The sequence below is a fragment of the Malaclemys terrapin genome, chromosome 12 (assembly GCF_027887155.1).
Source record: "Malaclemys terrapin pileata isolate rMalTer1 chromosome 12, rMalTer1.hap1, whole genome shotgun sequence".
NCBI lineage: Eukaryota > Metazoa > Chordata > Testudines > Emydidae > Malaclemys > Malaclemys terrapin.
Genome location: NC_071516.1, coordinates 12,421,140 through 12,492,934, shown reverse-complemented (window position 1 = coordinate 12,492,934; position 71,795 = coordinate 12,421,140). Strand labels below are relative to the sequence as shown.

The window sequence follows — 71,795 nt, the reverse complement described above, 5'->3', positions numbered from 1 at the left end:
CAGTTGTCCTCAGTTGTCTGATTTGTGGGCAGGATTGCATCAGTTATAAAGACATGTGCAACTGAATGGCTGAACTCTGCAAATCTGGTCCTATCTCTAGGAACCGTGCAGGAATGAAATACTTTCACAGGGTTACCATGGGGTCAATCATTTCATCAATCAAATTATATCAATTAATGACAAAACAGCTGCTGTTGCCTTACACGAAGTTACATATGGAAAGCAGAATTTTATTTTATTCTTTTATTAACTTAGAGAACTGCTATTAACTCTTCCTTGCTAAACACAAGGACGTTTTATGATTTTTCTTGGGTAGCAATTTAGATACAGGTTTCCATTTTCCATAGTAGCTCTGTTAAATCAACAATAACAGACTTTTTTTAGCTGCTCAGACAGTTGCTGATCTGTCACTGCTCACTCTACTGGGAAGTTACAGAATTTTGAGACTACCTGTTCTGTACACATGAAAAGCCCCCGGCTTAGAGAGACAGAGGTTTTGCTTATATCTAACACTATAGGAAATTCATCAGCAAGAATGATTTGGGCATAGCTTTTCAGAACTTCATGCACAAACTTAAAACCTCCAGGTACATTGATATGTGACTAGAATGTGAAATGCGCTCTTTTATTCCCCTGCTATTGCTGCTCAAAGCTGCACTTTATCCCCACATCAGGCAGTGTTTCCAAGGTGAGTAAACACACTTTGAATGAGGCACCAGTTCACAGCCAACTAGCCGGCACACACATACGAGATGTGCCAGGCTGTCTATTATGCTTTACTACCCTTGGTGTTCTAGTTCCAGCCCCTCATTGCGCACAACCTTTCCCACACATTGAGGAGTTACAACACTTTTTGCATCAGAGCAGAACTAGTTCAAAGATTGACCAAACCAACAAGTTTTGTAATTGCTTAAAACAGCAAATCCAAGGGCTGAGAATCTCGGCTTTGAGCATTCATTAATCAAGCCTGTTAAATAATTACCTCTTCACGGCTTCTTGTCAATTGTTCATGACGATAACTGTCCACGGCACTGTTCCTAGAGCCATCCTGTGATGACATAGGGGACAAGCCTGCTTCACCTCAGCTGGTGGGAAGGACTCCAGCATGAGAGGAGTATTTAAGAGAGGAGGATTCCTCCTTGGAAGTAAATGATCACAAGAATAGACCAAAGTAGGCAAAATCCGAACAGGTAGAAGAAGCAGTGAAATCCTCTCTGAACGCTTTTACAGGACAGTAAGTGGAGTTTCTATATATAAATTTTATGCATTCTTCTAGAGCTTTAAATTCCATATTTATGCACAGGTTTGATTTAGATTTATTACCATAAGCACACAATTATTACACATTCTTTTTATTACTGAATGTGTTTTTAGAAAAGCATATTCCTTCCATTAGGAATTGTTGGGTAATGTGCTAACAGGCCAAATGTTTGATCTTTGATTGCAGACAATATCCACTGCAGCCTACAAATAATGACTCCCCAGCTGAAGACTCGACTGAACATAACCCCACGACTCATCCAGGGGGATCTGAAGAGCCTGTCTCAGGAAGTGAGATACTTCATTGAAAGCAATGCCAAGCTATGCCAACCTGCTAGAATTCATATCTGTGATGGCTCAGAAGAAGAGAACAAAAACATTCTGGATATCATGGTAGAACAAGGCATGATCAAGAAGCTGACGAAGTATGAGAACTGGTAAGTAACAGACAAATGTAAAAGAAAGTCAGGGTTAGATCTGAGAGAATTGTGGTATATAATTTCCCATGAACGTTTATATTTAAAAGGGCATTTCATTTCAACTGTGTTCAAAACCCTTTAGTGTTTACTTTCCCTGAGCATTTGAGTACTCAGGAAAAGCGCACTTTATCCTTGAATATTCACCCAATGCTGATTTAAACGGTATTATTCAATTGGAATATTCACAGTTTACAATTCATTTTTCTATTACATAAATCATCCAGTTCAGGAACAGAAACCATATCATGTGACTTGTGTAGGACCTTAAGTCTTCAAAATGCTTTGCCAACACAATAGGTTAGATTCTGATCTCACTTAGGTCCTGATCCTGCAAACACTTACACCTGTATGCAAAGTGTTTACAGGGTCCCTGCTTTAGCCAGGAGTCGCTCTATTGGTTTCTGTGTAAAACTGGCAAAACTCTCAATTTATACTGGTGTAAATAAGAATAGAGTCAAGTCTTATAACTCCTGATGAGTTATTAATCCCATTTGACTGTTGGTGAAGCTGAGGTCAAGGGAGATTAACATGTAACTATACTACAGCTAAACTTCTAAAGCCATGACACCGTCAGTTCATTCTGCAATATTTGTAGCTATTTTGTATGAGAGAATACATTCCACCGATCCTTTATCTGAATAAGCTGTGGCTGTCTGGAAAGATATTTGGACGTTATGGGTTCTGTCACCTTACCCACTATAATGCATTTTATCCTATTGTGCCTTCCCTCTGGGGAAGGATTAAATGTACTCTACTTACCACTTTTTAACGACCAAAACACAATTTCCTGATTTTTTTTTTAAATAGTTGGTTGGCTCTCACTGATCCAAGGGATGTGGCAAGAATTGAAAGCAAAACAGTCATTATCACTCAGGAGCAGAGAGATACCATTCCAATCCCTAAAACTGGAACTAGCCAGCTGGGTCACTGGATGTCAGAAGAAGATTTTGAGAAAGCCTTCAATGTCAGATTCCCGGGGTGCATGAAAGGTAAAAAGAAAATTCACATGACACTTTCATAATAATACAAACACCAGTAATAATAAATAATAATCTAAAAATACAAACACATTTGGCTAAGATTTACAAACTTTGGCACATAAGGTTAGGCACCTAATCCATTTCCTCAGGCCGTTCAGTCTCAGAGCTCTGCATACATATATGCGGTCATTCTACTACCCATTTTAAAGAAGGGCAACTAAAGCTTGGGTGACTTTCCTGAAATCAACAGAGAGTCAGCAGTAGATGGAAAATTGAGGAAAGAACCCAGGAATCCTGACTCCTTGGGTCAAATTCTCTTCAATAGAATTCCCCCAGTTTACACTAGTAGAGAATTTGGCCCCTTGCTCCTTCTGAGACTGCTAGACAATTCTACCTACACACAGCACAGCAGCTTTTATCATTTAAAAACACAGAAAACTACTAGTAGTTAAAAACAAAACCTTTTATTACATAACCTGACAAAAAGGAACATTTCAAATCTATAAATATCCTCTGGAACCACCTCGCAAAAGGTGGAGAGCTTTTAAGGAAATGAGAAAATGTAAAGGGACAATGCACTTTTTAATGATTATTCTAACAATACACTGTTGTCTTCTTGGTCACATCTCACTCACGTGGCTCTGCTCCTACTTTACAGGACGTACAATGTATGTCATCCCCTTTAGTATGGGGCCCATTGGGTCTCCTTTATGCAAGATTGGTATTGAGCTGACAGATTCACCGTACGTGGTGGCCAGTATGAGAATCATGACCCGGATGGGAACAGACGTCTTGGAAGCCCTAGGGAATGGAGAGTTTGTAAAATGCCTTCATTCGGTTGGGTGCCCTTTCCCACTAAAAAGTAAGTAATCGTATTAACCATTAACTTTGGCTAATTCTCAGACATATGTGTTGCACCTACCTTGTATCCTTGGCACACTGAAAACTGCCAGTGAAATCAACAGGAGGTTTTGGATTGTGCAAGAAAAGCAGGTCAAGTCCCAGGTGAAGGAATTAGGATTTAAGGCCTTTCTAGGGGGCAGATTATTGCACAGATGCCCGCTACAGGGTTTCTGAAGCACCTGGTACTGGCTAGTGTCAGACACAGGACGCTGACTAGATGAACCTTGGGTCTGACCCAATCTGGCAATTCCTATATTCACGAGTAGTGCATTGTGTTTTGCAGAACCACTAGTAAACAATTGGCCCTGCAACCCAGATTTGACTCTGATTGCTCAGATTCCTGATCGCAGAGAAATCATCTCATTTGGCAGTGGTTATGGAGGAAACTCCTTGCTGGGGAAAAAGTGCTTTGCCCTCAGGATTGCCAGCAGAATTGCCAAGGAAGAGGGCTGGCTTGCTGAGCACATGCTGGTAAGAGCCGTTAAAATCATAAGTGCATTTTTTAAAGCAATTAAACCTCAAAACAGCTCAGCGTGACTATGCCATGACTTGATACAGTATTAGTGGAATTACTGTCTGGCATGAATATTACTGTGATGTGAGATATACATATCATACAACCAGCTTATGTAGAAACAGGGAAGTACTTGTGTTGTTGATCAATAAGCATTTTATAGAAGAAAATATAAAAATAGGGATCTAAGCAAGATTTCCATCTGCTTGTCTAGGCTCTGATCCTGAATTATGTTCCATACAGGCAGACCTCAGTGCCTGTGCAGATCCCATTCACTTCAATAAGGATACACATGGGAATACGGGTCTACATGCATACAACAGCTTGCAGGATAGGGTCCATAGTTTGTAAAATTGTCTGCTTTTAATATTAAAGACCTGAAAAAAACTCCTGAAAATATTCACTTGCTTTTTCAAATGAATTGCATTTGCCTATGTTCATGCCCTTCCTGTGTTCACTTTCCACTCTCATTTGGGCAATCAAGTTTCACTAAAATGGTCCTGCAAAGTGAATTTGCTAGGTACGCACTTGAGTATTCACGGCAAAGACATTTTACATTCATTCATACAAGTATTTATGCCAGGTTGACCCACTCAGGGAACTGAAAAATACCATGTGGCTTACCTGATTATCCATCACAGCTCAGCAACACAAAAATATTCAAAGTCTGAATATTTTTAATCTATAAAGTAAAGTAAATTGATCTCCCTCACACTCACTCTCCCTCCCTCCCCATCTCCTCTCCTTAGCCTCTCACTCTCCTCTGGCTCTTTCACTTCACAATAAAAGTATGCGCTAGTCATTCCTACTTGCCACCCCACTTGCCACTCCAACTACTGCCCCATCTCCCTTTTCCCTTTCATCTCTAAGCTCATTGGGTGCACTATGTAACACAATAATAATAAAGTTTGAGTAAATGTGTGAATAAATTTGAAAAACCTGCGACCTGCTCACATGTATTCCATGAGGGGACACTTTGTCAAAGAAAATTCTATCTGCAGCAAATTCAGCATGTTTTATTATTGCCATTTACTGGTAATAACACAAGTGCAGGAAAAATAAGCATATTAAACAGAGACATTTATTTTTCAATAGATCCTGGGTATCACAAACCCAGAGGGTGAGAAGAAGTACTTTACCGCGGCATTCCCCAGCGCATGTGGAAAAACTAACTTGGCTATGATGAACCCAACTCTGCCAGGATGGAAAATTGAGTGTGTTGGGGATGATATTGCCTGGATGAAATTCGATGAGCAAGGTAACTCTTCTTACTTTAAGGCTGAATTGCTCTAGGGACCAGTCCTGCTCTCATTAAAGTCCGTGGCCACTTCCCTCTGACTTTGATGGCAGCAGGATCTGGACCCTAGTCTGCCGAGAGCAAAAATTGTAAGTTGGGTTTTGTATCGTTTGGTATCTCTTAAATTCCAGGTAATTTAAGGGCAATCAATCCAGAAAATGGATTTTTTGGAGTTGCTCCTGGGACATCAGTAAAAACAAACCCCAATGCCATAAAGACCATACACAAGAATACTATCTTCACCAATGTAGCAGAAACCAGCGATGGAGGCATATACTGGGAAGGCATTGATGAACCACTTGCACCAGGAGTGACACTGACTTCATGGAAGAACAAGAAGTGGACTCCAGGGAATGGTAACTCTGCATGTTTGGGGGACTTTTTAAATTTCTCATCACATTTCACATTAACTCTGCAATCATGAAATATTTTGGTCTGTACAGGGGAGACTTGTGCCCATCCCAATTCTCGATTCTGCACCCCTGCCAGCCAGTGTCCAATCATTGACCCTGCCTGGGAATCTCCAGAAGGAGTGCCGATTGAGGGTATAATATTTGGAGGCCGTAGACCTGCTGGTAAGAGCTGCAATAATGTGTATCAAGACCAAAGCCCTAGCCACTGTATGCCTAAAACTGTGCTGGCAACAGTTGGGTTTAAATATGGTTTTTGCTACTGTGGTGTCTCTGAGCAGCGAGAGCAGCAAAATAACTAGATTAGTAAACCACATTTTAAGAAGCGGCCTATGATTTTGGGGGGCCCAACACTTTATAGTTATCTGTATTATGTTAACACCTAGGGGCCCCAACAAAGATCAGGGCCCCATTGTGCTAGGCATGGGACAGATACATAGCAAGATACAGTCCATGCCTCAGAGCCTGGGCTTACAATTTAGATAGTCCAGACTGAGAAAGGGTGGGAGAAATGAAGTATTATCCCCATCTTATAGATGGGGAACTGAGGCTGCCTACTGTACCAAGTTCCATTCAAAATCTGGCCACAAGAGCAAGAGATGCCCACATGATGGCTTTTAGCCCTATGGCTAGAGCACTCACCTGGGATGTAGGACACCTAGGTTTGATTCCCTCCTCTGCTTGATTGGGAGAAATGATTTGTGTCGGGGTCTCCCACCTCTGAAGGGAGCACTCCAAGCACTGAGCTATGGAATATTCTAAGGTGGCGCTTCCTCAAGCTCTCCAATTGAAGTTGTTCAGTTTGGATAGTTAATTAAAAAGTGATTGGAGTAGGGGGACTGGACCCTAGATCTCCCACCTTTTAGGTGGGTGCCGTAACCACCAGACTACAGTATCAGTCTCTCTTTCTCTCTCTCTCTTGCTCACAGACTCAAAGTATTTATACAGAGTGGAACAGCTTCAACTACTTTAAGATTCATTGGGCCAGAGAGAAAGAGAGAATTCTGACCTAAATTATTTTCCAATAAGAGAGAGGGGAAAAAATGAACTGAATTATATAACAGGAAAAAGAGGGACTGAATTCTATGGTAACATGCATACTGCTGTACTTCAGGTAGCTAAAGCTGTTATAGCAAAGATGTTTGGACCTTTAATTAGTGAAGCTATTTTGCTCTCTACAGGTGTGCCTCTAGTCTATGAGGCCTTTAGCTGGCAGCATGGCGTATTTATAGGAGCAGCTATGAGATCTGAAGCAACTGCAGCTGCTGAGCACAAAGGTAACTCAAAATCTCATTTGCCTTTCCATATTAAAAGTAGTCCTTTGTGGATTCCCAGCAGTGATCACCGTACATTACTATACAGTAAAGTCTGCTTCTTGGGAGTTAATTTTGTGACTTGTGCAGTTTTCAAAATACAAAATATTCTGCTTGGAGCTAAAAAAAAATTCTAACCTAAAATTCAACACCCAGTAAAACAACTCCATGTGGGTAATATGGAGCAAGGACACAGTGTGGCCAACAGGATGCCGGAGTCTGAGTTGAAAGACTTGATACTGAGCCATTGTGTGATCTTGGACAAGTCACTGAAGTCTTCTGTTTTGCTACAGAGCACATGTTGAATGGGCAATGCAAGCTAGTTTTGGGATGCCCAGGGATGAATTTTCAGAGTTCTGACCATCCGCACCGTCCATTTACTTAAACTGGAATTGACCATGCTTAGCGCCTCTGAAATTCAGGCTCTGAATCAATTTTTGCCTCAGTTTCCCCATTTGTAGATTGGGGATAATGCTTAACCAGATTCTTAAAGCTCTTCTTGCTGACAGGTTAAAATGTTGTATGAGGCTAGGCATTATCTTACTTTCTATGTACATTCTTTTAACAGGAAAAATAATTATGCACGACCCCTTTGCCATGCGGCCTTTCTTTGGCTACAACTTTGGCAAATACCTTGCCCACTGGCTTAGCATGGCACATCGCCCAGCTGCAAAACTGCCCAAGATCTTCCATGTGAACTGGTTCCGAAAAGACAAGCAAGGAAAATTCCTGTGGCCTGGTTATGGGGAGAACTCCCGTGTGCTGGAATGGATGTTCAACAGAATCCGTGGAGAGGCTGATGCCAAGCGAACTGCTATAGGCTACATCCCTGCTGACGCAGCCTTGAACCTGAAGGGCCTAGAAGGCATTGACATGACAGAACTGTTTGATGTCTCCAAAGAGTTCTGGGAAAAAGAGGTAATGGAAATCAAGAAATATTTTGAAGAGCAAGTTAATGCTGACCTCCCTTATGAAATAGAAAGAGAAGTTCTTGCACTGGAGCAAAGGATAAAACAGCTGTAACTGATCAAAACAGTTCTGAATCCACACATAATGAAGATGACAAGCACACTTTACTGTAAGCACACTAATACATTGATAGGTAGGGGGCAATGCTGAAAAATATAACAATTTTCATTCTAAAAAGGAAAATCAAGGTTGTTAGTCAGCTGGAACTCCTGGACATCCCAGAGGTAACTTGCGGCCCATGGGTTTAGATTTACATGTGCAAATGACCCTTAAGACATCTGAAAGATCATTTGCATGCATAATTAGTATAATTCTGCACGCAATCACATGTACAGATTACTTGGATACATTTTTGCATGTGCAATTCTGAAAACACAGACTCCAATGTTTTAGAGAATGTCTGTTTCTGTTATAATGAGCATTAAAGACCCAGATGAATTTGTTTTTACCTTAGTGGTGTCAGTTACAATAAAGAAAAAAACCCTGTAAGCTGTATATATGTATTATCTAGCTATATTTTCTATCTTTAAAAATATTTGGAAAGATTACTTACCAGAGTGAAAGATTATTTTGTATTACAAATGCATATTTAAAATATTTTTATTTTATGTCTCATATTCCGGTGATTTCTAGATGTTTTGCACAGCCAGTTCTTTAAATCAGTGAAATAAACTTTTTTTTTTACAAATATTCTCTCATTTCCTGTATTCTCACTGTCCAGAAAACGACATGCAAATGTCCTGGGCCTCTAATCATTCCCACCGTGAGGAGGGGTTGTGTTCATGGGAGAAAACTAATCACCGAATAAGTCAGTTGCCCACCCATTATTGAAATATACTTAAAGTCAAAGAATTCCAAACAATAAGTGGCTTCTGGGAAAGTTTTTTCCTAATCCCCATGACTTAGAGGTTGGTTCATGTACTGGAGTAAGAGGGTGCATGTCTATTCCCCAGCTCCAGGGGGAAGGGAAGCAAAGGCGCTGGTATGGAATTCAGGATGCTTTGGGAAGAGTTTTCTAGACTTGTTGGAATGGCTTGTAGGGCTTCAGGAATGGGGAAGAGGGAGGAAGTGGTGCTTCGCCCAGCTGCTGAAACCCTGCTATCCTCCTCACCAAAGTGCTCCCTTCATGCCTTCCAGTCCACACGCATGGCAAGTCGCCCACTTTTTTCCCTTTGCATGCTTGGTCACCCTGAATAGGCTGCAAATATTTGTTTAGCAAAAAGAAAACCACTTCTATGGTGTAATTAAACTCTTTATAGACTCTGCTTCCTTGCAAAACAAATAGAGCTAGGGGCTGGTTAACAGATGGCCTTCAGAGCTTGCTAGGTGAGGTCACACAGCCTGGAAAACCTTTAACTATCTCTTGGCTATGTGTTTAGGAATGACCTGAAGCAGGCCACCCCATTACAGGGAGTCCTGCTAGAGCAAGGACATCAGGTTCGGATCTGCTGGAATGTAGCACTAGGAATTTCCCTCCCTCTCCTCTTGCCCCCTTCAACTCTACCCCACGATTCTCCAGGGAATCGGCTTCTGATGCCACTACTTAACATGATGCACTGAAAGAAAAACATTCCAATCAATTGTAACAACGGTATTTTAATTGTTTGTGATTCTCCTCCTCTGCACCATACCCTCTCCCTGCATAGAACGTTGCTATTAAATGCTTGGGTATGTAAACTATATAACATTTAAGCAATTACAGAAAATGGGAAAATATGTCATTAAGGGTATGAACCAGAAAATAATTTTGTATCTGAATCATTCAAAACCTGATTTGTATATGTATATACCCAAACCCATCAGTATCTATGGGTAATGCAATTTACATTCTGAATGATCAAAATGTTTAGTATCAGCAGATGAAAATGTTTTTAAAAAAAGAAAAAGCAATGGTTTGAAATTTAGAAACGTAGTCAACCATGCCAGATTATGGTCTCAACTTCTCTCCACCCAACAAATACCATGCTCCATAAATGCAAAACGAATGAGAACAAAACACTTTTAAATTGAAATCTGGAAGCTTCTCCGATTTAAAAAAAAGACAATAAATCTAGACAAACTAGCAGTTAACTATAAAACTTGGCCTGTTAAATGGGCTTCAGAGAAGTGAAGCATTTTGCTAAACTCTCAGGGATATAGCAGTGGCCATCGTGGGGGGGGGGGGGGGGAAGGGGGAAATGTGAGGCCAAGTTGGTGTAAGACAGTATAACTCCATCCAAGTCAATGGAGTTACACTGATTTATACCAGCTGGGCCTATGATCTCTTGTTAGGAGCATGGTACCTGGTATCGGGACTCTGCCACAGATTCAGTACGACCATGGACAAGTCACTTAACCTCCTTGGGCCTCAGTTAACCCGTTTGCAAAATGCCATGCAAAAATAATCACCCCTTTTTTGGGTAAAGGTGGCTTTTCATTAAAACCATCCAAACAATGTACTCTTGGGCATGTTTTTACACAAAAGGAGACTTTTTAAATGTATTTTGGACAAAAGAAAAAGCAGAGTGGGGCAGAGTTGGGGAGGGAGAAAAATGGCATGGGAGGGGGTGAATGCACCTGATGTGGGAAACTAATATTTGCACAAAAATGACAATTTGTGTCCAGTTCTACTTCTGATGTCTCATTAGTAACGAATTCTGCACTCCATTGAATTCTTGGTTAATTAACCAAGGGTCATGGTAGATTCTCCATCACTAGGAATTTTTAAATCAAGATTGAATGTTTTTTTGGAAAGATCTGCTGAAGTTCAAACAGGAATCATTTCGGGGAACTTCTATGGCGTGTATTATACGGGAGGTCAGATTAGATTATCAGAATGGTCCCTTGTAGCCTTGAAATCTATGAATCTATGAACAAGAATAAGGAGTATGGGTGCAGTGTTTGTAAACTACTTTTGAGGATATGTCTATACTGCAAGTAAAGAGGGGAATGTAGCATGGCTAGGCATACCCTTGCTGCCTTTAATCCAGCTAGTACAGGAAACACTAGTCGTGTAGATGTAGCAGCAACCAGAGTACATACGCAGGGTCCCCAGAAGGCTTGTACTCTGGTTGCTAGCCCTTGCTGAAGCCTACTTTACTATTGCATCTGAAGAAGTGAGGTTCTTACCCACGAAAGCTTATGCTCCCAGTACCTCTGTTAGTCTCAAAGGTGCCACAGGACCCTCTGTTGCTTTTTACAGATTCAGACTAACACGGCTACCCCTCTGATACTTTACTATTGTTACCTATGCTAGCTAGATTAAAGCCAGCATGAGTAGCCTACCCATGCTACAATCACACTTTCACTTGCAGTGTGGACATATCCTGAGATACTTGGGCAAAAGGTGCTTCCTTCGAGAAGTAATAGTATGCGTAGGGATAGGCCTCAGCCACAAAGTTCAGACCCAGATTTTGGTCCCATCTTCCTTAAAGTTTGGGGGCCTCTGAGTCTGGCAGTTTGTTTCAGACCCATTTCTAGGTCAATTTCTTCAATCCTGACCCTGCAAACCCTTTATCCAGTGACAATCCCAACATTAACTCGAATGCACACATCCGATTTCAAAGGGACTCATCAGTAAGCACTTTGTTAATGAATAAGGGTAAAGAGAATCAGGCAAAGCTTGCACTCCTCCTTACAAAACTCACATTCTTTTCCTTACTTCCAGGAAGGAACAAAATCCAGCTTCAAACCTCTCACGTCTCAGTCACAAAAGGCCCAATTTCTTAGGAAGAAAGAAAATTCAGGGAAATGAGACATCTTGTGTTCCAAACCCTTGGCTACCATACTAACATTATTTATTCCACACTTGCTGCAGCAGAGTCAATTAGCTCTCTAACTGAAAGATAATTACCATAACTGGAGACATACCTGGCTGGGAAACTGCTATAACACTGCTTAGAAAAGGCAAACTGGAATACTCTGAATTCCAAATGAGTAATCATCAGTGTAGATCATGAACTACTTTCCTAGCAGTGAACTAACCCCCAGAAAAAAGGGCACATTTTCCAATTCAGTGTTGACAAACTTTGATCAACGATATTTCAAATGCATCCAGACGCCTCTGACAGTTCGAATGCAAAACAGGGCAGCATGAAACATTGTTAGTGTTACACGGGATTGTTCGGTCATTATAGGCTTAATATTCAGCCATGAAACTTGGAAGGTACACTACTGCAATAGAGTCACTCTCTATGAATACTATTTAAAGAAATACACATGCATTAAGGTGCAAAATTCAGACCCTATTTGAGCATCCCGTGATAATTACTTTCCCAAACATGTGTTTTTTATAGTGAAAAATCAGCGCAGAAGATCTCTGGCTTTGTGTCATGAAGCTTTAGGAAACAGTAAATTGTATTCTATTGTACATAGGTTCTTTTACTGCCTTCATCACCCCAGTACCGGAGCGCCTTCCGGGAGCACATTAAGTGATGTGACTAACATCTGTCACATCAGATCTCATTTTCCCCTCCTGTTTGCTGTTGATTCCAGCGTGACTCCACTGGAGGTACTCCTGATTTGCACCACATAAGTGAGACCCGATTAGAGTTCCAAGATCCTTTCTGCTTTGCATGGCCTTTTGTCAACAAGTACACTCACTACTTGTGTACCCTCTCTTGGCTGGCTGTGGAGTAGCAGGCTCTCCTCCTTTCATGCCCCCTGGTGTCACGCACTCTGGCACTGTGGTGGTCGGCCTCTTCTCGTGACTCGGCCCTCCGGCCCCATCATGTGTAGTCCTCCCCCTTTCAAGGTAAATAAACACTCAATAAAATAAACCCAAACAAACACGGCTCTTCACCCTCACCCAGGCGCACTCCTCAGCAGACTCTTTCCCTCGCCCAGGCTGTGGAGGGTTGTCCTCCTGCTCTTGTGCAGAGTGACGTCACCCAGAGCTTTCCCCCCCTTGAGTCAGAGCTTTTTCACCCATACTACCTTTTCCAGAGGCCAGTAGGGGAACCCAGTCCCTCCCTCTCTTCTGGGTTCCAGTCCAGGACCCCGTGGTACGCAGGGTCTGCTCTCCCAGACTCCTCACTGCCTCCCTGGCCTTCCTTCAGGCACATCCCATGGCCCTTCCCATGGCCCTTCCCTGGCTTTACTGTACATCTGCCTCTAAGCTTTTCATCCCCTCCCTGTCAACCGGAGTGTTCTCTCTCCCCGCCATCTCCCTGCAGCCTCCTTCTCATCTGGGCTTCCTCCCTTTATGCTCACTACCAGCTCTTCACCCAGCTGGGCCTCATCTTTAATTGGGACTGGCTCACCCTCCTGGTGCAACCAGGCACACTAAACTGCTCTCTCAGTGAACTCTTTCAATACCTCTGTGGGCACACACCCAGCCAGACCATTAAACTCTTTAGGTGGATACTCTTCTGGTGGAAACTTTCTCTATGGACAGTTTATTCTCAAAATGCTCCCTGTGGGTTTTTTGACACCTCCCTCTGGTGACGGCATTGTCCCCTATCGGCAATTGCTGTGTTCCACAGTAAAAAACTCGAGGGCTTGCCTAGGTGTCCCGGCGAAGGTTTGTAAACATGTGAAACAAGAGATCTCTATTCAGGATAAGCTGTCCTGTCCTGCCACCCCTTCCAACATGTTACAACAAAACCAAAGGGTGGAAAGTCTATCTGTTTTCATTCTCCCTAGAGAACTTATCAAAGTCCCTGGGTTGTTTTGATTCCACCCTGATGGCCTTTCACCCAGTGAAGCAAACCTTGCGTAAAGCTGCTGTTTTTTTACTGAGCTATTGCTCACTTCGGAGTAACTGTTTTTTTTCTTTGAAAGCATCACAACAACACTTCACAGGCTGAGAGACTGATCGAAGGGCATTGAGGGGGCCCCCGCAGCTCTTCCCCACAGATAATATCTGAAACCTGCTGTTTCCTAGCAAACCAGGCTCTATTTCTATGGAGAACGCCTTCTAGGCCCACACAGATAAGAGATCTTATTCTTGCTTTAATTACACAGCTAATTTTTGAAAATGGCTTTAAAACTAGTTAGAGTAACAGCCTGAGCCCCCTCCTCACCCCCATCTCCTCAGTAAAACCATAAGAAGCTCTTGTAATCATGATGTAGGCTCACTCAGACACAGCACATGGTAATCAAGCCTATGTAAGTGCAGAAAAGCCTGTAAAGGCAGAGAGCATGACAAACCCCATTTTAGCCACAGGAAACGAACACCTTATTTCGCTGTGTGTTCCTAAACAGCTGAGAACCTTCCTACCATGTTTTATATCTTTCAGATTCCCGGGGGTAGATCTCAACAGCAGTTAGACCCCAGCAGTATTTAAACAAGCCCAGAGATTAAGCTAACCTTAAATTACATGTAACAAGAGACTGTCCAGTTGGTCCAGAAGTCCATGTCACCACCTTTTGGCAATTGTAGGAGAGCCAAGGAGGCAAACTCTAGCCTGTCATGGAAACAGAACCACCACGGATGTCCACGGATGCTGTGAAAGTTGGGTTAGTCTGCGTATATATTCTCAAAACTACTGAGAACAGTACCACCCTCAAGCAAACAATTCCTGGCTAAAATAGGAATAATTTGTATGTATTTTTATGCCTAAGAAGGAGGGCTGGGTGAGAGAAAGAATACATGCAAAACTTTCTTTCCTGCCCATATTCTGTGGTGGGTATGTACTTTCTGGCAGGCATCTCTGTGCAGACCCCTGCTACAATGTGACAGTACCAGTGGGCCCAGAGTAAACCTCAGACTCTAATCCATTTGAGGAGCTTTGCTAACATAAACACTTGTTCAATTTAAAAACCACAGGAGAGGCCAAAGGATGTTTTGACTCTGGAGCAATTCTTTGGGGATTTATAGTACATTTCACTGTGTCTTCTCATTCAGCTGTATATTTTAATCCTACTTGTGTTCCAGCAAAAATTAATGGTAAGTGTTCGGAAAAACACGTGCCTTTCCCTACAGCTCCTCCAGGTCTGATGAACTGAGCCAGACGTGGCTGTATTTGCTTTCCAGCTGAAATCACTGGAAAAATATCAAGACTATACAGTGAGTTCATTAAGGGTCAAAGGCTGATCACGTTGAAGTTAATGCCAAAACTCCCACTGAAATCAATGGGACCAAGATTTGGGCATAAGAGAGAAGAAACCAGGTTCTGTGATGAGGTTTGTTTGGGGAATTTTTGTATGTTCAGTCTCTGTTTCTGGCTTTCAAATTGGAAATCTACCAACATTTCCCTGGGCCTCCATAGGCAGCCAATGGAAACAAGAAGATATGGCTTAAACTAGAGCATCAGCTGAAAAACACACATGAACATTTACGAAATGGCTGGGAGGCGCAAAGAAGAAACGCACTAGCCTCTTGCTGCTGGAGGATGGAAGCAGAACAGAGATTTTGATGGTCTCATCTTGATCCCTAAAAATCACCACAAAGTTTGGCCTAATTCACTCCATGATTGACCATTGGTGCTCAGGAAAGCCCCACATTGCCACTAGCAGTGGTATTGCTGGGTCAAGGACTAGCTGCATGGAGAGAGCTATACAGGGAAGATACAGACAACTGCCTGCACCTTTGCCTAATTCCAGAAGTTCTACTACCCATTTTCATAAGCACCATTGTTGCTTTTTTTTTTTTTTTTTTTAAATAGTCTGCTCATCCCCTTCAGCTAACTGCAGAAGAGGTTCAAGGAAGATTTCTGCAGAAAATAAATTCCTGGCAAAATAATAACTGCTGTTAGGAAGAAGAAGCCACCGTACAAATCTCGTTAGAGACTTCAAGCAGGAACTTACAAAATATGCACAGCAGAGATAAGCTAAAAAAGCAACTATATCCAGGAAGGAAAGGCAGCCTATCCAGCTGGCTGCGACTCTAACTCCAATCCATGACAGACCCCTGGGGCAGCTCCAAAGCCACTTAGCACAACTGTGGAGCTCAGCCAGAAGGCAGCTGCTGGCACTGAGAGAACGTGTCTGGCCATTCCAGATCTGAATTCTGTAATTTGCTGGAGAAACAGACATGGCTAGAACTGCGACTTGCTGGAACTTTGGGGTGCTAGCAGACTGCCACAGGACTGCATGCCCCCTGCTCGGTAATACTTTCAGAAAGGGATACCCTTTGGAGCTAATGTGACGCCACGATACTGCAATAATATCCCTTGAGTGACCTCTGTGAGGGGGGAGGAGAATGTGTGTGTATAGGAAGGGGAAGGGGGGGAAGGAGTAGTACCTCTGTAAATGACATGGGTGCCAACATGTTTCCAATGCAGCTTAGCAAGGGTGCCTGTATCAAATGTCTCTGCCTAGTCCAGGGTTCAGTGGACCCATATTCAGAGATTTCTGTTTCTTCAAGTAGCTGGCCTGAAAGTCAGCTCTGTGCAGAGCATCAGCACAAGGCCCATGTGCCATGTGGGTCCCGACTCAGAGTTATGTCTTAAGTGGTGGATAGGCTTCATGCTGCTTCTTTTGCACAGGGGTGAATTTCCCACGATAGTTAGTAAGGCGCAACGCTCAGCAGCAGAGGTCAAAATTGCCCACCTGTGCCTGTGCCTGTCAGATCGCCTTAACACTGATAAAAAGGAGTGGTTCGAAAGAACAGGCAGAATGTGAACAAAAGGAAACAGCAAGATACACAAAGTGTTGGCAGAGCATGACTGAAAAACACTTGGATGCAGGCCGCCCAGTGGAAGACGTAGAAAACGAACCCTTGTGAGCAGGTAGATGGATATATTCTAAGTCCACAAGGAACCATCGTTCTCATATAGTCTGACCTCCTGCATGACACAGGCCATAGGACTTCCTGGAATTAATTTCTGTTTGAACAAGAGCATAACTTTTAGAAAAATGTCCAGTTGTACTGATCATCCTGGTGAGAAAGCAATTGCCCCAAAGAAAATCAAAAAGAATAATTTGCACTGTCATAGCACCTCTCGCCAGAGGTCCTTCAGGTGTTTTGCAAACAATGGGCCTAATCCAAAAACCCATGGAAATCAATGGGAGACTTTCCACTGACTTCAATGGGCTTTGGATCAGGCCCATTAAGCCTCACAACAATGCTGTGATGTAGGTAAGCATTCCCCTTATTTATTCTGAGGCACAGACAGGTGAATAAATGCATCCAAGTGACTCAGCAAGAGAGCAGGGAAGCGAACTCAGAAATCCCGACTCTCTGCCCTCTGCTTGCCCCCAGAGATGTGAGAAGAGGGAGCCTACAGGCAGTAAGCATGGAAGATAACACTGAGAAAGAGGAAAATCTAGGTTATTCATATTTATGTTACTGTAGAACCCGGAGGTTCCTCACTGGGATCAGGGCCTTGGTATGCTACTGTAATATCCATATTACAATCATAGACACTGTAAAAACACATATGATAATGCAGCCCCTGATCTGCAGTGTTTACAGCCTATGACATAGAAGTTAGAAGATCCTTCCTCTAGTGCAAGCTCACCCATTGAAACCCCCGTATTTCAGTGAAATGTCTGGCAAGCACTGTCCATGCTGATGGAGGAGCAGGACAGTCAGAGAAGGACCTGTCCTTAGAGATAGTGATGACTGCATGTTATTTGATCTACAAATTATTGAATGAAAACAACCTGTGTCCTAAGATTAATGACCAGCAGAAAGGTATTTATGGGGGCATTCATACAACTGCCTGCAGAAATTAATCACTTACAATCAGATGAGGAATATTTCTTTGAAGAAATACTACAGCTGAAACTTCACTGCAGTAAAGCAATTAACGAATGCATTGTAACAGACCCAAATGCAATCAGTCCCATCTCAGGGCTTCTCCGATTTCCCTTCTCTCCCCCTCGCTCCGCTTATTGTTTGCTTTATTATTAATCTTACCTAATTTGAAAATGGGAAATTGATTTCTTACGTATCCATTACAAAACCAAATAATTTCTTTATTACAAGAAGGCTTACATTTCAGGAGCACGTCATGGAAAATTAAAGCCATTCCTGTTGCTTTGATGAAATAATGGAAAGAGGGTTGGCTGCTGTTGGCCCTCATGCAGCCTGCGTTGCAAGTTAACTCTTTGCAAGCATCCAGATTCAGGACAGCTGGCTGGCTGGCTTTTCAGTTTGCAAGAGCTTTCATCCTCTTTTCAATCCTTTGGTTCCGTTGTAAGCATTCAGAGCGCGTCAGTCTGCTAACTTATGTGGGGCTCTAATTCAAGAAGAATGTAGTTCCTCTAATCAAGGTAAATTCATCATTTAAATTACTGTACGTAGTAACTATTGTTTTATCAATAAAAATTTGCAAGTGTGATTGCCTGAACAAAACAGGTACATATATATTGCAGTAGCATGCAAAGACCTCAGCCAGGACCTTGGGACCATTGTGCAAGGTATGATATAAACACAAAGATATAGTTCCTGCCATGCAGCATACAATTTAATAAGAGTCTTAAATCTAAGTGGCACAGTGGTAGCCCTTAAAAAACAAGTGTTTACTGTACCATAGTGTTCATGACACATTATGGGTTGTACGAATTCTAAGGATAGGAAATGCTGTAGTAATATCAATGCTGCAATGTGGTAAAGGTTTATTTTTAAGGGGGAACCACTCTCTCTCTGTGTTGTAAAGTACCTACTTTGCACAGCAAATATAGGATCTGCCAGCAGGTACATATAGGGTTACCATACGTCCGGATTTTCCCGGACATGTCCGGCTTTTGGGGGCTCAAATCCCCGTCCGGGGGGAAATCCCCAAAAGCCCGGCATGTCCGGGAAAATCGGGAGGGAGGGAGGGCTCGGCCGGGGCCTCTTTGGCCGGGGCCGGTGCGGGGCCGGGCCGGGGTCGCAGTGCCGGGCCGGGCTGGGCACGGGGCCGGGCGGGGAGCAGGGGGCCGGGCCGCGGAGGTGCACGGGGCCGGTCCGGGAGCTGGTCCGGGGCCGCGGAGCCGCGGGGGTGCGCCGGGCTGGGAGCCGCGGGGGTGCGCCGGGCCGGGGGGCTGGTCCAGGAGCCGGTCCGGGGTCGCAGGGGTGCGCGGGGCCGCGGGTTGCGCTGAGCCGGGGGGCCGGTCCGGGAGCCGGTGCGGGGCCGGGGGGGTGCGCCGAGCCGGGGCGCCGGTCCGGGGTCGCGGAGCCACGGGGGTGCGCCGGGCCGCGGAGCCGGTCCAGGGTCGCGGGGCCGGGGGGTGCGCCGGGCCGGGTGGTGCGCCGGGCCGGGAGCCGCGGGGGTGCGCCGAGCTGGGGGGCCGGTCCGGGTGCCGGTGCGGGGCCGGGGGGGGTGCGCCGAGCCGGGGCGCCGGTCCGGGAGCCGGTCCGGGGTCGCGGAGCCACGGGGGTGCGCCGGGCCGCGGAGCCGGTCCAGGGTCGCGGGGCCGGGGGGTGCGCCGGGCCGGGTGGTGCGCCGGGCCGGGAGCCGCGGGGGTGCGCCGAGCTGGGGGGCCGGTCCGGGAGCCGGGCCGGGGTCGCGGGGCCGGGGGGTGCGCCGGCCGGCAGTGCTGGGCGGGCCGGGGGTGGTCGGCCGGGGCCGGCACCCCAGGGCCCGAGCCGACCCAGGCTGGAGCCGCCGGGGGGGCCAGCCTGGGCCGCACCTCCTCCCGCCATCCCACCCCCTTACCTGCTTCAGGCTTCCCGCGAATTAAATGTTCGCGGGAAGCAGGGGAGGGGGCGGAGACTTTGGGGAGGGGGCAGATTTGGGGCGGGGCATAGGCGGGGCTGGGGGCGGGGGCGGGACCCCGTGGAGTGTCCTCCATTTGGAGGCACAAAATATGGTAACCCTAGGTACATACGTTAACTCCGTTATTAATCAGGAACCTAATGTAACCTGGGGTTAGATCATTAATTGAAATGGAACCCAGTGTGTGTGTTGTGGGGCTGTCTCCATAAACCGTTTGACAAACTTTGCCCTTCGAAGCTGACAGGACATTGTTCCACGGAAAGATAACTCATAAGAACTACACTTGGCAGAGTGTTACAGTGCCATAGTTCATTGAGTACTCCACTAACATGCTGATCTCTAGGACTTCTAGCCAGAGAAACAAAACATCTTCCATTTTTTTGTCTGAAAGGACAAGACCAGTGAGCTAGTACCATGCAATGTATTAGGAACTGCATGTTTTTTTTTTTTAAATAATGTACTATAGGTGCAATCATGTAAATATGGTGCCTGAGTACGTTATTAAAATTGTCCAAACCTACTGTTACAAGTCACGGGTGTGCAAACTCCATGAGGATCAAAAATTGTACAAGGTGTTATACAAATATAGAGTAGCTGCACCTCTGATCCCTTCTCCAGTCTCTCTGACTGTACCCCCTCAGGTATGAGGCCTCATACTTTTACCTTCCTGAAGTGAAATCACATGTTTCTCCCACTCCTAGACTGGGTCCCTGGCTACAAACATGTGGATCAACCATATTTATCCCAGAAGGTCTGACTGGGTTCAGGTACCTGTGATTTTTCCCCTTGGGAGTTTGCGACCAGCTGTATATACATTGACCCAAACCAGTCATCTCAAGACTAAGTATTAACAGCAGGAACAACGCATAAGTGAAAAGAATGTTTAAAACAGTAAAGAGGCCACACTGAGGTATATCTTACCCCTACCCCATTGCAAAGGGAGTTTAGGACATTATAGATTCTTTATAACCCCCCCCCCCCCATGGGTGTGAGTCTTTTTAATGCTTTATGGTCCTTTTGAGCAGTTGGTTTTCACCACTGGCAGAACAAGTTTTATAACTTGGCTGGAGCCAAGGAAGTGGGCGCTCTCTCTGTTTACTCATTGTCTCTTAAGCCCCCTGAAGAGTTTACCTGGAGATGTCTTATTGGGAGCCATTATCTTCCCTTCCTGCTTGTTCTTCCAGCAGCCTGCTATTAAATTGAATATAGTCATACAGTAAACATCCTGTGACAGGGCCTGCTTCTGTGGTGCCCTCTTCCGGTCCAAAGAGGCACTACTTACCTGGTCATAGAGTCCAGTAAGATGGCGCTTTAGCTCTCTGGCTAAGTCATCCTTGAGTTCCATCCCTTCTGGGTAATTAAAGTCCAAAAATAAAAGAATGCTAGGAACTTAAAACAGGGTCATCTGATGGCAGGCACCTGCCCTTCTACACAGGGCCTGTCTTCATTCAGCCAGTTCTTAGGTTGGTCTCCCTGGGCCCGGTTGTCCCATCCACCAGGAGGCTCATCCAGGCAGCAAGCTGTCTCCAACTTTTGACTGAAGTCTGGCTTCCCTCACGAGAGTGAAGCAGAGTTCTGCTCTCCTTCCTGCTCACCCCCAAACTGAGCCAGGCTTCCTTTTAACTCCCCTCTCCACACCTGACATCTGCTGCAGTTGTACTAGGGCAGGGCCAACTAGGTCCACAGGCCCCCATTATCTCCCCCCTTACCTGTGTGGGGTCTGCATGTCCCACTACATATCCCAATAACCAGGTAATGTATTAGGAATGGCAATATACAAAAACCTCTAGGAGAACACTTCAACCTCCCTGGACACACAATAGCAGATTTAAAGGTAGCCAGCCTGCAGCAAAAAAACTTCAGGACCAGACTTCAAAGAGAAACTGCTGAACTTCAGTTCATTTGCAAATTTGACACCATCAGCTCAGGATTAAACAAAGACTGTGAATGGCTAGCCAACTACAAAAGCAGTTTCTCCTCCCTTGGTGTTCACACCTCAACTACTAGAAGAGGGCCTCATCCTCCCTGATTGAACTAACCTTGTTATCTCTAGACTGATTCTTGCCTGAATATTTATACCTGCCTCTGGAAATTTCCACCACATGCGTCTGACGAAGTGGGTATTCACCCACGAAAGCTTATGCTCCAATGCGTCTGTAAGTCTATAAGGTGCCACAGGACTCTTTGATGCTTTTTACAGATCCAGACTAACATGGCTACCCCTCTGATACTTGACAGGTAATGTACAGTAATCAAAAATGATCACAGAGCAGCTCCAGGTCCATCACACAAGGTTTTCTGAACCCCTGTAAAAAACTGTTCTTTAAAATATCATGAAATGCAATAGAAAGGTCACGCAACGTCCTGTAAATAAAATACTGCTATATTCACTGTTACAGTGGAGTAACAAAGTCTGCCCTGTTCAATGATTAGAGCTAATCTACCCAGCTTTCTAGTCCATAGGAAGTTATGCTTTTTGCTTATCAGTTCATTTAGGTAATTGATTCCTAAGGGCATGGTATTAATACATAGAGACAGTCAACATTTTTCAGTTGAGATTTTTCATCCCCCAAAATTGCTCTTTTATTAAACAATTCTTGTTGCAAAATATTGTCAGTCTGATCCATTTTTTTTCATTTTTCATCAAAATATGGTGCCCTTTTCTGATATTTATAACTGTTATTTTTATTGATACTAACTTCCAAATAGTAACAGAAATTATTTTCAAAAGTCTTTAGGTACCAAATCAAAAGCAAAAACCACCCCGAAGTTTTTGGTGGACAAAAACTGTCAATAACCATTTTGCTAAAATGTCTCCTAAAAATAGAAGGAAATTAATGAAAAATTTCAAAAAAACAAAACAGGAAAAATCAGTTTCAAACACTTAAATACTAAAAAGAGGTGGAATTTTTTTGTGAAACTATTTTTGGATTTTGAGACCAGCTGTACTAATAGATCCTGACCCAAGCGATACAACAATGCCCACCAGACATTTCCCCTGAATGGCCCTAGGACAGCGAGGGGCCACTGAACTGGAGTGCTCAGCCAGCAAGTGCACCTACCACAGCTGGAGCGGGGTGCACCCAGGCCACAGAAGACAGGGCTGCTTTGTATTCTCACTTCTGGGCTTGGATGGCCCAATGGAAGAGGGGAATAGTGCCTGTAAGAATGTGCTTGTGGGGGGAAAGGTGCTAAATAATTTGGGGGGTTCAGTACTTGGGAGGCATGTGGGCTTGATTGCCGTGCAATGTACTTAGGAAGGACATAATAAAAATGAACTGGGTCGGGGGAGTGGACGGGGATGAATCATTATATGGATTCATATAAGGAAGTTACTGAAGTGTGAATTGTATCTAACTGCACTGCGGAACAGTATTTGCTTAGTAATGTATAATTGCTCCTGATCATGCTTTATTATCTGAGTATATGATGGTATGCAGTGATAGCAATAAACTTTCTGGATGACATAAAAGGCTTTATTTGTAAACATGAGTTAAAACAGTACAACGGTCACCACTATAACGGCAGCTGGCCTGCCTAACACCCCCCCAAAATAAGCAACAGAAGAACATTTCCAAAACAAAACAAACCATAGTGCAGGAAACAGGGCAAACACAACCCCTCCCCCCTCCACACACACACTGCTGCATGTCCCCTAGCCCTGCATTCTCCTTTCCCTTCTTTCCCCACTTTCCATATGCTTGGGGTTGGGGGAGGGGGCTGGAGGTATCCACAGGAGAGGGGTTCATGAAGAAGGCTGCATGGGGTTTAGTTGCCCTGCCCAGCTGCTCGTGGGGCCTGAATGCATGGGCCTCCCCGACATGGCGTTATCCAGGCTACTTCGGGACTGAGGGTCCGTTGCAGGAGAATCAGGCCGTAGCATGGGAGAGGCAGCCGGAGCCAATGCTCTTCCAGCCATGATGGAGATGAGTTGCTCGTTCTCTCTGTTGAGCTCTGTCCTCCTCTCTTAGCCGCCTTTCCTGTTCCAGGAACTGCGTTGCAAGTGCCTGCTCCCTCGCTGAACCGCTGCGCTCCGGCTGGGTGGTGAGCCGCAGCCTTTCCTCCTGCCTCTCGGCGTGCTGTTTCTCCAGGCTTAAGTCCCTCCACTTCTGGTACTGGACCTGTCTGCTGGCCCTCTCATGGGACTATAACTTCATCACAGAAATGCTTCCTTTTGGAACGATTCATGAAGATACGTTGGGCCGGGGTTGAGTTCTGGATGTACAGCAGCCAGTAGAGGTTGAGGGGCCTGAAACAGGACAAGAAGCAGAGGATTATTGTCTAAAATAGCTCAGTGGAGGAGCACAGAATTCATTCTTGTGGAATTTCAAGGACATAAAATGTTACATTTCAAAACAGACCCAGACGATATTGTGAAGGGGATGCAGCAGTCCACAGAATCTCCCTGGACCCAGCCTGTTTAATCGCAGTTACAGAAATGCAGAGACAATGGTAAGTTTAAAATTACAAGCTGTTTCTGGTCAATAAAAATTGCATATCTACTTGGGCTGGGTTTTTCTATCATTTCAGACCTTTCACATTTTGGAGGACATAACTGTTCTTGTGGTGTCTTGGTGGGGAAGAGACAGGGCCGGTGCAACCCATTAGGTGACCTAGGCGGTTGCCTAGGGCGCTACAATTTGGGGGGTGGCGACCGCGGCGGTATTTTGGCGGCGGGACCTTCCGCCGCCTAGGGCGGCAGAAAAGCTGGTGGCACTCCTGGGAAGAGACATGTTACTCCAAGCTGCTGGTGGGAAAGTATTCAAATGTATAGCACATCTATGAGTGGAGTGGGCTAGTCAGTTACCGAGGTGGCGCTGGAAAATACGCTCTTCCCTGCAATGTGACTACCTATCTGGAGTTCCCGCTTCAGGAAAAGTGTGCGGCTTTTAGCACCTGGGATTGGGTTGAGAATCCATGAGGGAATTAACAGGATGCTGCATTAGCTTACACATGGCTTACCCCATTATGGCTGCATGCAAACATGCAGAACTCCACAGCCTTTTTCCTCCCCGCCCACAGCACATTTCTGGGCAAAAATAGACACCCCAGTCATACATGGGACAAATGATTTTGTCACCCGCAGACTGCATAGAATACTTCCAACTGAAATGGACTAGATTTTGAAATAGAATAGTGTCAGACTCACACTGACTTCACTGTTTCCAGGTGGCTCCATAGACCGCTGAGGGATTACAGAGTGGCAAACTTAAAGCCTTTATTACTTTAAGGAAAACAGGAATGGTCCTAGCAGACATCTGTGCCTTTCCAGTAAAAATACTCTTTAAAGTTGTTATTTACTATTTGCATTTCCCAGTCGCCATTTTGAATTGGTTGAGGGGAGACACAGAGGGGGGATGCCAGTGTGCTGGGATACAGTCCGCCATTAGTGGATACACGCTGATAGATAGGGCTTCTCATAATTTTTGCAGTGGTTCCTAGAGCAGAAATTCCTCCCATTACTGTAGTAATAAACTTTAAATTGGAGGCAGAAACTTACCAGGCTCAGGGGCAGCTTCTGTCTCCTCCGGGTTTGCTGCAGGTTCAGCAGCGGGGTGTTTCTCAGGGGGCGTCAAACAGCTCCTCCGAGCGTGGACCCAGAATTTGCCATTGATCCTGTTCCATGGCCTGGTCTGGAACAGGTTTCAGCAACAGAGTCACTTCATGGTCCCCTTGCAGAATGTGCTGCTGGCTCCCATCAGTCCCCATGCTGGGTTCTGGGGCCAGCAGGCTACCATACTTGCTGACCAGATCATCATGCACCGTGATGGAGTTTGACCGGGTGGGTGCAGAGCCCAACACCAGGTCAAATTCCTCATAAAATAGACATGAAGTCAATGGGTTGCCTGTGGTGCAGTTCTGGTCTATGGTCTTCCGGCACTTGCTCTTCAGCCTCTTAATCCACTCCCTGCAATAATCATTGGTCTGGAAAATGTGCTAAGTTGTCAGCTTTTTAGCTATTGCTAGTATGTGTGGTCGTTCCTGGTACTTTTGCTAAAGTCCCCAGTTTTACTGGCCTCGCACCAGAGATTCGCAAACATTCGGCTGTGCTCCATGATCATGAAGCAGCATGCTTTGCAAAAGGCTTGTTCTGTTCGGTCTCCATTGCAAACACGGAAGGCTCTCTGATGATGTGTTTGCAGCTCAGTGGTCAGAAGACAATGGAAGGGTTAATGCTGACTCACTGCAGTGCCGCTGCGGGGGGTGGCTTTTGTTTTCAGCTGAGTCGATTGGAGATTGTTGGGATAGAGAGGACAAAGGAAATTGGCCCCTGGGATTGTGAGATACTTTTGGTGGACTCCCAGGACATGAGTCAAGTGGGGCTCGAATGTGGGCCATGGCTTGACCTGTTCTCAGACCCTCCAGCCCTACAGGATCCTAGAACCCCAAGTCTGAGAGCTGTGTGTAGACAGTTTGGGGGGTTGGGGCTCAAGCCTGAGATGGAGCCTGGGCTTACACTACAATGTAGACATACCCTAAACTCTGATCAGATTGATTAGCTCAGCATTAATTTCAAATAGCTTTTGGCAGTCCTCTTATTTATTCTCCTTTGTGCTCTATGACTGAGCGTTCTAGTGCAAGGAAAGGCATTTTGCATAGCTAGCAATCGACCTCTGTTGTGGATCAAAACCTTGGCTGCAAACACCTCCAATCTTTCCGTTCAGATTCAGATCTGAACTTTGCAACGAGGGATGCAATGTCCTCTAAGGTCTGATAAGCAGGGCAGTAAACTGGATCCTAAAATAACTCCTATGTGTATGAAGAAAGTGATTTGTTTAGACATATACAGTATGCTTGCATCCAAGGGCTAATGGCTAGTCCAAAGGTAAGTGAGCAGAAAATATTTCCAGCCATATTGGTCCTTGAGAACAAGTAGATAAGGCTGATAACATGGTAAGTGAAATTCTGTTAGCTTGTTGTGCAAAATACTACTGCCAAAGGTTGGTCAGTTATAGCAAACGTATTTGTTGATTATTATTATGTGTATTACAGTAACACCAACAGGCCCCAACCAAAATCAGAGCCTCAATGTGCTAGATATTGTACAAACACCTAATAAAAAACAGCCCCTGCCCCAAAGAGCTTGGGCTCAGTTATTCAAAGGTATTTAGGCTTCTAAGGATCTGACCTTTGAGGATCTGGGCCTTATAGTGTAAATCAGTGGTGGGCAACCTGTGGCCCACAGGCCGCTCGCGGCCCGTTAGGGTAATCCGCTGGCAGGCCGCGAGACAGTTTGTTTACATTGACCGTCTGCAGGCCGCCCGCAGCTCCCAGTGGCTGTGGTTCGCCATTCCCGGCCAATGGGAGCTGCGGGAAGCAGCGGTCAGCACGTCCCTGCGGCCCGCACCGTTTCCCACAGCTCCCATTGGCTGGGAACGGCAAACCACAGCCACTGGGAGCTGCGGGCGGACGGGCCTGCGGACGGTCAATGCAAACCAAATGTCTCGTGGCCCTCCAGTGGATTACCCTGATAGGCCGCAGGTTGCCCACCACTGGTCTAAATGGATAAGAGAGACAAAGGGTGGGATGGAAGACTGAGAGATGCCCAAGGTCACTGAGCATGGAGGTGACCCAGCTAGACTTGGAACACAGGTCTCTTGACTCCCAGTCCGGTGCACTATGATCCAGGGCAGGCCTTTGGGGTGGGCTGTCCGGGCCCCCGCTCAGGGTGACCCGCCAAAGAGGGCGCCGTGCACAAAGTTTGGATTCCCACCTGACCTGCTGAGAGCCAGCTGGGCTGACGGAGGTGGCAGGCAGGCAGATGAACTAGGAAAGAATTGAACTCCCTTGTTTCAACATTTGTAATTTTAAATAATTAGCCACAAGAATTAAAAACAACAAAACAAAACAAGACTAAGGAAATGAAGTCATACAATCCCATCAATCTACAGCAGTGGTTCCCAAACTGGGGTTCGTGAACCCCTGGGGGGTTGCAAAATGTTACAGAGGGTTCTCAGGAAAAAAAATCCCTAATGGCGGACAGAGCTGTCCCTAGGAACCTTGGGCAGCACAGGGCCAGCAGCATTACTTAATCTTATAATACTTATAATATAAAATAATTATAATTACTTATAATACTGCATAGCATTCTAAGAGATGGACTTCCAAGAGCTATGCAGATCAAAGCAAGCATATCTATCACACTGAGGAGATTTAAACTTCAAGACTCCTTATAAGAAATGGAAAGGGGGGTGGATATTTTTTGCTGTTTTTAAAATTAAATAGGCAGCTAGTATTGTTTTTAAAATTATTATGAAGAACAAGGTTAAGCTTTGTTGTAACGTACATTGTTTGCCTGGACTGCTCAAGACCTGAATACTCGTGTAGGAGGAACCCTTCGAGTTGGCTTCTTAAATACCTTCCTGCTGTTTCACATCTGATACTCCTTGATGAAACATAGGAGCCTTGTCTTATAAACAGGCTTATTCAAAGTGATACACGCTATGAAAGTGAGATCTTGGAAGAATGTTGCCGTTTTCATAATGTAATAAAAATACTGTAACAATAAATAATAATGAATAATTAATAGTGTGTAATAAATAGTGTCTCATAAAAACAAATTGTATATTCCAAGTTCACTGCTTTTATAATTTATACTCCGGTAAAGGAGAAAATCCCTGGAAATATTCATTTTTAGGAGGGGGTTCGTGAGACTTGACATTTTAGTGAAAGGTGTTCACAGGTTGTTCAAGTTTGGGAACCACTGATCCACAGGAATAGCCCTGCAAGCAGAATTTCTGAAAGAGAATCTCCCTCAGCCCTTTTAGACAAAGATTCATTAATAATTGTAGAATTTAATAAGAACAACTGTAAAGGCCTTATTATTAAATTGCTCTGCCTCCAGTTCCTTAATGTTCTTTTTTTATTCAATTACTTTTTTCCCTATTAATTCCCCCCCCGCCCCCCCCCCCCTTTTTTTTTTTTTTTACCTCTGGGATCTTAACAAATTGTCTGATTTGGATTAAGTAATGCCAAAATGGGAATCAAGTCCTGGTAGGGCCAAAATATTACTTCCCAATGAAACAACAGCTTAGAGTAGGGAACTACCTCATCAGCCATTTGTATAGCTTCAAAGTAGTGACTGCCCAGGGAGACTATGGAGGGCTTAGACTGTCCCACCTTTGCCATCTGAAAAAACACAGAGAAAGTGCATTAAAATTAGGGCCAAAGAGCTTGGTTTTTAGTGGTGTTGAGCACATTCACTGCACTTGGAATTGTGGGTAAGTCACACGTTTAAAAACATGTTTTAGAAGGGATAGAAATCCTCATGCTTCAGAGCATAAATCAGGCTCTGAGTGGTCAGGAGGAAACTTCCTCTACAGGCAGCTTATTCCATAATAATATACCACTACAGGATTTCTTGCACCTTCCCCTAATGCATCTGATACTAGTTACTGCCAGAGACAGGATATTGAACTTCATCCAGTCTGGCCATTCTTCTGTTCCTCTGCACTATAGAAGCATCATTAATTATTGAAATGGGAGTGCTAGGAGTCAGCATCCCATTCATTTTTCCATTGTGTTCCATGCTGTCTTGCCTGTTCCTCCGTTTCTTTTGGGGATATCTCAGCTTGGCACAAACACCCAGGGAAGCAGTTACAGCTCCTTCTTGATGGTGTAACATGTTTGTTCACTTACTTGTCAGATTCCTGTTTGCAGTTGGCTGTATTAGCTGCTTGGCTGTACTTTGTCCCAAGATCATTTCAGCTGAATGTATAAACTTATCCTCCTATTAACCAGAGTAAATATTTTATTTTCAGCAAGGAACATACATAGCTTTGTTAAATAAGCTAATATAATGTATTGACTTTATTTGTATTCCGCCTTTTCAGCAAATTCACACTATTCAGTGACTCCTCATGGCAAACTGTATCTGTTTCATAAGACTGATGACCTACTTACTAGCAAGAAGACTTTGATGGGGCCAGAGGAGAGGAGAGCTGCTGTGTGGGAACTGGGACAACTGGTGCTTCACCAGCACCCAGCGCCTGCTGTCCCTGGCTGAGTGGGGTTACTCCTTCATGGGGGAGGGAGATATATGTGAGTGGGGAGATAGCACATGCTGCAGGCTCCAGTCTGGTCTCCATCCTCCCCCAGCCCTATCGGACATTTCAGGGGATGCAGAGACCTGATTGGCTACTTGCCTTTCCTGGTAGGATATGTCTATTTCCTCTAGGTCTGGGCAGCCTCCATGGTGCCCAAACTTTCTGCCCCACCCTTTGTCCCTTTAAATAAGTGCAGTGGATCTCTGGGTCTGCTGGAAGCTCATCAGATCCCCTTTTGCAGGGTCTGGAAGGGCCCCACATGGCAAAATTGGCAAACCGCTTTGTGGGTTTTTTCACCTTGCCCTTGGCATCCTGGAAGTCTGGCTGTGGGCTCTAGATTGTGCTTGTGACTGATGCATGTTTCCAGAGTGGATCTGAGGCTAACACAGACCAACTGTGATTCCTTAACCCTAGCTGTGAGTCTATGATGCATTGGCTTGGCATATTGGGGATGATTGCCTTAAGCTCCCTCTTCATAATACCTTTCCTCACGTGAGCAGGGCACATGGGCTCTGGTACCCCAACCCAGATCCCTTACATGGCAGTTACCCGGGGTATGGCCCTATACCATTCTGGTTCGGTAGTATTGGCAGCTATTGAAATCTGCACTGGGACTCCCCTGCCAGGCAGTGGTTATGGGGCTGTTTCCCCAACGTCGAGTTATAAGATATCTGAATAAAGTTGCAGCCCTCTGCCTTTAACCCATATTGCTGCATCATTTTCTCGTTGCATCCTTGTCCAGTTCAAATCAGACAATGCCATTCAATTCCTTGTTATCTGAGGCTCAGCACTTGAAGATCTCAGCTTTCAGTAACCACAAAATTATGCCATTGTGCCAGGCGCTGTACAGACACAGAACATGTGCATTTTTAACGGGTTGACCCCTCTTCACAGCTTTTGCTTCTTTAAAGCTGAGTGTCTCCCCTTCTAGAAATATTTCTCAGTGGAGATCTTAGGAGTGGCTACCACAAAGCTTTGGTTTTGACTCCCCTTCCACGCCCCGGCTTTGGCATCTAGTTTGTCAACAGAGGTGGAGCAGGATTGCCTCATCTCTGGCCCAAAAGCAAGACTGATGAACACTATAAAATGGACTGGATATATAGCGCCTTGGGAAGGCTAAAGTACAGGCGCTGACCTGTCATTGCCTCATTTACTGTACACAATACCTTTCCCAACCATCTGTTGCCATGCACCTGCAACTTGTTAGCATTGCTTGTGCTTACAGAGTGGGAGATCCCAGAACTTGCACTGTAAATCCTAAATTGCCCCCATTTTAAAAGCGGATTATATTTTACAAAAGCAGAAGCCAAGAGACACACCTAAGTCAACTGAGAAACACAGACTAAGAAAGTAAGTTTCTGCTGTGGTTTGTTCTAACCTCTGATGGCACGGTTTGATGCTCCCGCCTAGCATCCACCTTGGCCTAACTCAAGGTCTGGACTTCACATAGGCTGAGCACCCATGACTGAGTGGGAGAATCTCTCCAACTGCAATCAGCTGACATGCTCGAGTAACTAGCCCCTCCGGCTTTCATGGGAGGGAGCTGCTGGCAGGTCAACCCAGCGAGGGGCTCTTGACAATGCAATGTGCTTCTGCCCTTGGTCTTGCAGTCCCTAAGTCTTGCCCTGGTAATTCCTGACTGCTGACCTCAGGGCACTTGGCAAGGCTTGTATATTTATTCTCTGAGACCCCTGAGGAGGGCATAGGAGGATTGGGTGGATGAGGAAGAGTTAGCTACTGCTGTTCATTTAATTAGCTGGTTCAGAAGGGTCAGCCTGAGAGGATCTTACAGAATCATATCTCTTTATAAGAATCAAAACAAACAGCAAATGTAGGTTTGTGTGTAAAACTGGCAAATATGTGACAGTAGTCCCCCCGCCCCAACACACACCCCTCAATGTCTTTTTATGCAAAGGTACTGTCTTCCTATGTGTTCATACTTCATCTATCCCTATGGGGACCTTTAGGTGCTAGAGTAATGTGAATATTAAACAATACAATACAATAATAATGATGGTTGGAATTTCCAAAGGGGCTGACTGGAATCATGGGCCCAACTTCAATGGGTGCCTCACTTTCTTAGTGTTACAACTGGGACGTAGGTGGTCTGACTCAGGGGTTCTCAGCCTCTCTCTTTCTGAGCCCCCCCCCCCCACACAACATGCTATAAAAACTCTAGGGTCCAGCAGGGGGTGGGGGTGCTCAAGGCTTCAGTTGAGAGGAGGAGGGGGCTTGGGGCCCCAGGGCTCAGGCTCCTTCCCTGCAGGGCTGTAGGCTTCAGCAGCAGAGCGCGTGGCTATCTTGGGCCCCAGCCAGTCTAATGATGGCCCTGCTTCTCAGACCCCCTGAAACTAGCTTGAGGCCCCCCCAGGGGGCCACAGAGCGTAGGTTGAGAACTCCTGATCTGACCGTGTGTTCAGAGGCGGAGTCGGGAGTCAGGCCAGGCCAGGGGACAAACCAAGAGTTAGGTGTCAGAAGGCAGGTAGGGTCAGGTTACCAGGAGACCAGAGTCGAGCAGATAGCATGAGGGAAGCAGTCCTAAGCAGGAGGAACCCTTGCATGAACTACTACCTGTGCCTGTGTTTGGTTTAAATAAGAGCCGGGAACCAATCAGGACCTCCCAGCATTCCACCAATCAGACCCCAGGACTGGCGTCCTCTGTCAGAGTTCAGCTTCTATTCGAGCACCTGTTAGCAGGTGACTGGTTGGCATGGCCTAGCTAGTGCCTAAGTATCTTGTGGACCAGTGTTCAAGCCCATGGTCCCCAACATGTAGGCTCTTTTGAAAATTCCAGCCTAATGCTCTATGGGCCTTGAGTTGGGATAGGTGGTTAGGATTTATAAAAATGCCCTGAAATAAAAATTCCCATATTGACAGGCCTCAAATTCCCCAGCAGCCCTGGGAGTTTCCTTGTACTGCACTGCTCTGCCCACTTGGCAAGCTAACCCTCTGACATAAGGCAGTTCAGTCCCCAAGGCCTGTTTAGTCTCTACTCTCTCTGCCAAGATGGCCAAGGGGGTGTAAATTTGACAAGGACCCCTGACTAATGGGAACTGGATTGAAGTCCAAACTCTTTTCACATAAGCCACTGAACATCCATCAAATGGTGCAATGTTCTGGCTGCTGCGTGGACTCCCACTGACAACCTAAAGGATCTGTTTCACATAACCTCCCGCCTGCATCAGCCAATCCCCAACCCCACCACAATTTTACTTGGCTCATAATAGTTTACGATGCAGAAAATGGCACCTGCCGAGTGACTATGATCTAAATATACTTTCATTATAACAATATAATGACTATGACACTACTAATGTTTAACCTAAATGACTTAAGATGACTTAAAAAGACAACAGCCAAGTACTTAATACTTGGGGACTAGAGAAAGAGTTTGGAGTAAGCTAGAGCAAATGTCACGCCGGGGGACAAGAGGGGTGCAGTTAGCAATTTACACACAGACACAGAGGCCAACATTTCTCTTCCCACCCTCAGAGTATATGTCCAAAACATCACAAAGCATTCTGTATTGTCTGATCACTAACATACTGAGGACAGTCTGACAGAGAGATCTTAGCAGCATGTTATGAAGAGATTGACCCAGGATAAAAAAAAGTATCATCCAATAAATAAAAAAAATAAAAAGCAACTTGGGAGACTATATGTAACATCGCCACCTGGTCATGGCTCCCATAACAATATTTTCTTGAGACAGCTTCATTTGACACCAAAGAGATAGTTGGCCTGTGGTATCAACTTCAGCAATACACATGCGGTCTCCATGTGCCAAGTATGAAAAATTCTGTGGGTCTCCGAACTGCTTCAGCTAGAATGAAGTGAAATTGGGTCATATGCCCACGCAAATACACCCCAGTAGACACCTGAATGCACTTACCTGATTTGCATACATGTTTATTAACTTCTCTTGTTTGAAAATTTGGCCCTTGATGCTCTCGATTGTTTTTTGCCATTGTCTTTCACTATTTTGTTGGGGGATGAAGGGGGTTACAGTAGGACATGCAGGCAGAAGAAGCAAGTGGCAAGCATTTCAATTAACCATGTCTCTCCAAAGGCACACAAAATATTTATGCAGCAGGCAGTTTCATTGGCACTAACATGACATATGTTCTGGACTTACTCCATACTGCGTGCAGTTAAGTAAATGAGAATCCTAATATTCAGATAATATACGCATAGAGTTAAACACAGTCAGGCCCACCCATGTTGCCCTAATATTCACTCAGGTAACTGCATGCAGGCACCAGATTTGGGTCTTTGGTCATGTTAAACGCATGCACAAATTGGACCCAAAGGGTCTAAACACTTTCTAACACACCCTTTTCATGGAAAGTCACCATGTGCTATTACAGTTAGTGACCCTGTTGATTTGTCAAAGCTTTTAACCAGGTAGACCCTTGGTTAGTCTTTAAGGTGCCACCAGACTCCTTGTTGTTTTTGTAGATACAGACTAACACGGCTACCCCCTGATATATTAGAGCCCTCATCCTCAAGACTCAGGCTGATGGGCGTCTGCCCACACTCACCGATCCCATCATTGCCTTTTAAGTCAGCGGGCAATGGTGGTTTTGCTCTGATGGAACTGTGCTTAGATACATCATCATAACATACAAGACAACAACAATTTAACACTATGATAAAGATACAGCACCATCTATTGGGTTGGGAATTTTGGTTCTTTTTAGTCTGACCCCTGTTGGTCCCATATTTTTTCCCCTTCCCCTTCCTTTGTTCTTCCCTATTAAAAAAAAACCCTCAAAACAAAGCCACCAAAACTTACCATGGAACCACAATGTGAAAGTTCAGTGATTTCACTTGCACGTAAAGAGATTACTTAGATTGCCATCTTGTGGTCTTTGAATGAATTGTTTCAAATACTTTACATTTTGGGGGATTCAGCAGATGAATCATAGGGATTTTTCTTTGCCCTTTGTTGGATCCCCCACACAAACACCCTAACAAGGTGAACTTAGTGTTCTCTAGGTTTTAAGTTGAATGTTACTTTTCATTCTAACGAATGAAAAATAAATGGGCCCAAGAGTTTGTGCAATGAACTAAAATGAAAATTGTTCTTTAAATAACAATAAAAAATAGAAAATCAGGAATTCTCCTTCCACAAGGACCTCACTTATGGTGGCAATTTTGATGCTCACAGCACCTTAAACTGAAAGAAATTAGCCTTATTTTTGTGAACGTAGGCCAGGTGAAGTAGAAAGCCAGTCCCGTGGGTGGGTGATGGGGTGGTATTTGTCTTCAATTTACATCAGAGCATTTTTGGATTGAAGCTTCCTAGAAGAAAATGGGCCAAATTTCCTTCTTAGTTACCCAAGTGTGTATTAACTCCAGTGAAGTCAATAGATTTATACCAATGTAATTGAAAGAATTTGGCTTAGTGCCTGCAGTTTTCCTTTGCAGATGAGGGCTCAATTCTACTCCATGTATTTCACTGACTTCAATGGGAGATAGAACGGGGAGATTAATATGATTAGACTGATGATGTGTTAGCCATGCAGAGATTTCATGCTCTGGAATCTTGTAAAGAATTTAAAAACCCAATTAAGCTGACTGGGGGCACATTTCCTTCAATGTGTTGAAAGGGGAAGGCAGCCACTGGCCTTGGGGACATAAAGAGTTCTTGAAAATCAAACTAAAAGAAGGCCTCACATGTTACAGCATCTGGATACAAAACTCCAGGGTATGCTGTAGAAATTAACTTCCCATCCTTATAGGGCCAGGTCTCCAGCTGTGGCTCAGGGGCACTCAATCCAGCCACCCAGAGGGGTGTGCAAAGGGGTTTAAAGGCCATCTGTGCTCCTGCAGTCCTGGGGCCTCAGTGCTCTATGCTGAGCCCCCAGAGTAAGTTAGAGCAGTCTGAAGGCTGTCTTAACTTGCCATGGTCCCAAGGCTACGCATGAGCAAGGCAGAGTGGGCCCTCAGCCACATCCCCAGGGCCAGCTATAGGGAGGAAGAGGTTGGTGTCATAGAAGCTGCTATTGCATTTGTACGCCATCCATGGATCCTGTTACACAAGAACAGCTACTGGTTTAAGGGCAGCTTTGCACTGGTGGAGCGATGTACCGGACAATCTGCCACAGGCCTGTCATCAAAGTGAAACATCCCTTATGACTTATTCATTCAACTCTGCCAAGAGAGGATCGGATTTTGGCTCTCCTGCCTGGAGAGATGGGACTGATCCCAGAACCCCTTGCTCCTTGCTGACAGCTGGAGAGCAGTTCTGTGGGAAGTCACAGGGAGCTCATCTGGAGCGACTGTCTAGCCCCCTTTTCCTGGATAGCGTGGGTTGGGGGTCGTGTTTAATATGCTTCAGCTGAGGAGGGAAAGCCAGACTCCCCGGGACTTACCAATCCCGCACACACACTGAAGCTGCAGGAGTAACCAAATGGTTTTCATTAGCGCTACAAAGGGAAATTAGGCTAGAGCAGAACTGATGCCTTAGAAGCTCTTTCAGGACTGGATATCAAAGCAACACTTCCTGCAGCCCGCCCCCTTGGGTAGAGTCCTGGCTAGGACTCCTCTGCAGCCACCCACCTCCCTCCAGCCTCCCTTTGTACCGTCCCCTTTGTGGAACATTCCAAATCCTCTCTAGATTCTCCCTTGTCGTTTCTTCCCCACCCCCCTCTCATTTGGGATGAGCATCACAAAGGAAGCCGTCTCTTCCCCCCCGCCCCGTCTGGCAGGTTTGTGTTATTATTAAGACACTTGAGATTATAGTTGTCTGAGAATCGAAGAATGACAGCAAAGGACCAGATGCTATAGACTGATAAATTACAAGGGCATTATGCAGAGCCAGCTGTACCATATAAAACCCTAGTTTTTATACCACACCCATGATTTTCCATGTGGCGTCGTATGGTTCCAGCATCTGGGCATCGCCATCAATGTCTCTCGTATATTTTGCTGAGCACTGTCATTATGATAATGAAGAAATTGCAGCAGACGATAATTGCAGTTCCCGCCAGCTATTGCAAGAACTGGGAGGCATCGAAACAGACTGGCTGGGCCTGTGTGATCTTACAGTTGGTTTCTTCCCTTTTTCCTTTGTCAAAGACAAGAAACGGGGGGACCGGATGGCTCAGAGCATTGGTGATGGGATACAGAGCCCCTCACTTCCAGGTTGCCTGTGTCCAGCCCTGTTCAGCAGTGACCAGAAGTTGTTCTCTATAAGAGGGCTGTTCCGTCATCTGTCTGAGGTGAGCTTGGTGGGCCTCAGTCCATCTCCCTGTGAACAGGTGTCTGCTTCATGTAAATTCATTACCCATAATTGTTTCTCTCATTGGCCATCTTAGGTGAGAGAGATCAAGGCTGGAAGCTTGGAGACAGAACTCCCTTCTGGCTCAGGGCAGAGGCATATTAGTAACGCAGTTTAGTGACGCTGGGCTGTGGTAGATATGGTTCTGTGAATATTCTCCAGGGCTGTCAATTCTGTACAGGATACAGCACGGCAGGGTCTGTAGTAAGAAACAAGCCCAAGGACTGGAGGAGAGATTGAAGGGCTCTGTCAGGTCATTCTGTCCATATCTTACATCCATGAATGCTAAGTCCCTGGTCTCTTGGCTACTGGCACAGAGAGATCGTAATTCTGGCAGATCCAAAGGATCTACCCTGCACAAAGAGATGTTACGGTGGCACCATAGAAACTGTTATGCCACCTCCCACTCGTAGCTACCAAAACAGGGAGTATGGCCAGAAAGAAGAAATTCAAGCCATGGGATCTCTGAACTACAGTGATCTCTGGGTGGTGTCATGTCTCCCTGAGTCAATGGTGCACGTTTGAACAGCCTGGTTGTGCTAAACTGTGGAGACTGGCCTGACGCTGGGGTCTGAAGGGTCAAGGGAGTGCAAGCAGCAGCTGTGCACCTCCAACCTGTTAGCCACAGCAGAGGCCCTGGCTCCGAAGCTTCCCTCTGAAGTGTACTTACTGCATGTGGGTGTTTGCTGGCAAATACACTGGTGGGGTGAGAGGAGCTGCTCTCTGCTGTGTGTCTTGGAGGCTGAGCTTTTCCTGCTGCTGGCTCCACTCGGTTCCCTCCTGCTTCTCTGGGGCCCACAACTTAGTTTTCTGATTGTTTTAAATTTGCTGGTGAGGGGCTAATTGTCAACACCTGGTCCCTTATTTGTCAGGATCCAGTTCCTGACAGATGTTGGGAACCTGGTGAAAAGTGTGTGTGTGTGTGTGTGTGTGTGTGTGTAAACTATTAACCACAGGGAGGGAACAAGTGAAGCTGTTGCAATGAATCTGCAGAATTGTACCCCCTTGTCTAGCTCTGGCATAGCCTGTGGGTGCTAGTCCAACCTACTGAACCTCCCAACAAATGTGCACCTTCAGCTTGGGCACTGTGTGCCCAGGACGCACTGTACCTCTGCCACTGGCCCCAAAGAGCATTTCTGGGTGTGATGAACCTCATGCAGTAAGCAGAGCAGATCTGGGGGGATACCTGGAGGTAGTTGGTTGGGTATTTCTGCAGAGATAGGCCCAAGCTACATCCCTGAATTTAAAAGATCCCCAAACTTTTGGGGGTATTGGAAACTGGACCCAATCCCAGATCACCCTCTCTGTGAAGAGTCAAATTAGAAACCTCAGTCTAAACAATCCTAAACTTGGAAGTGTTCAAAATCTGGTCCTATTCCAATCTGAAGTTTGCAGCCCACATCTGTATTTCCATCTTTCCTAAATATCCTACAGTTCAGCAGCAGGACCCACCACAGCTAATGTAATTAAACAATATGCTTAAAGAAGTGCTGAAAGAGCAGCATGCGCCAAACTTGATATTTTCCCACCTGGCCATTCTAAGTGGCACAGATGGAAACTTGGGTAGAGGGCAGAAAACTTTCCTCTGGTTTAAACGGGATAGGCCCAATAGGCTTCTCAGTCCAAGATGCCTGATATTGTCAGTGTAATGCCACTGATCTTAGTAGACTTACTCCTCATGTACACTGGTGTAATGGAAAGGAGAATCAGGTAACTTCCAGATCATGGATTCTAATCCCGCTCCAGATAGTAACACTAGAATCCTTCCCATCTGATGGTTCCATGAAATGAGCTGGTTCTCAATCCAGTTCCTAGTGGACTAGTATCCACAGAATAACTGCTTTCATGAGTGACACTAAAGGCCCCTTAACTGGCAGTCATAGAAGGGAGACCAAGGACCGAATGGGCCATGAGGATTGAACCCCTTCCTATCCTTCCAGAAGAGGGCTGAGATGTAGGAAGGAGAAGCTTGCACTGCTGTGCCATACCTGTCTGCAGAGCTACCAGTCAGGCCTCTTCCATCTGCACTAGATGCACAAAAACTCCCAAACCCCACCTGCCGCTGTATCATGCAGTAAAGTGGCTGCAGTCAGCAGCAGTCCTGCTTCGTGAGAATCTTTTACAGGAAGATGCAGATGGAGAATTTCTCAGTCTCAGGTCTCTTATCAGCTGATTTCCCCAGCCATGCAGAAATAATCAATACACCACGACACTTGCGATCTCTAACCACCACCTGCGTCCCCTGCTACCTGCAGTGTGAGCACAACTCTCTTTATTCTTGCTGACAGGCTGGAGGCTACAGAGAGAAGGAACCAGATTCTCAAGCTCCCAGACCTCAGCCTCCTCCTTCACCAGCAGCTCATGGAATTAGAACATGATGCGTCTCTTTTTCCTTCTACCTGGGAACGTACTTAACTCTTAGATATTAAGCTCTTTGGGGCAAGGTCTTTTAGTTCTGTGTTTGTGCAGCACCTAAGCACACAGAAGTCCTGGTCCACGAGTAATAGTAATACTAATATTCATTCTCCTATTAGAAATGGATTTTCAAAGCCTTTTCTCAGCAGTCAGTCTTCATGGTTGTCCCCCACAGTGCCAATGCAGGGCTGCCCAAAGCTTCCAGGAGACAACATGGGTGAGCTAATATCTTTTTATTGGACCAACGTCTGTTGGTGAGAGACAAACTTTCGAGCTCACACAGAGCTGGAGAAGATATTACCTCACCCACCTTTTGTGGGTAAGAACCTCACTTCTTCAGATGCAAATGCAAATGCATCTGAAGAAGTGAGGTTCTTACCCACGAAAGCTTATGCTCCCAGTACTTCTGTTAGTCTTAAAGGTGCCACAGGACCCTCTGTTGCTTTTTACAGATTCAGACTAACACGGCTACCCCTCTGATACTCACCCACCTTGTTTCTCTAATATCCTGGGATCAACACGGCTACAACAACAATGCATACAAAGCCTTCAAAACAGGGTCACTGATTGGCTGAAAAGTTACAGACAGAGAAGTGAGGGTTTATGTCTTTGACCAATAATCCAAAATGTCCTTTTCCCCCCGTCTCTATTTTACAGACTTGCCGTAATTGTGTGGGCAGTTGGCAACTCTGGTTCAGTGAGCTCATAATCAGTGCTGGAACCAGCCTCCAAGCCTGCTCCACAGATGATATGCTCTAAACAGCCCAGCACAGCTTGAGGCAAGTCAGAGAGTGCAGACATAGCCAGTGAGTTGAGTTTATTCTCACATTATCCGTCATTCACATACCCATCCCATTAATTCTCCACAAACACATGGATCACATTGAAGAAGGATGCCAAAATAGGACACTAACAAACGGCACTTCAGCATAAACATAACCCTTCCTAACGCGTTCCCAAATTCTGCTGCGTCTATGGCAGCATTAGCCCTCACAGCATCCTGGCCCACAACAGCAATTTATGAACATAAGAACGGCCATACTGGGTCAGACCAAAGATCCATCTAGCCCAGTATCCTGTCTTCCAACAGTGGGCAGTGCCAGGTACTTCAAAGGGAATGAACAGAACAGGTAATCCTTGAGTGATCCATCTCCTGTCACCCATTCCAAGCCTCTGGCAAACAGATGCTAGGGACACCATCCCTACCCATCCTGGTTAATAGCCATTGATGGACCTATCCTCCATGAACTGACCTAGTTCTTTTTTGAACCCTGTTATAGTCTTGCAGTTATGAAATTTGTCAGCTCCCACCTCCAATGGCCTAATGATTCTGCCTTTATTATCCCCTTGTTAAATTTTGAAACAAGTACCCTCATTCTTTCTCCTACACTGCCCCACACGCTTGAGAGAAGCTCCCCGAAAATATTTGCAAGGCTCCAAAGGCCCCCTCAGAACTCTCTCTTGACAACAGGGAGGCTACTGGGGAGCTAAGTCTACTGCCTACTATGCTGACCAATATGGTCTCGTAGTTTGCTTGTGCTCCCCCATCTGTCTGTATATGCCTGTTGTCTTTTATCTTGACTAAGGGTGTGACTCCACTGCAATCAAAGGTGCGATTAGGTAGACATAGCCGCGTAGATTTAACCTGGCTAGCACCGCTAAAAATAGAAGTGAAGCCACAGGGGCCTGGGCTTCCGCATAGGCTAGTTTTGCAAATACGCACCCAGAGTTCCAGGCGGCCTTGTCCAGCCCGTGCCGCAGCAGCGTCACTGATATTTTTAGCTGTGCTAGCTAAAGTAACGCTAGTGCAGGTGTGTCTGCGCACATAGGCGCTGACTCTGTGGGTGCGCCAAGGCTGGAGCACCCATGGGGGAAAAGTGGTGGGTGCTGAGCACCCAACGGCAACCCCCCTCATCTCCCCTCTTCTCCCCAGGCCCGCCGATCAGTGCTCCCCCCTCTCTCCCCGTGCCTCCCGCCCGACATGATCAGCTGTTTTGCAGCCTGCAGGAGGCTCTGGGGGAAAACGGGGGAGGAGCAAGGGCGCCGCACGCTTGGGGGAGGGGCGGAATACGGTGGGAAGAGGCTGGGCGGGGGTGGAGCATGGGCGGGAAGAGGCAGGGGCTTGGGAGAAGGGGTGGGGTGGGGGCGGGAAGAGGCGAGGCCTTGGGGGAAGAGGTGGAGTGGGGGCGGGGCCTGGGACAGAGCCGGGAGTCAAGCACATTGGAAAGTCGGCGCCTATGTCTACACATGCTGCAATCACACTTTTGATTGCAGTGTAGACATACCTTTAGATTGTAAAGGGCAGGGACCTTGCCCTTCAGGGCAGGAACCATCTTTTTGTTCTGTGTTGGTACAGAGCCTAGCACAACGGGGTCCTGGCCCATAACAGGCACCTAAGCACTATGCTCATGCAGATAAATCATAATAAGATGCCTTTGTTTTGGACATGTCTGTAAGCTCTGCCTGTGTGCAGACAGACCGACCACATCGTTGAGAGTTGCAGCAACCTGTTACCGAGGAGCCATGCCCACTGCCCTTTCTCCTAGAGACTCTACTTCAGCTTTTTCTTCTTGGTTTTGCTTTGCTTTTAGATCTAAAAGAAGCTCTTTGTGTTTGGAGAAATATAACACCAAGGAAGGGAGTGGATAGAAAAAGCACCAGCTGAGCTCCTCCTACGTTACAGATTCCAGTCAACAATCCAACAAAGCAAGTTCTCCAGTAAGCGTCCTTCAAAGCTTCTAGGAACTCAGCCTCAGCACAAGATGAGCTCTTGGAGGTTCAGCATTATATTTTGGGATTTATGAATTTCACCATCTAAATCAAACAAGCTGCCGGCGTTCTTGATAAAAATAGAAGCGGAGGTGAATTGTGATCTTCCCCCAAACAGTGCTTGGAATTTGTCATCTGCTCTGCTAATAACATGCCGTGGCTCAAAGACCTTTCTTCTTATGTGCGGGCCCAGACTGATTTAGAAGTGAAGTATCTGTGATACTGAATGCTGAGGGTAACTAGATGACTGTTGAGTGTGCTCTGATCTGATGCCAGTGATATCATACACGAAATGTCTGGACAATGATTTCTGCATTATCCTTGGGCGTAGGACCCATTAAGGTTGGCATTCCTGGTGATGGATAAAGCTTCTGGAACTCACCCATTGGTATTTCTTCGCTTCCTTAACAGCTGCGGTGAGCATGGACAGAATTGCTGTCCTATGAGTCAGCCTTCTCAATAAGTATTTTAAAACATATAACTTTACAGTCCTGCTTTTGGCTTGCTTCTTCACCCAGTAAAGGGTGGAGCTTGTGAGAAAGGTATGACTCATGGGGATGCTGGCAAGAAACTGGTCTTTTATTTCCTGGCCTAACTCACACGACATGGATTGGGGTTACAAAAAGTTAAATGCCTGTCACATGACAGGCCTCAGACACCAGTAACTACCCTTACATCTACTTTTTTGAACATCAAATGCCAGTAAAATATATCAACCAAAAATAGTGACCACAGCAAATCGGTGACAGGCCCAAGAGCAGAACTAATTTCCCAGCCCCGTACAGCCCACCCCCATGCCAATAATGCACAAACCATTGGATCAGATAAGGACAGGCCCAAAAACTTTGCCTAGCACTTTTACCTAAATCCCTTTTGAGGTTCATAAAACCCACAAGTATCTCCTGTTTTCCCTTCCCTCCCCCCCAACACACCTAATTATTTTACATCCCTCTGCTTTTCTGGGTCCCAGCTGGAGCTGACACACTGCTGGAGAGGCTGCTATTATAATACTGCTGGTCTGACCAGAAGTGAGAAAAGACCAGAAAATTCTCAATAATTTCCATTCAGAGTTTTCTGAGCCATTTTTGCAGGCCCAAGAATAAACATTTAAAAGGTGGGATTTTCCCAGGTGCTTAGTGTCGGCCTAATTCTCCTTCCATTGTAGTCAATAGGAAAATTCCCAATGACCTCAATGGAAGCAGAGTTAGGCAAACACTGAGCACCTTTGAACATCCTGCTCTAAAGATTCACAGCTTTTAAGGTTAAAAGAGGCCATCAGATCACCTAGTCTGACCTCCCAGTACACAGACCATAGAGTGTCACCTGCTTTGTTTTGGTTGCTTATCCAAACTGCCCTCCCAAAGCTGTCAGAGGTTCCCCATCACTATTCTCACCTGCTCTTCCAGCATCTCTGCCAATCTGGAAGCCACTGTGCTTCTACCACATTGGCAGTAGAAGTTCCGTTCCACTGCACATAACTACAAGCATTTAATTGTTCAGCCAACCCAACACGCTGTTGACTGAACGCTGCAGTCGCTGTGGGTTCTGCAACCCAAGAATTAACTTGTGAAATGAATGCATTGCCTTTGTCATCATGACATAGCTGCAGACTCTCAGCACCTTTTACAACATCACCTGTACACTAAGGATACAATCTGAAGTCAACAGGAACTTTGCCATTGACTTACTGAGGAAAAATGTTATATATAAGTTAGGTATTAGCCCAAAGATTCTGCAATCAACAGATCCTTGAATGAGAGTACATAGGATGCATGCATTGTAAGAAGACTTAACTTTAAGGTAGGTGAGCTAACCACTGCTGGTTGGTTACAGAGCATTAAATATCTCTCTCAATCCAGTCTGAAGGTGGTACCTGTAGTTGTAACACCAATCTTTGTTCAAATGGGCAATGGAAAACATGACATGTATATGGTTTATAGTTTCAATGGAAAGCTTCTTAAGCTATCTATGTCTGCTAGAAGAAGAACAGGAGTACTTGTGGCACCTTAGAGACTAACAAATTTGTTAGTCTCTAAGGTGCCACAAGTACTCCTGTTCTTCTTTTTGCGGATACAGACTAACACGGCTATTACTCTGAAATATGTCTGCTAGGTGAGCTGTCCCATGAACTGTAGCATGGCAGACACTAGTGTAAACAAAGAGGCCTGGAAACGACTCACCCAGGTTACAAACAGGATTTAATTTTTCCTTAGAAAGTGGATACACAAGCCATTTGTCAACTAATGTCTTTGTGTGCGTCAATGAGGCCTCAGCCACTGTTTATATTTTGTTCCCCAGACCACTTTTGTCTGAACCTGGCCAGATTTTGCCAGAATGTCTCTCCTCTCCATAGCTGGCAGTTCAGGACGTGGGGTATGTTTTAATAGAGGGGCCTGGGGAGAAGATGAATATCTTTCACTCCTTTATTGGCAATGAGATGGAACACTGTCCCACAATACTGTTGTCTGAAGGACAAAAAATGTCCTGTAGAAGAAGTAGCTCCTGGATCTTCATAACCGTGCAAGGGAACTATCCCATAGACCTTCCATTCACTTTGGTGTGTGGCTAAATCTCTTGCACAACTTTGCAAAGTTCAACCCAGGTCTCCCGAGGGTTGAGCGTTAGGCGGCACAGTTCTGGCTTTGCTATCCCACTGTGTACCTAGCCTCCTTCAAATCATGCCTATGCTCACTTTACCAACCTCCTAATTATTTATAAATAATGCAATCCAAATCCAAACTACAGCATCTTGGTGACTTTACCAGCTGTTTTAACCATAGGCCTCCTTCTGAAGGCAAGGGATAAATTATATGCAAGTTGATGGATTTGTTGGCAATGTAAAGTTTGCCACATCCAATTAATGTACCTCTTTGATTTATCTAAAATAATGAACCATTGTTTTCAACTGTAATTTTTTCCGATCACTGGGTAGCCTGGGGAACTGTTCTGGAAAGCACAGAACTGAGGGAAGGATCAACGCACTGTAGCAAGCCTGACAAGAAAAGGACTTTGGGATTCTGTTACGTGCTAAAGCTAGAGAAAGACAGACAATAAAACAGGAGAAGAATATCCAGGAGAGCTGAACTTTTGTTAGCTTTAGCAGGGCACTTTTTTCATTATTTTTACAGACACACGTGCGTTTTAAATCACACTGCAAAAAAAAAGTTCAAGTAGCTTTTCATCAGGTAGCATTTTAACCACCTATTTTCAAAGGACCTGTTGCTGCAAAACAAAACACACTTGTAAGTAGCAGTGAACCCACTAGGAGACCACGAAGGGCAAGTCTACACTACTGCTTAAGTCGATCTAACTTACATTGCTCGGATGTGAAAGACACCCCTCCCCTTCACCCCTGAGCGACAAAAGTTACAGTGATCTAAACGCTGTCCATACCAGCACTATGTGCAGCTGTGCCGATGTAGCATTTCTAGTGTAGACCTGCCCTAAGTTGGGTGAACAGACAGAATAAGGTGCAGTAGTGCCCACAGCAGGTCCTTCCTAGAGCAGCTCCACACTACCACCTTCTTGGGCCAGTACTTATGAGGTACCACTGGCCCTTCACACAATGATTATTTCTGTTCCAAGTGTTCAGAGACCACATCTGAGTTTGGAACAATGTTGTTCTAGGAGCTGTACAAACAAAAGTAAGGGCCCTGCCCTGAAGAGTTCACAGTTTAAACAGACAAGACAGAAAAGGGTGTGAGAGAAAATAGTCTTATCCCCATTTTACAGAGATGACCCATTCAAAGCATCTGTTGCTGAAAAAAAAAGAAAAAGAAAAACAACAGAACACCACTTATAAATGGCAGTGAACCCTTCAGGAGACTTAACCAGGCCACAGATTTTGGCAGAGTTCCTCAAATTGAAGATGCAAGAGTCACTTAGTGAATTACTCTTTTACCAACTCCCGGTAATTGAATTAACTCACTGGTCAGGTATCATAGATTCACACACGTTTCCTCTCAGCTGCTGTGGAGCTGCAAGAGTTATAATTAAAGGCAATGCAGCAGCAAGCAAATGTCTGTTTGGTTCATGTCTTGTTGAGGGGAGACAGAGAACTTCTCTCGTGTGGAATCTTGGCACAAGGCAGCTACAGAAGTAGTCGTTCCAGACCAGAACTCAACTTTGTTTGGGACTTCCCTATATGCCCCATCCCGGATTCCATTGCAGTTTGGAGAAGCCACTGTATTGGTTTGACCCATTCCAGCTTACTGATATGGACTTTGAAACATCTGAGAAATTAATACTGTCCTGAAAAACAGCCAGAGTTCTGCACAAGAATCAGTGCATGCTGGGGCAGGACTTCAAAGGGGAGGGATAGCTCCGTGGTTTGAGCATTGGCCTGCTAAACCCCGGGTTGTGAGCTCAATCCTTGAGGGGGCCACTTAGGAATCTAGGGCAAAATCAGTACTTTGTTCTGCTAGTGAAGGCAGCGGGCTGGACTTGATGACTTTTCAGGGTCCCTTCCAGTTCTATGAGATAGTATATCTCCATATATTATTATTTACTGCGAGATAGATGTTCAGCCAGATGGGATCCAAAAGCAGACAGATACTACGGTAATGGGCACAATATAAAAACCTAAGTAGATCTTTATGTGGCTAGATAGTTTCACTGATACTGAATAGAACAGAGCAATTTTTTTTTATTGTAAATATTTGCAAAGTTGTAGGATTTACTTTTTCAAAATTTTTCCTGCTTATTATTATTGTAATGTAAATTGTTATCAGAATGTTCTGTTTGCTGCATACCACGCTTTCAATAAATGAACATTTTAAATTGAGGCGTCAATAGAAGTTTTTATTACAAAAGTCACAAAAACAAAACACAAAATTGAAAAAAAAAATCAGCAGTTTTTCATTCCATTTTCTTTTGACACACAAAAACACATCATTGGGGAAATTTTGACCGCCCTTAATGGTGACACACTGGAATTCCAAGTTCCCACGGACCAGGGACACAGCAGGCTGCATCTAAACGCTGGCTGTCAAATTCAGAGGGTGCAATGTCTAGAGGTTGACGTATAGAAATGGGGTTCAGCAGTTCTGGGTTCTGCCATTAATTTGCTGATGACAAACCATAAAAAGATTGTAGGGGTTTCATTCATTAGATGTGGGTAAGTGTTAGAAGAGTGTAGCATATTATGCACTCTAGTGAGATGTGCAGCATGACTCAAGTAACGAAAGAGAGTTACTGAGACTAGAATAGCTTATAGGGAAGTGATGGTGTATTCAGTAAAGCAATCAACAAGCAGGGGTTGAAATATCTGCTGCACTGCTATTCTCTCCAGACCGAGCGTGTCTAGGCATGTTGTATGACCTATTTTCTCTGCTCTGCCCATCGTTCACGCTACTCACAGCTGAATGGGATATTTCTTAGGCGGGGGAGGGGGAAAATGCCCTCCTTTCTTTTGCCTCCTATGAAGGGACAGGGCTGGGCCTGGTTGCCGGTTGCAGTTTGGCCTTTTTAGCTTCTGCAAAAGATCACGCTATGTAGCAGATTCTCAGCTGGTGTAACTCAGCACAGATCTGTCTTTGAGGGAGCAGTGCCAATGGATAGCCCATATATTTTGAGCTCTGTTAGAACCATTGCTGGATGCGAGGCAGACTGTGCCCTCCCTGCTGTGCGTGGTTCATTCCCATCCCAACAGTCCGCCGGCTTCCTGGTACATGTGGAGCACTGTGCTTCCTGGAACTGTCTCCACCTAATCCCACGGGTCTGCCTCTGCCATACAGTCAGGCTTCAGCAGCGCACTGCGGGACGTTCCCATGAAGCTTTTCACATTCCTCTCCTGTTCTCAGCGGATGTCACCAGGGGAGGAGAAAGGCCCATGGAAGAGAGGAAAGGTTTTCCTGCAGAAAAAGAGGATCCTTGCAGGCTGCCCATCTCGGCTTATTATTGCCTGGCACCTGTGTCCCGGGGCATAGGTCCAAGCAAGTTGTGAGCAGGCACAAGGCCATCACAACAGATGGGCATGAGCATAGGCAGTCATGAGACCGTGATCCTGCATCAGCTCAGGGCATTGACTGTTTAGGGCAAATTTCCCAGCGGAGAATGTCAAAACAGCTGCCAGTCTGGAGTTTATACACCTATAATTAAGGGGCTATGTGATTTCTAATCCAGCTGGATTAATTGGCAAGCTAAATATAGCATCCAGGACCATGTAAGGCAAGTTTTTGTGTGTGGTTTAAATCAGGAAATAGGGCTAAGGCTGGCACGAGCAGGCACTGAAAGAATAACGCCTCAGCCCTGGTCTCGAGCTCTGCAGTCACTGCAGGCCTGAGCCCACTGAGAACCCTTTATTCCCATTCCTCAGTAACGGTATCACAACGGCACATAGAGGCTTTAACCAAGAACTAAACCCCATTGTGCTAGATGTGGAACAAACACATAGCAGGAGATAGACCCTGTCCCAAAGCCCTTACAGTGTAAATAGACAAGACAGAAGAAGGGAGCATTATCATACCCATCAGCACTGGAAGGATTAAGGGATGAAGTCTGATATCACACAGGAAGTCTGTGGCAGAGACTGGAATTGAACCTAGATCTTCTGAGCGGAGCTGGTTGGATTAATCAGGAAGGTTTCTTAGAGACACCCTCTGCCAACCCTCTTATGGCCAATAGCCTGTGGGGGCAGGGGTTAAGGAACATCACTGGGATGTGGGAGACCCTGGATTAAATTTCCACTTTGATTGATCAGGAGCAGGGACTGGAACCTAGGTTTCCCACATCCCTGGTGAGTGCCCTAACCACCAGGCTATTGACTAGCCTAACATTGGGTGTTATTTTTTCGTGAAAAAATGTTGAAAGGTCTCCTTTTCCTTCCACCTCAGAATGAAAAGTATCAGGGGGTAGCCGTGTTAGTCTGTATCTACAAAAACAACAAAGAATCTGGTGGCACCTTAAAGACTAACAGATTTATTTGGGCATAAGCTTTCGTGAGTAAAAACCTCACTTCTTCGGATGCATAGAGTGAAATTTACAGATGCAGGCATTATATACTGACACATGGAGAGCAGGGAGTTACTTCACAAGTGGCGAACCAGTGTTGACAAGGCCAATTCAATCAGTTTTCTCAGAATGAAAACTATTTTCAAAAACTCAGTATATTTCATGAAATGGAATTGTTGTCTTTCAGTCAGCCCATTTCTGAGTTCCAGTCCCCCAGCTTAGCCACAAGACCATCCCTCCTCTCGGGGGAAAGCTAAGCCTTGCAGGAGCAAGTCCTCTGAAAGGTAAGATAGTTCCCTGGATCTTGTAAGCCAATGGCCAAACTGTGCTCTTAGCGGACGTGCAATCCCACTGCTGTCACACTGGGTTCATGTGCATAACTGAGCAGAATTGGACCCAAATGTCTTTCTTTCTGGTGCCTTAAACTCAAGTGGTATTCTGATAAGCACCACCCTCTTTTTGTAGCCTTTCAAGGTGTCCATAGGAATATGCTTTGGGAGGCCTTGATGGTGGCAGAACCAGTAGGGGGAAAAAGAAGAAAACTCTCTTCTCCCCAAACTTCACCTGTTCTTCAAATGATCCTGACCTTTTAGTAAAGCTTCTGAATTATGATTTTTGTGGTACTTTCTTTACATTTGCTGCTGCCTTTAAGCTTCCGATAACTTGTAGGTAAGGTGGGAAGTTCAGCAATAGCGTGAGAAATATTCTCAGCCAGGAACAAAAACAGAAGTGACCATAGGCTCTTGTAAGAGTCCTAGCCTCTTCTAACACCCTGGTGCATTCACTTATACCAGTGAAAGGAAGAGAGAAAGAATCCCATTCTCACAAGGTAGCATTTTATCTCTGCACAGCGGTGAGTGACTGCACAAATTACAAGACGGTGCAGAATCAAACTCTGTGGCTGCTCCAAGACTTATTTTACAGAGATGTAATTGCCCATGCAAATTCCAGATTGCCCTTATCTATTCCATGCAGCCACATACTGGCCTGGGAACACAGGGCCCTACCCTGTCCTACTTGGGGGGGAAGGGATAGCTCAGTGGTTTGAGCATTGGCCTGCTAAACCCAGGGTTGTGAGTTTAATCCTTGAAGGGGCCAGTTAGGGATCTGGGACAAAATCAGGACTTGGTCCTGCTAGTGAAGGCAGGGGCTGGACTTGATGACCTTTCAAGGTCCCTTCCAGTTCTCAGAGATAGGAGATCTCCATTGAAAAAGAAAAGAACTCCCAATGACTTCAATGGGATTTGTCCCTGTATAAAGAAAGGCAGAATTAGGCCCATAACATTAGGCTAATTGAGCTACTCCCAGTCTTTGAATATCAATCAATACCAAGCCAGATTCATACCATACTGTGAATATCTGCAAGGTTAAATTGCTTTTAATTTTTGTTTAATTATCTGCAATGGCACAAATAACTAACAGCATTGATTTGAACTTGGCACTGACGGCAGGTTCCAAATGGCAGAGCATATTAGAGATCGAACTATTAAACGTAGCTAATGAGCAACATAATTAGGTAGCGCTACGCCATAAAAGGTTAGGCTTTAAAGGTGTCACAGTTCATAAGCAAGAAAGATTTAATCACATTTTAAATCAAATATTTATATGATAATGTGTTTTAATCAAAATAATAGCAATTAATTTGGAGGGGGGGGATATAGTGTATGCTTCCTGTCTTTGCTTTCCAGAGGGTTTTTTGCAGAGTTCACACTTTCTTACTGAATAATGTATTGGTCCCAGTTGTGAGCTCATAAAACAGTGCGTAACCTGGGATAAACTAGTACAGCAATAAATTACAGTACAGTACAGACACCATAAATCAGATTCTCCACTGCCAAGCACCCGATATCATCACCCCGTAAAGCAGGTATGCTACCATTCGGAATTGGTGGCATTTTATACCCAATTTGTACAGTGTAAATGATATCATGAGGTGCAGGGCAGTGGAGAATATAACATATGGAGCGTTCCTGTTGCGTTGCCATTCCAGGAACTACCATCACTGGAAACAGGTACCCTGTACTTCCAAGGCAAACACTGCAGTCTCCAGTAATCAGCCTTTCCAATAACCTGCCATTCCTGGAACCACACTGCTTCTGGGAAATCTATCAAAAATATCATGACAGTTTCAAAATACCTGCCCCGCCTCTGGGCGCACATCTCCACATTTAGACTAGCCAATATTTTTTCCCTTAATCGATTTAGCTTCTTGTGCTAGATATGTATAGAATTTTTGCCATCTGCCATTTTAAACACTTCATCAGTAAGTGTTATTTTTTCGTTAACTGCTAAGTTGGAGTCACGATGAAAAGCTTTCAGTGAACCACCTTTCCCTGAAATGACTTCTTTTGCCTTCAGTTTGGCCAGATGTTTTCTACTTACTTACCTGTCAAGGATTTTTCTATTTTTTTTTTTTTTTACATGTATAGATGTTTTCTCTAAATGAAAAGTAACATAAGGTTCTTGTTGAGTATTTTTTGCCTGGGTGAAATAGGCTGGGCTCAGCTTCATCATCAAGGCTGGATTTTATGCTTGAAGATGCAACTTAACATCAAAAGCTCGATCTTTTTTATTATTTAGCACAGCCCTTTTGGATCAACTTTGACAAAAGCCAAAAGGTACTTTATGGCTTGAGATTTATTTTTTAAAGCTAGAACTGAGTCATGCAGTTTCTCCTGAGCCTAAGATCGTAATGACTTAGGGCCAGAATCTGCCTCCATTACTCACATCAGATAGGATTTATTTACATGACTAATTCCCCATTGAATCAGTGCCACACAGCATCACTAAGGGTTTCAAACTCAGGCCCATATTAAGCTTGATATTTGTCCCATGGAAGTCAATGGCAAAAAAATTCTCATTGACTTAAATAGGTCAATTATTGGGTTTTCTGAAGGATCTCCTGCCCTTTACTCATATGGCAATTCCTTAAAGCCATAGATTGAATAATTTAAGCCTTTAATTATTGGAGTTGACCATTGTGGAGTTAGGTATAAACTTGTAGAGCTACTATTCAGGGTGGCCATTGGGGGGCATATAGTGAGGAGATAAAGGTCTGTGTAAACAGGAGATAACCCTGACCATGGTGTCCCAGGTCTCTGATCTCTACAACCACTGTTGAAGTGGAAAACCAGACATCACGGGACAATGATCTGACTTTGGTATAGCGAGGTATATGCCTACACTTAAATCACTTCTGACATTCAGCATTGATTTGCTATTTAGCTATGATCAGAGAGCTTTCTCTCTCTTTTCTTTTTTGGTCTGTTTTTTCCAGTGTCCCTAATTTTAGAGCTACCTCCACACAGGAAAACAAAACGATCACATTGCAGTCAAAGTACGCTTGACATGCATCTCAGCTGCTTTGACTGGGGATGGGGGTGGGATCTGTCAGGTGCTTGTCATCCACTGACTACAAATACAGTATGCTCTTGGCTTTACACACACAAATCCTGACACCAATCATCTTGAGTTTCTTGCTATGTTTTGAAAGGAACTCAGAGGTAGTTCTGATGCCATCTTGAGTCACTTTGGCTGGATAGATATTACAATTGCACATGCAAATTGATGTCCCTGGTTCCATTCACCCCTGAGTTAAGCAACTTGAAATAGTCATGATTAGGTGGAGTGCTATACATCTGGGTCTTTACAGACATGGAGTTAAAAGGATATATTCAACACTGTGACTCCATTGATTTGCAGGGAGTACGTATCAATATTTTTACTAGTTCCTTAAAATTTTTATGCTCTACTGAAGTGGTTTTGATTTAGTTTACTTCTTAGTTATGGAGGTAAATTAACTCTGGGGTCATCATTTTTTCACTAGCTAGTCCTACCTTGCCTTGAAAAACAAGGTGCAGATGGATCAATGTCTGACTCAACAGGAAATGCAGCAGTGACATTAAAAAGTGGTCGAGAAATCCCACTGGCTCAATGCTCCATCGGGCCCCTTCATGCCACTCTGGCACCACAAAGGGGCTATAAGGCTGGTGGATTTGGCATAGGGGAATTACACCATCTCCTTTCACAGGGCCTGGTGGAGAGGGTGTGTTGGAGACATGGCCAAGAGAAGCAGAATGCCACTGCTAGAATGGCCCCTGGGGGGGGCTCTAGGCAGCTCAAATGTAAGAGCACTCCTGATGCTGTACCATACATTGGGACTGTGTCCAGAATACAGGGGAAGGAAACCAGTTTATCTCCCTCTCCGCTCTCTCTCTCAGCCTCTGGAGAGCTCAGGCAGAATGGAGATGTGGGCCCCATATTTGTAAATAGAAGTGATCCCCTTTCCAGGATTCAAACCAGCTACTTTAGCTCACCTTGTGTGTTGGTTTGTAGGGATTTGCGTGAACCTTGTTTTGGTTTCTGGTCTTTGAGCTCCAGAGCTGAGCAGGTCTGTCAGCCCGTAGCATAGCTATCAAAGGCTACAGTGCTGTAGATGGGTCAATACCTTCCTGACCCGTAGGGTGATCAGCTTACAGTCTGCAGCAGGGAATCCATTTACCTTCAATTTGTCTCTGTGACTACAAATAAAATCATTCAGCCCTTTTAAAAACCCAGCTGCAGCATTAATTTAATTTGTCATATTTATACAATGTGCCCATCACTTGCTTTCTTGTCACATAAACAATCAAAACATTGACAAAAACATTGACAATAATTATCTAAATTAGCATAATGTTGAGAGAGAGAGAGAAAAAACACTAAAATAATCCCTCTAGGAAAGACCTATATGAAGACACAGGCCTTGGGAAGTCAACAGTGTGGAACCGTTGAGCTGAAAGGAAAACAAATTCCAGAGTCCCTCATTCTCCTCTAACGATTCCTTGCTTCTGGAGCCCAGCCGTACAATACCCTGTCCATACTATGATGTTAGAAGAGTTTGCAACCAGTTACTGGCATGGTCGTGTCCAAGCACCACGTGATTAATATGGGCAGTACTGGCAACCCCAAGCATTCAAATATTATGAATCAGGCCCCAAAATCACGAGAGCAGTTTTAAAAAAATCATGAGATTTTAAAAATCTACACATTTGGGGGGTTCTTTTTATTTGACTTTTTGGTTTCCGAGCCTGGAGATGGTGCTTGGTTCACATTTTTCTTTTCAGAACAAGCAGAGAGGTTCTGAGGTGTAGGAGCTGGGGCTTTAAGAAAGTCAGTGAACATTGCAAGACTCATGACAACTTAATGAGAGGTGGAAAGACTGAACTCTGTTAGTAATAGACACCTGTTAGCTTTTGGTAACCAGGCTAGCTCAGCTGTTCTCGCTGTACACACAGGACCCCCTAAATGTGTCTGTGTAGCTGGTTGGACCAGGCCTCCCCTTTCCCAGCTCTGAGGTAGGACATCCCAGTATCCACTGTCCCAAGTACAATTCTCTACTAGAATGGAGAAGTCTCTGTAGGGTGGCTCGGCTTTGGCTCCACAACCTCGGTTCCCACTGTGGGCTGGGTCCCAGAAGAGGTTCAGAATCTTAAACTGACAAGAACAATACGTTTTGCATTCTTCCTTCTCACCCCCGCCCCCCACCCATTAGCTCATCCCCATCTCCAAAAAGGCAGAATTTGAAAGCTCTCTCCACCAAATTGAGACATAACTCATGCTGGGCCGTCACCTCCAGTTAGCAGCTTGCCTTGGAGCCTACCAGCAGAATGATGGTGCAAACTAGTTAAGAGTTTTACAGCCGCTGCCATTTGAATTTCGTCACTTGCCAGAGCACAGGATTTCCAAGTCCTGGGTGGATTCAAGGTTTACGATGGCTCTGAAAGTTCACAGCGAGCATAAAATTGATTCACTTCCTGTTACTTTTCTTTCTCTTGCAGAAAAACTCCCTAAGGAAAGATATAGGGATCCTGTTTGCTTTTTAACATTTTGAGTAGGCTGAGAACAGTGTGTCCTGTTCCATTTATTGTCTGTAAATCACAGAAAATATCTTCCTTCTCCCTGGCAAAAATAATTAGAATTAGCAAGTTTCTTTATCTCTACCTGCTCACATTTGTGAATTTCTGCACGGGCTTCATAAGCAAGATCTTCGCTTTCTCCACATATCTGTTATTTGTCTTCATCTTCTTCACCACTCTCAGTATTTGCAGTTTCTTCTACATTCATATAGTTGTTGTTCCCAATGATTACATCTTGCAACTTTTCACAAAGGATGGAAATGTCACTTGACCGATCCAGGCTGCTATCATCACAGGATGTCCATTCGCTTTGCTCCGATATCAAGTTGGAATCTAGTGGAATTATTAAGCAAGAGGAGAAGTGAGAGAGCATTTAAGTGACTGGAGCAGAGCAGAGCTGGGCATGATATAAATGCAACTGAATTGTGCAATCCTTAAGTTAAAATGAATACAGTGTGGTTACTGACACTGGTAGCTACCCTTTGCTTCTATCTCTGTATATTTAATTTACAATTTAAAGAACACGCATTGTAAACGATGAAGATACAAAAATGAGAAATACTGATGTGTGGGGTTTCATGCGGAGCAGATAAAGCACACGACCAATGTGGTTGCAAGCTGAATTCGAATTCTGTTTATTGCAAGCTTTCTTTTATAGTTTTTCTCAACATTACATAACACAATTAGGCTATAATCACACATCTACGGATTGGACAAGAAGGAGAATCATGTGTTTATCACATGTATAGCCCCACACCGATTGGTTCAACCGTTCCTTACATAAGGCCATGATTTGTTTACCTCATCTTATATAATCCTAGACCACCAGGGGGCCTTACATAAGGCCATGATCATCTTATATAATCCTAGACCACCAGTGGGCCTTACATAAGGCCATGATCATCTTATATAATCCTAGACCACCAGGGGGCCTTACATAAGGCCATGTTTGTTTACCTGGCAAGTATCCCATCGTGACCCTTACCTCCTCATGGAACTTTTCATTAGGTTGGTGTAGGGATGATACATCCCCACACCTCCCCCCTTTTTCTTAAATAAGGCCTATAGGAGGGTCCAACTAACATTAGGACAATTACTAGCCACCTGACTACTTTTTTTTTGAACCTATAAAACTGACGACAGGTGACATTTAACAACTGGGAACTATTAAAAAACATAACATTACATAAATACCCACGAAAACTATTGGGGATCCGATGGGGTGGCCATGAACAAGCAAAAAGGGCTTTTTGGCCAGTTTGGTTCGCCCAGGTGATTCAAACATTTTGTCGTGGGTTAACAAAAGGTACAGAGTTTGGACATACAAAGACCCCTGCTCCTATAATAAGGAGTTTGAACAAACATAAGTACAGCATTATTAGGTGTTTAGGCTGTGACAAACAACAAGTGCAAGTCCGGTGCCGCGGGGTTGTCGTCCGGCTCCTGCGTGGCGGCGTCGGGCTCTTTAGCAATTCGTGTCTTGAGCCACGGCCGGACCCACTTTGCTGGAACCCACCGGGGACCCGCATCGGTGGAAACACATGCATATCCCCGTCCCCAGGTTAGTAAATCCACAGGGCCCGCAATGTGTGGGACTGCGGGGGATGGCTCTCACCGGCCAAATGGGACAACTGATTCAGCATGTCCTGTAGCTGAAGGCCCTGTTTGTACATTTCCGCCCGAAATTCTTTTAACGTATCCCCTTCTGGGCTTGAGACCTCCATTTTATTCGCGGGGTCGTCCGGTAACGGGACGATACTAGGATCAGCTTTGGGTACACCGGGGATGAGTGGTATGATAGTGTCCTTACCCCCAAAGAACTTACGGGCTCCCACCGGCAACACATAAGGCGGCTCCTCTTTTGGCCGAAAGAGGTCATTAATGGCCGACTGGACCTCAGCTTCTGCCGCAAGTGTCTCTATCAGTTTCTTAGATTTGCACCATATTTGGCTTAATGACACGGCCTCCTTGTTGCCGTGAGACACCGACTCCCAGAGGTCAGAGCCTAGACTTTCCCAGACTGCCTTATTAAAGACAGTATCAGGAGTAACAAAAAACCCGCGTCTCTGCCCCCATTTCAACAAATGGGACAACGCGTTAGAGGGAAGCTTCTCTCCCCGCTTTTTAGCGATGCGTAATAAAAAATCATGCACCGTCTCCTCCTCTGCAGACAAAGCAGAGCCCATTTTATTAAATGCAGCCGCTCACCTGTGAGCTCACGAACGTCTCTCTCGGACGACCAGGAGCCGGTATCCTCCGGTACCTCCTGCCGCGGCTGCCACCTCCGCCTTTACTCACCGAACGCTTCAGTTGGCTGTGAGCTCACAAACGTCTCTCTCGGACGACCAGGAGCCGGTATCCTCCGGTACCTCCTGCCGCGGCTGCCACCTCCGCCTTTTCTCACCGAATGCTTCAGTCGGCTGTGAGCTCACGAACGTCTCTCTCGGACGACCAGGAGCCGGTATCCTCCGGTACCTCCTGCCGCGGCTGCCACCTCCGCCTTTTCTCACCGAACGCTTCAGTCGGCTGTGAGCTCACAAACGTCTCTCTCGGACAACCAGGAGCCGGTATCCTCCGGTACCTCCTGCTGCGGCTGCCACCTCCGCCTTTTCTCAAACCATGTTCAGTTTTTGGTCGTGCTCCAGTTGACACTGAGCTTGGCAAACCATTTAAATTTTGGTAGCCTGCCCTCTTATTCCCACAGATTCCCTTGCTCTGATGATCTTTGTGAAGAAGGCCTGTTTCCACCTTAACAGGGCACGGCTGTTTGCGCTTTTTGGAAGAAGAAGTGCTGGAAGGAGAAGAGCCAGCACTGAGAGCCTCTTCAATATCTAAATTCAATTGTTCCAGTTTCTTCATGAGAGATGACATAGAGTCTGACCACTTAGATCCTTTTTTTTGGTTGGATCTGCTCAGCTTCTGAGACAACACCTGTTGGGTCTACTGTCTGAGAACATTGATCCCTGCTCCACTGGCGGCTGTGTCTAGTATGATTTCTGCTAGCTTACTCTGGGCAAAGTCCTGGCTGCCTTGATGTCCAAGCCGAATCACGTCGGGGTCACCATTTGTGGGGTTTCATGCGGAGCAGATAAAGCACACGACCAATGTGGTTGCAAGCTGAATTCGAATTCTGTTTATTGCAAGCTTTCTTTTATAGTTTTTCTCAACATTACATAACACAATTAGGCTATAATCACACATCTACGGATTGGACAAGAAGGAGAATCATGTGTTTATCACATGTATAGCCCCACACCGATTGGTTCAACCGTTCCTTACATAAGGCCATGATTTGTTTACCTCATCTTATATAATCCTAGACCACCAGGGGGCCTTACATAAGGCCATGATCATCTTATATAATCCTAGACCACCAGTGGGCCTTACATAAGGCCATGATCATCTTATATAATCCTAGACCACCAGGGGGCCTTACATAAGGCCATGTTTGTTTACCTGGCAAGTATCCCATCGTGACCCTTACCTCCTCATGGAACTTTTCATTAGGTTGGTGTAGGGATGATACATCCCCACACTGATGTGAAAAAGTAGAGCATGCAGCAAAAGAGGAATCAAGGTTCTTGCAAAGTAATTACAGTTTAGCATGATGGGGGAAATACCCTAATAAATAAAATCAACCCTTGGAGTTGAATTCTCCAGTCCGCTAAGGCCACTATGCACTGATGGTGGAAATCACAGCCATTCCCACCCCCTCACTGGCTCCCTGAAGGGGACATGTCATGGGTAGCAAATTGCTCTGTTACACCTTATTCGCTATTGGTGTAAGATCACTAAGGAATATTACGCCAGTGATGTAAATTAGGGCTCCCCTGTGCAAAGTACCAATCTACCCCAGCATTAGGAAGGATGCCAGGACCTGGCCCAAAGGGGGGAGAGGGGAAGGACCCAGTGACAGTGACAGTTCTAGAATCTGATTCAAAGCCCATTGAAACCAATGGAAAGATTCCCATTGACCTAAAGAGGCTTTGGATCAGGCCCATAGTGCAGAATTTTCAGAACCGGACACCTGCCCAAATTTGGCAAGTATGACGTAGGTGTCAGTCTTCAAGTGTCTGGCACACACCATGGAGCCAGCTCATACACATCAGGCACAGTTTACACGCAAGAGAAGCCTACAAGTGTCAACATGGCATTCGCCATCTTCACCTGAAGCATCGTCTTCCTCATTTGTCTCCTCATCTGCGAGGCCGGCAGAACCACATTGCTCATGAACACTCATTTGGTTGTTGTTTCCGATCATGACGTTCTCCATCTCGGACTTGTCAATGGTGACTCTTTGCAATGGAGCTCTCCCTTCCCCGGGGAGGGAGGTGTTAATTTTCAGTGACGGCCCAGGGCTGGCAGAAAAACTGTCACCAAATGGATCTAGAGTTAAAAAAAAAAAAAGGGTAGGAGGAGCATTTGTCATGAAAATGAGAGCATAAGAAATCAGAAAGACAAAATCAGTGAATGTCAAAAAGGTGACGTACTCATTTCCCAAGGCTTGGGTGGGACTAAGATTTGCATGATAGTAGCAGAAGTCTCAGCATTTCAGCACTTTAGTTTGTTGCACAGAAATAAATGGACACAGATAGGAGGGTACATAGTACAGTTCTAAAAAGTTCTTGGCACTTGTGCAGCGTGTTCCATGAAGGAGCTCAAAGCAACGTACAAAATATTGGCATCTTCATTTTCCAGATGATGTTAAGAAGTTTGCCATAGGCCACTCTGCAAGTCAGTGGCATAGTCAAGAATACCCAGCTCTCCTGACTCGCAGTCCCTCACTCTAACCACTTGGGAACACTTCCCCTTTATCTAGTTGCCTCGTCCTACATCCCTTTGAAGTCAGTGGGAATCAGAGGCAGACGACAGGTGCTGAGTCAATAATAGACATTAGGACCCATTTTCTGGGCTGCACTCTGTTATAAAGTTGGTCCTGCCTGGGATGCAGGCTTTTTGGGAGGGTGTCCTAAATAGTGGAGCCATATGGAAGGCTTGCAGGGTTAAGGAGGTTTTTGTTATAGGAGTTAGTCATAAATATGCGCTTGTAGGATGTCAGAGGAAAGTTTTCCTGCCCCAGTTGTGAAAGAGGACAGATATACATGGACAGGGCCGGAGCACAATAACCACTGGTACTCACACAGCACAGACTCTGAGCATTAAGCCCAATTTCTAGAGTCACAAAGGTTTGTTTCAGCACTGACATACCTTGTAACGATTCACAAGTCAGCTCTCATGCAGACAGGGCTGTACTTGAGGGAGTTCTCGTATAACCAGTGCCCTGCAGAGGGTAGGAGTACCTTCAACATAAGCCAACACGCTGTACCTACTCTTTTCTGGAGTGCCATATTGGTCCAGCTGCTCCTCTCGACTATCAGCGAAGGCCTTCATAATGATATTCATTTGATTATCATCACCAATGACAGTATTCTTGAGTGTGGACTCAGTGACATCAATTTCCTGACCACCCTGGGGGGTTGCTTTAGCTTCTGCTTCACAGTGCAACATATCAGCATTTTCTGATGCAGCCCTAAGTCTTGGAACAGTTGGTCTGGAATCTAAAGCATAAATGGAAAGGGAAGGAATAATAACTATATTAATAAAATAATAATAATAATAGTGAAATTTGGTATGGGAGAGTGTCAAAACGAATCATTTTGGCAATCTCATTTTGATAAGATCTATATTATTAGGTGTATATTGCAATAGAAATTTTAATATGTTATATTTATATATTATATATTTAATACATTTATATTATAGTTTCAGTTATTGACATTAAATGATTTGGTGTTTCCTAACAGAAATTTTTCAGACTTTCCATTCTGCAGTAACTTAACTTTTAATACCGTTTGGCACAAAAGCAAATTTCAAAATGTTGGCATATCCCGCAGGACAGACATTCCATTCTCCAACCAGCTGTAGTAAAGTATGACATCTTTTTTATGTTATTAATTATGATGGCTGTTCATGTCGGTTATCCTCTCTGAGAACAAGTATAGCACCCAGAAACCTGTGCAGACAGATGATTACCATCTTTTTTATCCACTAGATTCAGCGAGTTGTAGTTTCCAATTTGAGTAGCTCTGGAATCAGCTATAGAGATGGTGTTTTGCACTCCTCCCTGATAGATAATGTTTGTTGGATTATTCTGAATAATAACTGGCCCTGCTTCCTTATTTGCTCCAGGATTTGTTAGCTTGTAACCTGGGAAAGAACAAAACAAAACACATTAGTCACCAGTACGAAAGACAAACAATTTTCCTGGGAGAAAAGCAATTCTTGTCTTGTGACAAAACCCATCCCCTCTCTAGGCTTCAAAGTCTGCACAGCCATTGTTAGCCCTGTAATGCGAGTCCCACGCGCTTGAGTCTGTAAACCCGGGCTCTGAGACACTCCACAATGAGCTGCTGGCTCACTGGGTAGACACACTCTAGCAGAATCCTAGGACCTGGGTCCTGTGTGCTTGCTGACCCAAGACAGACTGATTTGTGTGTGGACCGAAGTGGGGCTTGGCCTCAAACCTGAGTCAGAGCCCAGACTTAGTGTGCTGTGTAGACATACCTAAAGGAGCCTGTCATGTTACTAAGTCTGTGTATTTAGAGGGAGTAAGGGTTGTTTAGGTATCCTGTTTTCATAGTGACACTGACTGGTAGCAGTTATCTCTGTTGTCTCGTTAGCTCAGAATGGAGGGTTGTGGGCAGGAAGACGTTGAGAGAAGCTATGGAAGTAAGGGAGCCTGAAGTTACACATCACGTGTGTGTGTGTGTGTGTGTGTGTGTGTGTGTGTGTGTAATGGTGCCAGTGGTGAGGGCTGATCTCAGTCATCCAGCGGTACCCAAAAACGATGTACAACTAACAACAATGGAAAGGGTGCATATCCCAGGGCAGGATTTGATCTTTAGAAAAGAATGATAGAAATGGGACCGATCAAGCCCAGGGCGTAGAAGTAGTGAGATGAAATGATTTTAGTAAGAGAATGATAGACAACATCTTTTTTCTAATATATGTCAGCGTAGGCATAACAATAACTTGTGGCTTCACAGTGCTAATCATTTCAGGAACTCCGAGCCCTTTACAAAGATGGACAAGTGCTCTCCCCGTTTTACGGATGGGGAAATGGGAGCACCAGGGAGTTAAATGAACCCCCATCTCCCTAGGAGGACACACAGTGAGTTGGGCATGTTTCTGGCTGAATCAAGACCCAAGTTTCCCAGCCCCATGTTCTGAGCAGTTTACCAGAACTTCTGATTAAAGATAGATCAAACTGTGAGCATTAGTGCAGATATGCAAATCGAAGAAAAGCCCACGTTCTAGAAGCCAAAAAGAAGTGGCCCGGGGAAGGACCATTTAGTCGTCTAGCTGAAAGTGTTTACAGTCAAAAAGAAAACAAAGCCGCTTTTTGTAACGCTACTCAGAATGCAGTGTTATGACAAGTGCATCTCAGTACAATACCTGCCCCCTGTCCGTAAACCGACCAAAGCTTCGTGTCTTCCTCCTGGCTGAGGACATGTCTTTTCTGCAGCGCGTATAAATCTGCATTGACTTCCTTTTGTGTCGTCTTTCCCATATGTTTGGCAATGGCTAATGCACTGCGAGATCCATTTTCTGACAGAAACTGGTAAATCTTTTCCTCTGGGAAACAAAGGGTGGGCTTATTGATTCACTGCCAGAAATGGAGGATAACGCAGCTAAATTTCTATCCTGCTCCCCGGGACTACTGGGCTGATAATCTATGGCCCCAAGGCCTCACATCATCTACCAAATTCCCTTTGAATCTTACCAAGTTATCAGCTCACGTGACTTCACTGGGATTGCTAGTAATGAGCTCTGTGCTATCCAGCTCAGGCCCACCATTACACTGGCTGCAAAGGGAATGGGGAGGAGGTGGAGCCATAGTTCTGTATCTATACACCAACTAGCAGAGCTGGTGGGCTGCATGGAGTAGATAGGGCAGTATGCTGTGCCATTTAAAGGGGTGTAGCAGTCCATGTGCTCCCCTGTGCACTAAGGTGCCTGAGGTGGGGCTCTGCCTCCCTGAGACAGAGGGTTTCTGGAGGTGCACCTGGGATGAGGAGGCTTTACAGTACTATGGCCTGCGTGCTATTAGCACAAGGTATTCCTAGCAGGGATATGATTTATGACTCCTAGAACCATGCAAGACTTCTACACATACAATAGTGCAATGCTAGCGTTAATAGCATTCTATTGTGGCTGCCAACATTCATTACATGCAGATTTCTGAAGTTAGTCTATTCAGTCTTAGGCACGCGCCAAATATCTTACGATTTTCTGACAGTTTGCGGTCATCTTTCACAGGAGTCACAGCGTTCACAGGCTGGTGCAGTGGGACTAGGGCGGTGTCATCTACAACAGAGAACATTGTCAGGCACTGTAATTGGGAGGGGGGGTGAAAAGTTCTGCTATTTAGCTAGGAAGAGAGACTGATTCCTCATTTTCCTTTCTTGTACCAATCTCCTAAGCCAGACTCCCAGGGGAGCAGGCATCCTTGCTGCATACCCTCGGTACTGATCTTCACCCACCGCCAGAGAATGTGGGCCTTTAGAGGAGCTAAGATATTGGCAGATGGTTGGTTTGCTGCATGGCTTGAGTTGATCAGGGAGGGGGAAGAGCACTTCTCTGCCTTTATGTGGAGTTCGTCCTCTCTCTAGTTATCTTAAAACTATCCCAGCCAAAGTTCCCTGGCTAATAAAGGGCCCCATGGTCCCCAATAAAGGGGAAAGAACACTGGATCAAAGCCCATAGGGGGATTCATGCAGAGCTTTTCATTGTGAGGTTCAGGGAGTGATTCACCCTCCTGTGGAAGAAGTTGGGGATCCCATGAGATCCACAGGATATTCTTCTGCAGAAGCTGTGCTTACAGGGCCTATGCCTTCCAGATGCCTCTTGGAGGGATGAAGGTCTCCAATGCAAAGGGTGTGGCAGTGCCACGTTCCCCTGCCTGGGAACCTGGTTCCTCATCACAGCTCTGTGACACTGGAGTCGTGGAGAGGCTTTTACAGGATGGGTGGAGTATTCTGTAGAGGATTAACTATCCCCTTCCCTGGGTGCAGACCCCCCGCATCTGAGCGAAGAGAGGAGCCTGACACTCATAAGAATGGCCCTACTGGGTCAGACCAAAGGTTCATCTAGCCCAGTATCCTGTCTTCTGACAGTGGCCGGTGCCAGGTGCCCCAGAGGGAATGAACAGAACAGCTAATCATCAAGTGATCCATCCCCTGTCGCTCATTCCCAGATTCTGGCAAAAGATATTTCAAAGATATTTCTGAAGAGCCAACCTTTGTCTGCTTCTGAAATGCACCAAGATTGCAGGTATTACAAAAGAAATGTCCTAGGGCAGGGTACCCTCAGAGAACACTACATGGGGTTAATTTCCCTTCCCTATTTACCACCCAGGACAAAGAATGCAAAAACTGCCTAGGAATGAATGCACCTTCTGCTTTAGTCAAGTTTCAGTTCTGTACAAAGGAGAAAAACACGGAGCTGATTGACTTGCAACTCACTGTACTGAGTAAAAATGGACTCAAAGTAATTGGGGTCAAAGTCGCACGAATCTCTTATGCAGTTAGGCTGCAATGTAGTTACAGACTTGAAAACAAACTCTGCTCCCAAATGCCCTCAGCATCAGAGGTTGCAGACATAGTCTCAAAACATTTACCGATTTTCAACTCGGCGGTTTTCGGATGACATTCCACCTCTGCGTCTGCACGGACAAGCCATTTGTTATCGTCACTCTGCTTCTCAACCTTTCCCTCCTTCTGTAACTTGTACAGCACTTTCTTGGCTTCCTTTCTGGTAACTGAACATGCACCGGCAATCTCATAGGCCTTCTTTGGAGTGGCAGCTCTCCTTAAGTGGTCAAAGATGAGTTGCTCCAATTGTGACGCTAAATGTAAGCACAAAAAGCCAACTACAGACAATTCTAAGCAATTCAGACAATACCTCCCCCCCTTTTCTTCTGGCAACCAGACTTTACTCACTTGCCCCTGATCTTCAGTCTGAATTTTGTGTTGATAACTGTGGATATAATATTCATGCAATAATGATCACAGAAGCAAATGGGGAAGTGTGACCAGACACAAGCAGTGTAGGCATGGAATGAATTGAAATTACAGGCTGGTGTGGCTTTGCACTGCAGTTGTCCATCATATAAACAGGTGCAGTTATATATTTAGGCTTTAATGAATACGTATTTACCCACCCAAAATGACATCCTCAGAGCAGTCACTGTCATTGGCTTAAGGACTTATTTTAAAGAGTGATGCCCACATTATTTTCCCATACTGGACTGTTTTGTCCTCTTTAGACACCACTTCACAAGCCTAGCACCACTGATTAAGTCTGGGAGGGATGTGAGGATCTAGCTTCTGAAGGCCACAAATTGACAATTTAAAAGAGATGCCGTTTGGAAAAATGCTGCCCATATCCAGGGTTGAAGTCAGAGGCACTGGTCCTCCATCCATCTAAGCATTAGCTTCGCCTCTTCACAAACACAAAAAGAGCCCCCTGTCTTTGAGGCATAACTAAAATTCCCAGTGGCTACCCCTTCCTTCAGGTTATGTGGTTTCATGAGTGGCAAGTTAGTACCCTGCCTTTTTAGAGATGGGGTAATCTCTGCATCTCTGGGTATTCTTGTAAGAGTCAGCAGTCCCTTCTCTGACTGCTTCATGCAGAGTAAGAACTGAAGAGATGTTAGGGTGAATGGGCTAAATTAGCCTGTGAGTTGGGGGACAGAAATTACCCTCTTGTATTCATCAGCACTGAGTCTTGTCCTTTCCCTGCCACGAGGGATGCTACACATTATGTGCTGCCGGTAGTCAGCCAAAAAGCAATCAGCAGGGTGGTGCAAGGTCTCCTGCTTGCTAAGAGACTGATCTTGCACCACTGAAGTGAGGGGCGTTTTGTCACAGCTTTCAATGGCCTTTGGATCAGGGCCTCTCCTGGGTGCAGTGTGAGGTCCACTATAAGGATCTCAGTCCCAAGGATCCTGGTTGCACCCAAATGCTGCATGTTTTACTCATGGCCTTCTATCTCCACCTGTGCCTGTCATAAGAGATTTTTTATTTCTTTTCATGAAGACCAGGAAAGAAGGGGAGTAGAGCGGAGCACAAACTGACAAAGAGCAGAAGAAGCATCTCTGACTGGAAATACATTGGCACATCTAACTAAAAACCACTTTTATTTTCCCCAAAATGCTACAGCTGTGAAACATGGTTTGCCCTTGCATACAAACTAATTTAATCAGGAAATAGGAAATCCGAGGCAAGAGGGCTTAGCTGTCATTTTACAAAAACAATTAAATGCATGAAATGTATCCTAATGATATTATTAAAGAGAAATTCCAATCATCCATTAGCAGCGGCTTTAATTATTGCAAGAACATTACAGTCAATATCATTAAAACGAGGAAATCATTTGCTATGCAGACTTTAAAAAAATAAAATAAACACAGATTATTTGCTCCTCCAGAGAAACTCCAAGAAGCTACTTTTGAATGCAACTTTGATTACATTTGTTTATTGAAGCTGATAGTAAGAGAGACTGCAGACACTGCTCAAAAGTGACAGCATCATTGTAAAAAATTCAGAGGCTGAGTGAAGCAGTCCTGTGCCATTGTTATATATTCATGAATGTGTTTAGGAAGCTGCAGATAGTCAGCTCTGACTAATACTTTAACACTAACCTGACAATGGGCTGTTGACATTCATATATGACAGCAGAGTTCCAGCACTGAAATTAAATAGTCATGAATGAAAAAACCTGAGCTGGGTATAGTATCGATGGGCTAGCAAATGAGTAAAGGCCTTTCTGACTCTTGCTCTTTGAGGATCTGATCCCAACTCCCATCAAAGTCTATGGAAGTACTTGTACGGACTTCAGTAGAGGACAATTCAAGACCTGAAGTTATGGCCTGGAAAGGCCCTCATCTCCCATTGATTTCAGCACCACTCAAGATTGGACCCTAGAGAATGGGCTTTCAACCACAGAGAAACTATCCCAAACAAGTTGTCCCAAACTGTCTTCCTAATGCAGGCCAAATCCTATGCTCTAATATTCATGCATGAAACTCACATGGATATCTGAAGACAAAATTTGACCCTCTAGTGAAGGATGTGACACAGCAAAATGTCTAGAGTGAGGAATTATACCCTTTCCACTGGATTTCACATCTCCAGCTGCTTTTATTTTTTGAATTTCAGTGCCATTCACAGCACATTTTTTACTTTTCCCAGCCATAGTGTAAAGTTTTCACTGTATGTATAGTTAAATTCAGCTAACGTTGGTGAGAGTTGCCTCCTGTATGAGACGCACTGCTTCCTAAGTTGCATTGCCAAGTGCCATTTGGTTTGGACTTCTCCCAAATCCTTTGAAGAGCCAGACCTCTCAGGAAAGATGTTCTGTACCTGGGCCTGATCTGAAACCCATTGAAATCAATAGATGTCAGTCCTGTATGAGCCAGTGCTGAATGCATGTTTAGGCACATTTATGCATTTATTGTATAATGCAAAATTTGTACTAATAAAGATGAAGAATAGATAACAGTGACTACAGCCAGGAGATATGCCCCACACAGTCCTGCCCATGTATGTTGAGTGTGAGTTTCAGCAGCACTGCTGTTCCAGTCCTGGCTTCTGTTACCCAAGGTGGACCAGTTGTAGGGTTGGGTTTTTTTTGGTCAATAAACCACAATTAGGTATGTTGAACTCCTGGGCTTTTGCACACCTCAACAACTAAGGTAATTTACCTTCAGACACCTGAAAAAATGCACCAGTGGCCCAAGACTACTTTGTACTTGCAATAAATAAAACCACATAAATGTGCTTAAAAATGACAAAAGATGGTTAGGAAAGTTTACAATAGGCATTGAAATCTGAATAATCGAGACTTAAGGTACTTACAGGGCTTTCTTTTACCCTATCAAGGCAATTGAGATCAGCTGAACATCCTGAGATCTGCTCTGAATCAGGGCAAGGCCTCATTTGTAGAGCACCCTTCACGAGTGGGTAACCAGTTTATGTTTTTCAACTTCTGACTCTTATTTTTATGTGCTGCCACCTCTCAGATTGCTTTGCAGTGATGGCGCTTTATGAATTAAATAACTCAAAAAAACTCCAGAAAAAATAGTTCAGAAAGAAAGAGCAAGAACTTTGTTGGAGTTTTTTTTTCAAGTTGTGTTTTGTTTAGCTTTTGCAGAAGGAAGAACCATCAATGAGCTGTTAAAAGGGTCCTTGGATGTTGCTCAAAACATCTTTACAAATTGGGATTGTCACTGGAATTACTGACTGATCTCAAGGATCTGAGGACATCATAAATACCTACTCTGTGAGAAAGTCATCAATAAAGATCTCAGTCAGGGGACATCTATTCAGAGCCCTGAGCAAACTGTTATTATACACCATAGGCTGCTTGTAGTGGCGTTTTAAATCCAAATTCAGCTCCACAGCACATTTAAAAAATACATCCCAGCTAAAAATTTAGCTCCTGCAAATGCCCATGCAGCTACTCAATGACAACTGTGTGAGAACAAGCAAATGCATCGGTTGAGTGATTGGGTGGATACCTGCTGAAAGAAGGGGATTTGCAATTATCCATGGGTGATTTTCTACATGTACATGTCCCTTTATATCATAAAATCAATTAGAGACAGTCATTTGTTTCTGAACACACTGGTTGGAGAGAACTATTAGTTCAGAGACATTAATTTCTGGACAAATGTTTACAATTAAAATGTAATTTTGATTCCATTCAATTCCTGTATCACCACATTGTATCTCAGCCAATTCTGGAGAATAAATGAACGACTTTAGAAGATACAGTTCAGGCTGAAGCATGATGGGAAAGGACTCCCAGATGGTTTGCTTTTATGAGGTTTCGCCATGACCAATAGGGACGACTTGGGGACATGGATCAGATTAGTCCTGCCAACCCGAACCTTTGTTCCTCTTGAGAGCCAAGCTCTAATAGAATCTTTTCCAGAGATTCAGAAACGTTTGGACTTGGGAAAAGGACCAGGGAAAACGTCACAGGGAAGGTATTTCTCAGGTCATTCCCAACTCTGTAAGCAATAAAGGTTTAGAGAACTCAAATAAACTTTTCAGGATGTGAACTACTGGGAGCTTATACAGATGGCAGGCAAATGCTAACCCTTCTCCACTCCAAGGTTTTAGACGAAAAGTGAAAATGAAAGCATGTACATTTCCTCTTTTATCTCCCCTCCCCACCTCACGGCCACCTTCTCCAAAAAGCTATACAAAGTCAAAGAAGTTTCTCAGTTTACGCTGTAACCAAGATCAGAACGTGATCCAGTCACTGGCTTGATTAATAAGCATTACCATGGGAAATTCTAGTCTAATGGACCAGGGCCGGCTCCAGGCACCAGCGTAGCAAGCAGGTGCCTGGGGCGGCCAATGAAGAGGGGGGCGGCACGTCCGGCCGTTCGGCGGCAATTCGGCGGTGAGGCTGTCACTCCCTCTTTGAGGGAAGCACCTGCCGCCAAATTGCCACCGTAGAATGAAGCAGCAGTAGAGCTGCCACCGATCGCGGCTTTTTTTTTTTTTTTGGTGCTTGGGGCGGCAAAAATGCTAGAGCCGGCCCTGTAATGGACAATCCAAAGGGGGATGAGGAAAGCCACAAAAAGTTTTTGCCGCAAACAGGAGGCTGTAATAAAGGGGCCAATCCTGCAAGGCTCATGTGGTGAGCAGTCCTTGGGAAGTCAATGGGGTTTTCCACACAAGCAAAGAGTTTTACAGGATTCAGCCTGAATCTAGAGAGAAGAGAAGAGGGTAAACACACATTCTGTGCTTGGAAAGATGGTCCACCTTTCCAGCCAAGATGAAAAGAAAGGGGAAAAGAGGACTGAATTTCCTTACCTCGCTGCAAATAAGACCCCATCTACATTGGTCTTATAACCATGTAATGTGGTTCAAGTCCAGTTTGGAAGTGGACAAAGCTGGCGTCCAATCCTGAAAGGTGCTGAGCCCTAGAGAGCACCTCTACTCCCATTCTGCTAAGTGGGAGCTCAGTGTACCCAGGATTGGGCCCCAGAGTGGAACAGTGCCGCATGTTTAGAAGGTTCGCTATTGCTATGTTGACAAAGCATTAATAATTAGAGGCAAGCTCCCTCTCTCACCTCGTATCTAGTCAGGACAAGTCCAGCCTGGCACTACAAGTTGATCTCTTCCATATATGAATGCAGAGCCGTGAAACAGCCTGGGAAAGCTGGTGCTCTCGCTGTTGCCAGGTGCCAGCTGTGGGGGCTCTCATCCAACCAATTCTTTTTTGTGGCCATTTAATTGTTTTCTTTAATTATTATTTTGTCCATAAAGATTTAGTAGCTCAGCCACCAAAGCTAGGTGTAAACTTGTTCGCCGAGCTAATTAGAACCTAGCAGCACAGCCACCCAAAGCCTCAGGCAATGCACAGCTGGTGGCTCTTGGACCGGGAGATCTTCTGGCTAAGGCTATGCTGCAGTTCCATGGGCCACAGGCGTGGATTACACACAACTAATCGTGTGGGAGTGATTCTCATGGGCACACCGTCTTCCAGCTTGGGGGGGCTGAACCTGAAAACAGCTAATGGACCCAGATGAAGGAATTGCCAAATCTGACTCCCTTTTTTAACCCTTCAGTCCCTTCCGGTCAGATGTCTTCATGATAACTGCTTGATAGCTTGCTCCTCCCACCTGCCAGCTTTGGGGTGGTGGTGGGGTCAGTAGGGAAACCCATTTCTCCCCAAATTCTCATGGCTAGGGTAGTCAAAAATGTCCCATCAAAGCTTGTTTTCCTATGGAAAACTGGGGGTTTGGCTGAAAGTCTCTGCTATCATTAGTAATATTAATTTTTCCAAAAACTTTAGCCCGTAAAACAGGAAATTTTCTGCTTTCATTTTTTTTTGGGGGGTGGGGGGGAGGATTGGACAGTTTGGGGCTGAAAATATACGGTTTTCAGTTACTGAAAACCAAAAAGGTTTTGGCTTTCAAAATCTTCTGTTGAAAATCTTGTTTTTGTTGAAAATTTTCCACAGAAAGACATTCCATTTTCTGGCCAGCTCTATTCATGGCATTCGCAAGTAAACGGTGATGTTTCCCATCACTCTTCCAAGGCATATGAATGATGGCAAAGACACAACCCATAATTTAGATTTTGAAGCACCCTTCCGCTACCTTCCTGTTGCTGGGACACATAATGCCACTCGTATCACGCTGGTCACACCTATGTGCTAAACATCAGCAGTAATAGAAAAAGCAAGAAGTATAAATGGGCAGCTAGAAAAGTCAGGCAATTGTTCACTAAAAACTCAGAATGTCTTTAAAAGCAAATCTTACCTGCACTAGACGGTGCTTTTGCCATTTATCCGAGTCCCAAAGCAGATTGAGAGTCAATTACAGAACTTGCCGGAAAACGACTGACTCCAATGTATGAGCATGTATCAATCAGCAAGCACCAAATATCCAGTCAGAACTAAAAGAAAAGAGTAACTTGGGGTTGGGTTTCTGACAAAGGACACATAACTAGGTGGTGAAGCTAGAAGTGGAAAGTGAAACTTACATATCTCATAAACTGAAACCGAGCAGGCTGACAAGACAAAGTCCACTGTACAAATGTTTGTTTGGGGAATAAAGCGTTACACATGACTCAGACAGTTCTTAGCAATTTTAGTTTGCAGCAGATTTAATATACATCAGTAAGCAAGAGTAGGGAACTTCCTGATAGAAGCAGT

At 44.9% G+C, this 71,795-nt stretch overlaps 2 protein-coding genes across 2 annotated transcripts; one reads left to right on the top strand and one right to left on the bottom strand.

Annotated features, from left to right (window-relative positions):
- The first annotated feature begins 1,068 nt into the window (after positions 1–1,068).
- PCK1 (phosphoenolpyruvate carboxykinase 1) lies at positions 1,069–8,806 on the top strand. Its single transcript, XM_054046281.1, has 10 exons — positions 1,069–1,234; positions 1,448–1,697; positions 2,547–2,728; positions 3,378–3,581; positions 3,906–4,093; positions 5,232–5,394; positions 5,565–5,789; positions 5,877–6,008; positions 7,025–7,120; positions 7,725–8,806. Exons 2-10 carry the CDS (start codon positions 1,474–1,476, stop codon positions 8,177–8,179), a joined length of 1,869 nt encoding a protein of 622 aa, XP_053902256.1. The 5' UTR covers positions 1,069–1,234; positions 1,448–1,473; the 3' UTR covers positions 8,180–8,806.
- Positions 8,807–53,720: 44,914 nt separating this feature from the next.
- ZBP1 (Z-DNA binding protein 1) lies at positions 53,721–71,542 on the bottom strand. Its single transcript, XM_054045975.1, has 8 exons — positions 71,401–71,542; positions 64,735–64,962; positions 63,342–63,422; positions 62,511–62,690; positions 61,089–61,262; positions 60,386–60,613; positions 59,223–59,441; positions 53,721–55,388 (listed from the first exon to the last, which is right to left on the bottom strand). The coding sequence occupies exons 1-8, from the start codon at positions 71,423–71,425 to the stop codon at positions 55,207–55,209; spliced, it is 1,317 nt and encodes a 438-aa protein (XP_053901950.1). The 5' UTR covers positions 71,426–71,542; the 3' UTR covers positions 53,721–55,206.
- Positions 71,543–71,795: the final 253 nt, after the last annotated feature.

Excerpts from the sequence above, each read along its gene's own strand:
- PCK1 (XM_054046281.1), top strand. The coding sequence starts at position 1,474 with ATGACTCCCCAGCTGAAGACTCGACTGAACATAACCCCACGACTCATC. Across the intron at positions 2,729-3,377 it reads ATTCCCGGGGTGCATGAAAG|GACGTACAATGTATGTCATC; the intron begins GTAAAAAGAAAA and ends CCTACTTTACAG. Across the intron at positions 7,121-7,724 it reads TGCAGCTGCTGAGCACAAAG|GAAAAATAATTATGCACGAC; the intron begins GTAACTCAAAAT and ends TTCTTTTAACAG.
- ZBP1 (XM_054045975.1), bottom strand. The coding sequence starts at position 71,425 with ATGGCAAAAGCACCGTCTAGTGCAG. Across the intron at positions 64,963-71,400 it reads AAAAGCACCGTCTAGTGCAG|CGTCACAATTGGAGCAACTC; the intron begins GTAAGATTTGCT and ends GCTTACATTTAG. Across the intron at positions 55,389-59,222 it reads TGAGGAAGACGATGCTTCAG|ATTCCAACTTGATATCGGAG; the intron begins GTGAAGATGGCG and ends TAATTCCACTAG.